The sequence below is a fragment of the Haematobia irritans genome, chromosome 3 (genome assembly GCF_050003625.1).
Source record: "Haematobia irritans isolate KBUSLIRL chromosome 3, ASM5000362v1, whole genome shotgun sequence".
Classification (NCBI taxonomy): Eukaryota; Metazoa; Arthropoda; class Insecta; order Diptera; family Muscidae; genus Haematobia; species Haematobia irritans.
In genome coordinates, this window is record NC_134399.1 from 183908324 (window position 1) to 183980412 (window position 72089).

The following is a 72089-nucleotide window of genomic DNA, read 5'->3' on the forward strand; positions in this document are numbered from 1 at the left end:
TGTTTTTTGCTCTTGCTCAGAGCCAATATTTTATATGCGTTAGAGTCTGTCGTTTGGTATGAGTGTGTGTGTGTGTGTTTGTGAGTGCTGGATGTGGAGAACATGGTATATCCTAAATCGAGGTTATTGATATGTAGCATTTTTCTCACTAGGGGATGAACTATGGCAAAAAAACAGCCATCTCCTTATCACTCCGCTATTGGCAAACTTCACAATATTGGGTTTGTGGTAGTTTTGTACTGGTACTCGTAAGGAAATTCATTTCATGCACTTATTTATGCGATCATTGGGTTGAGTTTGCTTTTATGTGACAATTTATGGCCACTCATTTGAAAATGTCGATTAGTTGCAAGAGTACATAATCAAATTAAGAGAATGATGAATTTAACTAGGATTATTTAATATGCCGGGGTGTTTACTATTAATTGTTTAATATATTTTACGAGAATCGCCTTTTATATTTCGGGATAAGAGAACAAAATGAAATATTAATCATCGAAAATCGCTTTATTGCTTGTCAAAATATTCTCCTTTAACATCTCTCCACATTTGTTTGCATTTGAAACAGGTATTTCTGAAACATGCATTCTGAAAGCATGAACCGTTTTTTCAAGTGTCAAAAAACGTTGTCGTCTCATATTATTTTTTAGGTACGGGTACAAAAAGTCAAGTGAGGACTATACGGCGGATGACCAATTAGGGTAGGTAGCAACCCGATGTATCAGGCTCACTTAGACTATTCAGTTTTGAGATGTGCACGTGAGACGAAATTGTCGTGACTCACGGAAATTTTCGTAACTCACGCGTGAATCGTGAGTCGGACTGATGGCAACGGCGTGAGTATGCGCGAGCGTGATTGAGAAACGTGAGTAAGATTTTTCCGTTGTGAGTTTGAGTAAAATATTACTCACGTGCACACCTTTAATTCAGTCCATTGTGATACCACAGTGGTGAACTTCTTTCTTATCACTGAGTGCTGCCCAATTCCATGTTAAGCTCAATGACAAGGGACCTTCGATTTATAGCCGAGTCCGAACGGCGTTGCACATTGCAGTGAAAGCACTTAGAGAAGCTTTGAAACACTCAGCAATGTCATCAGCATTACAGAGGTGGAATAATCCACGTCTTAAAAGCTTTTTGGTGTTTGGCCGAAGCAGGAATCGAACCCACGACCTTGTGTATGCAAAGCGGGTATGCTAACCATTGCACTACGGTGGCTCCCATTAAAAAATTCAGTTATTGAGCGGATGTGAGAGGTAGTATTGTCGTGGTGTCTTCCGATCCGTCTTCGGTGGATCGGAAGACACCAGGAAGACAACTGGCAAACAAATTATTGTGTCTTACTCATTGTTCTGCGTTGTTCTACACCCAGAGAAGGGATATGATCACCGCCAACATTTTTCAAGAGTAAAATGTCATTTTCGAACGTGAAGATAAATTGTAAATTTTACTAGCCGAGACACAAACCAGGCAGTTTTTGCCTGCGCACCTAATGTGTTAATACCAATTTGGGAAGATAAAATATTTAATAAAATTCAGCACTTTCCAATATATTTTCGCGATATAATTTGGTATTAAACGAAAGATCTTGAAGAAATGTTAGTTTTGCTGCTATATTTTAAAAGTTAGTTTGTCCAACTTGAAATAAAGTTTAACTATGCCCACTGTGCAAAACCTGCTCTACATTTGTTGGTATCAAAGGAAAACTCTTGACGAGTATTATTGCGCAAATATATTGGAAAGTTCTGAACTTTATTAAATATTTTATCTCCCCAAATTGTAATTAACCCATATATTGTCAAAATTTTTGACAAAATTTATTTTTATAGAAATTTTTCTCAAAATTTTATTTCTATAGAAAATTTTTTCAAATTTTGTTTTCCATATAAAATTTAGTCAATATTTTATTTCTGTAGAAAATTTTGTCAAAATTTTATTTCTACAGAAAATTTTGTCAATATTTTTCTTGAGGTCTGTATGTTTTTATTTGTTTTTCTTTATTTTTCGATATTTCGCTTTAATCTGTAAGGCATTTTCAAGATGACCTACCAAAAAAATATGTGACGAAATATCGACCAATAAAGAAAAACAAATAAAAATATGTCAAAATTTTATTTCTATAGAAAATTTTGTCAAAATTTTATTTTTATAGAAAATTTTTTCAAAATTTTATTTCTATAGGAAATTTTGTCAAAATTTTTACTTTATAGAAAATTTTGTAAAAAAATTTTAATTCTATAGAAAATTTTGTAGAAAAATTTTAATTCTATAGAAAATTTTGTCAACATTTTATTTCTATAGAAAATTTTGTCAAAATTGTATTTCTATAGAACATTTCGTCAATTTTTTCCATAGAAAATTTAGTCAATATTTTATTTCTATACAAAAATTTTGTCAAAATTTTATTTCTATAGAAAATTTTGTTAATATGTTTTTCTCGAGGTCTGTATGTTTTTATTTGTCGATATTTTTGCCTTAATCTGTAAGGCATTTTCAAGACGACCTACCAACAAAATGTGTGACGAAATATCGACAAATAAAGAAAAACAAATAAAAAAATTAACGTCGAATTTTTTTTTAATATTTTTTTTTTCTATAAAAAAAAATTCCCAAAATTTTAAATTTTGTCGAAATTTTATTTCTATAGAAAATTTTGGTCAAAAATTTATTTGTATAGAAAATTTTCTCAAAATTTTATGTGTATAGAATATTTTGTCAAAATTTTATTTCTATAGAAAATTTTGGTCAAAAATTTATTTGTATAGAAAATTTTGTCAAAATTTTTTCTCGAGGTCGGTATGTTTTTATTTGTCGATATTTTGCCTTAATCTGTAAGGCATTTTCAAGACGACCTACCAACAAAATATGTGACGAAATATAAACAAATAAAGAACAACAAATAAAAAGATACAGACCTCGAGCTTGACAAATTATTTCATTATATCCCAGCAAAAAAAGCGTCGCCAAAAAAGTAATGATCCGGAAGTGGTGCAAAATTAACGCAGAATTGATGAATTTAACATGGGCTTGTCATAGGACGGACGTCCTCCATTTCAACAGTTGTTGCACTGAATTTGCATTACTTCTTAAGGTGTGATTCGAATTCAATGTTTTGGATGTAAATTAACAAATTCTGTGATATTTTGTCAAATAAATAATTTTTACAATTTTTAATGGATTCTAATGCTTGTCGGAAACGTTTGACTTCAAATACTTTTAAAAATTCACAATTTTTTCAGATTAGATTTAACATTTTTTTCGACAAAATTTAAATGATTTGTACCATTTTATGAATTCTTGCTCTGTTTTTAACCTAATTGAAACAAAACAAGTAAGGAAAGTCTAAAGTCGGGCGGAGCCGACTATATTATACCCTGCACCACTTTGTAGATCTAAATTTTCGATACCATATCACATCCGTCAAATGTTTTGGGGGCTATATATAAAGGTTTGTCCCAAATACATACATTTAAATATCACTCGATCTGGACCGAATTAGATAGACTTCTACAAAATCTATAGACTCAAAATTTAAGTTGGCTAATGCACTAGGGTGGAACACAATTTTAGTAAAAAAATATGGGAAACGTTTAAATCTGAAGCAATTTTAAGGAAACTTTGCATAAGTTTATTTATGATTTATCGCTCGATATATATGTATTAGAAGTTTAGGAAAATTAGAGTCATTTTTACAACTTTTCGACTAGGCAGTGGCGATTTTACAAGGAAAATGTTGGTCGAAATCAGAAAAACATATATATGGGAGCTAAATCTAAATCTGAACCAATGTCAACCAAATTTGGCACGCATAGCTACAATGTTAATTCTACTCCCAGTGCAAAATTTCAACTAAATCGGAGTTAAAAATTGGCCTCTGTGGTCATATGAGTGTAAATCGGGCGAATGCTATATATGGGAGATATATCTAAATCTGAACCGATTTCAACCAAATTTGGCACGCATAGTTACAATGCTAATTCTACTCTCTGTGCAAAATTTCAAATAAATCGGAGTTAAAAATTGGCCTCTGTGGTCAATTGAGTGTAAATCTGGCGAAAGCTATATATGGGAGCTATATCTAAATCTGAACCGATTTCAACCAAATTTGGCACGCATAGCTATAATGCTAATTCTACTCCCTGTGCAAGTTTCAACTAAATCGGAGCAAAAACTTGGCCTCTGTGGGCAAATGAGTGTAAATCGGGCGAAAGCTATATATGGGAGCTATATCTAAATCTGAACCGATTTGGCTGATATTTTGCAAGTTTTTCAAGACTCATAAAATATTCGGATGTACGGAATTTGAGGAAGATCGGTTGATATAAACGCCAATTATGACCAAATCGGTGAAATATATATATGGCAGCTATATCTAAATCTGAACCGATTTTTTCCAAAATCAATAGGGATCGTCTTTGAGCCGAAACAGAACCCTATACCAAATTTGAGGACAATCGGACTAAAACTGCGAGCTGTACTTTGCACACAAAAATACATCAACAGACAGACAGACAGACAGACAGACGGACAGACAGACCGACAGACAGACGGACATCGCTAAATCGACTCAGAATTTAATTCTAAGACGATCGGTATACTAAACGATGGGTCTCAGACTTTTCCTTCTTGGCGTTACATACAAATGCACAAACTTATTATACCCTGTACCACAGTAGTGGTGAAGGGTATAAAAAGTTTAAATTACCCATTAAAAGTATGAAAAAACCAAGTCGTAAAAAATTGGAATAAAATAACTTCCTGGGTAGTTAAAATAAAGAACATCATTGGGAGTGCATCTTCTGGAAGTGCTTTTAATGTTGTGCCTTTGGATGAACTTCAAAATGTTTTTGCTGGGATATTCATAAAGGTAGAATAAAAACAAAATTAATAATTTTTGTTTTTGTAAAAAAAATTCCCAAAATTTTATTTCTATAAAACATTTTATCAATATTTTTTAAGCTGAAATCAAAAAACAACAACAATGCTTAAAGAGCAAAAACCAACAATATCAAAACAAAACGAATGAAAAAAAAGAGGAAGCACGCTCAAAATAAACCCAGCCAATTGCACTCAAACCGATGATTTAACAATGGCATATGTTTGTACGAATTTATTTCGGCATAAGCCGGCTATCATGTAAAACCTTTTTTCGGAAGGTTCAAGTGTGGTTCATTGTTGGGTTTAATGAACTGCCTGAACGTGCGTCCATCCAACCATCTTGGAGTCTATAGGGCTTTGCCCAAATAAATTTAACAAACATTATTTTCCTCTGTTGGTTAAGCTACACTTGTAGTTTAGTCAATGCATGGTTTTAAGCTGAAATCAAAAAACAATAACAATGCTTAAATTTTATTTCTAAAGAATATTTTGTCAAAACTTAATTTCTACAGAAAATTTTGTCAAAATTTTATTTCTATGAATAAAGTTCCCAAAAAAGTAAAAAAAATTGTCAAAATTTTATGTGTATAGAAAATTTTGTCAAAATTTTATTTCTTAGAAAATTTTGCCAAAATTTTCTTTCTATAGGGAATTTTGTCAAAATTTTATTTTGTTTGAGAGGTAGTTGGGGATCATTAAGAATTCTACTAAACGGTAAATATTGGACTAAAGCCATTGAAGTTCCAAAAAATTCAAGAGCTCACCGATATAGAAAGAAAGTTTGACTAGGAAGAGCTAAGGAGTTCGTTTACACTAAAGTGACCAGTTACCGATGAGAAGTAATGCCAAAGAGGTCAGTTGAAAATGTACACATTAGATGGGCTACCAGAATTCAAGCGGCACCGATAGTAATGGTGTGGGCCGCCTTAACGGCAGATGTCAGCCCTCCACTTCGGAGACAAATATTTCGGTAATGGACAAAATTTAGTCAAAATTTTATTTCTATAGTGGTAGTGGTACGATAGCGACATATCCAGTTTTTCCAAAAATTACTTACCAGTTATTTGGAAGTGCTTTGATACCGAACAATTTTTGTTGGGTTGGGCTCATTTTTAACCATCCTTGCAGTGGAGTGTTGTTTAATATCGAGGTCATACGCATAAATCCACAGTTCATCAACTGTCACAATGGCATAGACGTATTTCGAAGCACCGCTATCGTATTTTTGGATCAATTCTTTTTTCATCCAAAAATCCATAATTTTTTCTAGTTTTTATTTTGGACCACTTACATCTATATATCTATGATTAATTTAAAAGCGTTTAAATTTTTTAAATTAATTTTATATTGTTTTAGATTTAATATACAGTGATTTCATTATAGTTTGTGGGATATTTGTAAGTTATTGTACTATTGTTCGATTCCTTTGTTTATTTTAATTTCCTGATTCTTTTTGCAGACAAAAGACTCCTGGGAAAAAATTCTTAGCCCATTTGTCATATGCTTGTTGGTTGATATTGCCGTTTTATCTTCTCAGTGACCGACTAATGGTCAATGAGTGGAAAGACTTTGTCTGTAAATAAAATGAAATAATTCCTGCATTGAATAAAGAAAAATACATGAAAGGTGGAATGAAAAGAGAAATCAGATATAAAGGAAATACAGGGAAGAGTTAAGATGGTATTGCATTTGGAAAAGCCCGGAAATCGGATTTTTTTATTGTTAAATGCAATTTATCAAATTAAAGTTTTTGTTTGTGATACAAAGAAGTGAACGAAATGAAATGTGTGTTAATGTTAAATTTCATTTAATATTCTTTCGCTTCATTCAATATTCGGCCGGGCCAAACATAAAATATTCGGATGTACGGAATTTGAGGAAGATCGGTTGATATAAACGCCAATTATGACCAAATCGGTGAAATATATATATGGCAGCTATATCTAAATCTGAACCGATTTTTTCCAAAATCAATAGGGATCGTCTTTGAGCCGAAACAGAACCCTATACCAAATTTGAGGACAATCGGACTAAAACTGCGAGCTGTACTTTGCACACAAAAATACATCAACAGACAGACAGACAGACAGACAGACGGACAGACAGACCGACAGACAGACGGACATCGCTAAATCGACTCAGAATTTAATTCTAAGACGATCGGTATACTAAACGATGGGTCTCAGACTTTTCCTTCTTGGCGTTACATACAAATGCACAAACTTATTATACCCTGTACCACAGTAGTGGTGAAGGGTATAAAAAGTTTAAATTACCCATTAAAAGTATGAAAAAACCAAGTCGTAAAAAATTGGAATAAAATAACTTCCTGGGTAGTTAAAATAAAGAACATCATTGGGAGTGCATCTTCTGGAAGTGCTTTTAATGTTGTGCCTTTGGATGAACTTCAAAATGTTTTTGCTGGGATATTCATAAAGGTAGAATAAAAACAAAATTAATAATTTTTGTTTTTGTAAAAAAAATTCCCAAAATTTTATTTCTATAAAACATTTTATCAATATTTTTTAAGCTGAAATCAAAAAACAACAACAATGCTTAAAGAGCAAAAACCAACAATATCAAAACAAAACGAATGAAAAAAAAGAGGAAGCACGCTCAAAATAAACCCAGCCAATTGCACTCAAACCGATGATTTAACAATGGCATATGTTTGTACGAATTTATTTCGGCATAAGCCGGCTATCATGTAAAACCTTTTTTCGGAAGGTTCAAGTGTGGTTCATTGTTGGGTTTAATGAACTGCCTGAACGTGCGTCCATCCAACCATCTTGGAGTCTATAGGGCTTTGCCCAAATAAATTTAACAAACATTATTTTCCTCTGTTGGTTAAGCTACACTTGTAGTTTAGTCAATGCATGGTTTTAAGCTGAAATCAAAAAACAATAACAATGCTTAAATTTTATTTCTAAAGAATATTTTGTCAAAACTTAATTTCTACAGAAAATTTTGTCAAAATTTTATTTCTATGAATAAAGTTCCCAAAAAAGTAAAAAAAATTGTCAAAATTTTATGTGTATAGAAAATTTTGTCAAAATTTTATTTCTTAGAAAATTTTGCCAAAATTTTCTTTCTATAGGGAATTTTGTCAAAATTTTATTTTGTTTGAGAGGTAGTTGGGGATCATTAAGAATTCTACTAAACGGTAAATATTGGACTAAAGCCATTGAAGTTCCAAAAAATTCAAGAGCTCACCGATATAGAAAGAAAGTTTGACTAGGAAGAGCTAAGGAGTTCGTTTACACTAAAGTGACCAGTTACCGATGAGAAGTAATGCCAAAGAGGTCAGTTGAAAATGTACACATTAGATGGGCTACCAGAATTCAAGCGGCACCGATAGTAATGGTGTGGGCCGCCTTAACGGCAGATGTCAGCCCTCCACTTCGGAGACAAATATTTCGGTAATGGACAAAATTTAGTCAAAATTTTATTTCTATAGTGGTAGTGGTACGATAGCGACATATCCAGTTTTTCCAAAAATTACTTACCAGTTATTTGGAAGTGCTTTGATACCGAACAATTTTTGTTGGGTTGGGCTCATTTTTAACCATCCTTGCAGTGGAGTGTTGTTTAATATCGAGGTCATACGCATAAATCCACAGTTCATCAACTGTCACAATGGCATAGACGTATTTCGAAGCACCGCTATCGTATTTTTGGATCAATTCTTTTTTCATCCAAAAATCCATAATTTTTTCTAGTTTTTATTTTGGACCACTTACATCTATATATCTATGATTAATTTAAAAGCGTTTAAATTTTTTAAATTAATTTTATATTGTTTTAGATTTAATATACAGTGATTTCATTATAGTTTGTGGGATATTTGTAAGTTATTGTACTATTGTTCGATTCCTTTGTTTATTTTAATTTCCTGATTCTTTTTGCAGACAAAAGACTCCTGGGAAAAAATTCTTAGCCCATTTGTCATATGCTTGTTGGTTGATATTGCCGTTTTATCTTCTCAGTGACCGACTAATGGTCAATGAGTGGAAAGACTTTGTCTGTAAATAAAATGAAATAATTCCTGCATTGAATAAAGAAAAATACATGAAAGGTGGAATGAAAAGAGAAATCAGATATAAAGGAAATACAGGGAAGAGTTAAGATGGTATTGCATTTGGAAAAGCCCGGAAATCGGATTTTTTTATTGTTAAATGCAATTTATCAAATTAAAGTTTTTGTTTGTGATACAAAGAAGTGAACGAAATGAAATGTGTGTTAATGTTAAATTTCATTTAATATTCTTTCGCTTCATTCAATATTCGGCCGGGCCAAACATACGACTTGTTTTTCGAAATGATGCTAATAATATGCCTTTTCCAATGTCATATGGCAGCACTTGGGATAAATTTCCCACGACATCTATCGATAAATTACAAAGACGAATTTTTTGACATCCAAATATTTTGTTTTTTTTTTCATAAGGCAATTTAGTTGAAATAGATTCAATTCCATTAAAAAATATTTTCAAAAAATTAATTTTATTATTTTTTTTTTTTTGAGAATGCCAAAAACAATTTTTTTCTTATTTTTCAAAATCAATTTGCCGTCCATTAAACTGTCATTCAGTTGCCTACGTATGGCCCTGTAAAAAAGTAAAAAAAAACTAAATAATGTAATTTTGTCTATTGATGTTGACTGACCTACCTTTTGTAGCCAAATGAAATGTCAGTCTATTATGACAATCATAATCATAACTTAAAAGCCACTTTTTTGTCGCCCTTCCCCATCTAAAAAATAACCACTTAAATTATTGTTTTTTAAAAACCTTAATAAATGTCTTGTTGTTTTAACCATTGTTTCTATTGTTGTTGTTGTTGCTACTGCTACTATTGTCACCGTGAATGGGCTATAAGGACCTCCGCTAGAAAAAAAAAAAACAAAAACACCAAAAAAGAGTCAACCAAATGGCAAAACACAAGGAGCACTTTAGCACTTCATAAAAACACAATTTCTGATTCACTTCCATTGTAATTTGGCCAAGTCATGAGTGTGAAGAATGAAAGACGTAAGCATAAGACGGAATGAGCCCACCAACGATGGAAAAATAGAAAGAAACACAAACAGGATTCTTGAAAAGTTACTTAAGCCATTTTTAATATACTCCTTAGAACAACAATGCAGTGTAAGCATAACAACATCACGTTATGGAATATGAGGGGGTGGCACATATTAGGCATACAAACACACGTTTAAATTCACTAGCGTACATATGGTGTTGGCGGAGTAGCCAGATTGTGAAAATTATGGTTTATTCAAAGAATAATCATTGGATTATGGAAAGGTGGCAATCGTTTTGGTAAAACGTTTGAGATCACCGAGCAACAACTTGGCCAAAAAATGAAATGAAGCCGCCAAGTCTTGTCTCGATTACAGTCACCGTTGCGCTTTTTAGCCACTCGCCTCCGTCGATTATTTTTTCTCATATCGATACACACAAAATTTTTATACCCTCCATCATAGGATGGGGGTATATTAACTTTGTCATTCCGTTTGTAACACATCGAAATATTGCTCTAAGACCCCATAAAGTATATATATTCTGGGTCGTGGTGAAATTCTGAGTCGATCTAAGCATGTCCGTCCGTCCGTCCGTCTGTTTAAATCACGCTAACTTCCGAACGAAACAAGCTATCGACTTGAAACTTGGCACAAGTAGTTGTTATCGATGTAGGTCAGATGGTATTGAAAATGGGCCATATCGGTCCACTTTTACGTATAGCCCCCATATAAAGGGAACCTCAGATTTGGCTTGTGGAGCCTCAAGCAGAAGTATATTTCATCCGATCCGGCTGAAATTTGGTATATGGTGTTAGTATATGGTCTCTAACAATCATGCAAAAATGTCCACATCGGTCCATAATTATATAGCCCCCATATAAACCGATCCCATAATTTGGATTGCGGAGCCTCAAAGAGAAGCAAATTTCATCCGATCCGGCTGAAATTTGGTACATGATGTTGGTATATGGTCTCTAACAACCGTGCAAAAATTGGTCCACATCGGTTCATAATTATATATAGCCCCCATATAAACCCATCCCCAGATTTGGCTTGCGCAGTCTCCAAGAGAAGCAAATTTCATCCGATCCGGCTGAAATTTGGTACATGATGTTGGTATATGGTCTCTAACAACCGTGCCAGAATTGGTCCATATCGGTCCATAATTATATATTATATATATAAAATCTGGAGAACGTTTTATATGGGGGCTATAAAACGTTCTCCAGATTTGATCTCCGGAGCCTCTTGGAGGAGCAAAATTCATACGATCCGGTTCAAATTAGGAACGTGGTGTTAGTACATGGTCGCTAACAACCATACCAAAATTGGTCAAATCACACAAAAATTGGTCCATATCTGTTCATAATCATGGTTGCCACTAGAGCCAAAAATAATCTACCAAATTTTATTTCTATAGAAAATTTTGTCAAAATTTTATTTCTATAGAAAATTTTGTTAAAATTTTATTCGGTTCATAATAAAATTTTCATCATTGTCAAAATTTTATTTCTATAGAACATTTTGTCAAAATTTTATTTCTATAGAAAATTTTGTTCAAATTTTATTCGGTTCATAATCATGGTTGCCACTAGAGGCAAAAATAATCTACCAAGATTTTATTTCTATAGAAAATATTGTGAAAGGTTTATTTCTATAGAAAATTTTGTTAAAATTTTATTTCTGTAGAAATTTTTGTCAAAATTTTCTTTCTATAGAAAATTTTGTCAAAATTTTTATTTCTATAGAAAATTTTGTGAAAATTTTATTTCCATAGAAAATTTTTTTAAAATTTTATTTCTGTAGAAAATTTTGTCAAAATTTTATGTCTACTTTGTCAAACTGAATTATATACGTATTGGATCGATCTTTTTTGATTTAATATATACCACGTATGGACTTACATACAATTTAGAAGATGGGGTTTAGGAGGTTTTAAGATACCTTGCCTTCGGCAAGCGTTACCGCAACTTAAGTAATTCGATTGTGGATGGCAGTGTTTAGAAGAAGTTTCTACGCAATCCATGATGGAGGGTACATAAGCTTCGGCCTGGCCGAACTTACGGCCGTATATACTTGTGTTTTCTGGTTCAATCACGAAATTAATTGATCCAATTAATTTTTTAATTGAAATGTCTTCAATCACAGAAATGATAGTATCAATTAAAAAATTAATTGATACTATTAATTTTTGTGATTGATTTTTGTTTCAATTAAAAAATTTGTTGAATCAATTAAATTTTTAATTGAATATTTTTTAAAACTCAATTAAAACTTTAATTGGAAAAATGTTCGTGAAATTTTTTTCGGTGTAGAAATATAGCTGCCGATGCCTCTACATACATTCCTTAAAAGCTGAAAAACAAACTTTAAATAGCGGATACCATTTTTTAATGATAGACATATTTGTATTGTCTGAGTCGTTAAGGGTTTAATTCCCTAATCATGGGGCTCGCTCTTATCACCAAAATATTTTCAATTAAAAAGTTGATTGAAGTTGAAGAATTTTTCAATTAATTAATTAATTGATGCAATTAACTTTTTAATCAAGATGGAAACATAATGTTAATTAAGTCAATGATTGAACATTTTAAACTTTTTAATTAAAAAATTAATTGATACAATTAACTTTTTAATCAAACTCGGAAAACTAAGTCAATTAAAACAGTAATTGACTAAGTCAATTAAAGTAGTAAGTTCGGCTACGCCGAATCTTAAATACCCACGATCATGAATCAAATATAATAGTTTCCTTTGAAAACTCTTCGTCTCTCTAGACGCCCAAGAATCAAATCGGGAAATCGATCCATATGGGGGCTATACCAAAATATGGACCGGCACTATTTTCGACGCACTCTTTGACGGTCTTAAAACACCTCTAGATACAAACAGAATGACAAACTTATTATACCCCCATCACCATTCTATGGTGGTGGGTATAAAAAGTTATTGACATTTTTTTTTTTTAATTATACCCAACACCATAGAATGGTGACGGTGGTATAATAAGTTTGTCATTCCGTTTGTAACACATCGAAATATCGATTTCCGACTATATAAAGTATATATATTCTTGATCAGGGAGATATTCTAAGACGATATAAGCATGTCCGTCTGTCTGTCTGTTGTAATCACGCTACAACCTTCGATAATGGAGCTATCGTCCTGAAATTTGGCACAGATTCGTCTTTTGTTTGCAGGCAGGTCAAGTTCGAAGATGGGCTATATCAGTCCAAGTTTTGATATAGTTCCCATATAAACCGACCTACCGATTTGGGGTCTTGGGCTTATAAAAACTGTAGTTTTTATCCAATTTGCCTGAAATTGGAAATCTGTAGTTTGTATCCTTCCATGTTTTGGTATAGCCCCCATTACAGCGAACTCCCGATTTTACTCCTAGGGTTTCTAGAAATTGTAGCTTTTATCTGATTTGCCACAAATTGAAAATATACTGGCATTTTAGACCCATAACAAAGTGTATATGATTCAGTTTTATCGGTCCATTTGGTAAGGCCTCCATATAGACCGATTTCACTTGTTGAGGATATAGAAGGCGCACTGATCTACTTGGGAAAATATCTGTCATCAAACCCCCTGAAATTTTCAAAGGAAACTATTATATTTGATTCATGGTGGTGGGTATTTAACCTTACTGTATATACTTGTTTTTAACTAAAAATTCATTTTAAACAACCATTTTTTTAATCAAACTAAAAGCTCTAAGTCAATCCTGAAAGTAATTGCAAATAGTTAAGTTGTTAATGAAAAAACTAATTGAGCTTTGTAATTAACATCAATTAAATGTTTAATTGAATCAATTAAAAAATTAATTGAAATTTGCTAGTGAAATCAATTAATTTTTTAATCAAACAATTTTTTGATACCCAATTAAATCTGTGATTGATGCTATCATTATCATGATTGAAGACATTTCAATTAAAAAATTAATTGGATCAATTAATTTTGTGATTGAATCTGAAAAAAATTTATTTGTGTGAATGATGACCAATAGACTCGTGGCACTTTTTAACCCTCTCCTTTCCCCCGATGATATTAGCTAATGCCTAGAAAATCTTGTTTCTATTTACGGTATGGAAATTTGACGTTACTATGGAACAATCGTTCACATTAAATGTATATAGTACGAAAACACCACTTTGAGGCACGAAGGTCGAAGATATTTTGCATCGACATCCCTGCAGAAACTATGCGGATGTTTGTTATGGACCACCATCTGGCACAATTCTTTCAATTTTCTCTAGGCCACAGTCGCCTGGAGAACTTTATCCTGACTGATGACCACATAATGACTGTCTAGTCTGAGAGCCATAGAACGTAGCTTTATGATTCTGCCTTTGCGGTCTGCAGCCTGGGGAAGCTCTTTGTCTGCAGGAGGTATCATTCTTCGGAGTTCGCCCTTAAAATGAAGTTCCGATGTTATCTTTTCCCTTGGTATATGAGAGATACCACGTCGTCAGTACCTCTTGTTGGATTTCAGCATCTCTTGTTGGATTTCGTACAATCGAGAAGAATAAGCTTAATTTACTTTTTTAAGTTTAAATAATCTGGCAACATTATCCTACACCACAGTCCCACGCCCATCTCTCTCTGCCTAAGACACTGAGTCTGGGAGAAAAAAAAAAGAAAACCATTCATAAATCTTACAAAACACTATTCAACGTCATTTGCAGGTGGCGAAATTGTCACAAATGTTTAGTAACAACGAAGACGGAGACATCAAGAACTGTCTCTTTGACTGCCTGACTTCTGACGCTTGACTGGGGCTTAAGAGTAACTGACGGTCTAGTCCAATGACATTTAGTCGTCGTCCCACATGGGAAGTTTATCATCATTGTTTTTCCAGCTGCTTGCTTCACATTTCCCTTTAGCCAGTTTGGTGTCTTGACTCCGATTCGTTGTGATTCGCACACATGGTCCTCTGAGGTATCCTTCAGCCTTCAACCAAGCAAGTCAGCCATTTGAGGAGGCAGTCAAGTTGCTTGACAAAGATTATATTTCGCAAATAAACGTTCAAAACTGTCAACACCGAATGCTTAAAGACATTCATATCCCTGGGCATGGAAAATATCTGCCCGTCGTCTAAGCTACTATGGGGCTGCATGGAGCTCTATATGACAGCAAGTGGAGTGATGAAGTACGTATTTAACACCGTTGTAATGGGAAATGAAAAAGCCATAGTCTAAAGGACAGAGTAATGAAGCTAATGTCACAGTTGCTTTATCAAGAATCATTTCAGTTTTTTGCTTTACTATTCCAGCAATGGGATATTTATGAAAGCGGATATATTTAGAAAAGTGTTTTGTGAGCTTATGCCATGGGAAGGGGGAGCATTTTAACTATGCCATTGGATTGTAATGCATCGATATATTAGTCTGAGATACCACAAATTATAAATATTCTTAATGATAATGATTCGGTTATTTATCTGCTCAAATATCTTTTTCAACAGCGTTTCCATCTTTTAGGATGGATAATGCAAACTAAAATCTGACAAAAGTTCATTTCACTTACTCCATTATAGAATGGAAGGTAAACTATTGTGTAGAATGAGAATTTTAGGTAGCTGCTACCTGACGATTTGGATTACTAGACAATTTTCTATACTATCCAACAGGTAGTCACTCCAAACTACCGGAAAAGCAACTGCAGCATGTGATCGAAATGCTCTTGGTAAAGGAGTGCATATTGACTCCTTACCCAGCACCTTCTTATGAAATTATGTGGGAAAACTACCCAAAACATGGGACCTCTAAAAGACTACATTTCTTATGAACCACAATTCAGCAAAAAATAATTGTAAATTTGGAAGCAGTAAAATTATAGTGTCCATACTGTAGGCACTACTTTTCCTCACAACATTTTCGGTTCAGAATACAGCGCTTCATTCTACACACATAAGACGAACAACGTACTTAAAATATGTAAATAATGTTGTGCTGAAATTAGCGCAGCTGAGTTGCATAGGGTAAGCGGGTGCTTCATCTGTCACTTACAAGGTTGCACTCCTGTAACGAAGAGTTTTTTGTGTATTTTATCACGACTTCTTACGAACTATGTGGCAAGTTACGATTTCATGCTCTCCACGTCCATATTTTGTGCTCCTGAAAGCGTTGAATTTCATACACAGAAGAAGCGCATGTAAGCGCGACATTTCTTTATAAATTCATCGATGAATTCCTTGCAAGGGTAAGTGCTGCTTGACTTTTCTTCTGAAAATTCAGCAAGTTTTTTTTGCTGGGAACTATCCGGTGGAACATTAGAAGAGACCAACAATCATTCAATCACCAGAGCAGCGATACCAGTGATGACGAAACTCAGACAGACTTGAGGACTTTGCATTCAGAGGTGGTTCAAGCAGCTGTTCTGCTATATCTTCCAACCAGTGCAGTATTGTGTTGCGGTGAACAAAGAAAGTCCTCAACCCGTTGGCGAAGATGAGAGACATCTGCCCAGAAGTAGATCAATCCTGTCCTAGTTACTATGTGGAATCTTTAGGTATCTAAACATTTTGTTCCAAAGTGTGTGGCTCTCGCTGTCTTCACTATGGATCCTTCCAGAGGGGAAAGTTCGTTAATGTCTTCAATTTCTATTTTTTTTCAAAATTTCTTACCCTTATACAACCAAATTTCTGGGTCTACAGCAACCACTTGAATAAAATTAACTCGCGGCCTTCTTTCTGATCGAATTTATTTAGCAGGATTCTGATTTCCTGCTGAATAAATTCGATTTTATCTTCTTCTCTTTTACATTGTGTTAATATTCCAAACCATAGTTAGTACACTGAAAAAAAAAGCATGCCCGGTTCCAAAGATTTTGTCTTTACTTTAAAAAATTTGGTATTGATTCCGAGCCAAAGAAGCGGAGAATACAAGTAAGGATACTTTTAAGACACAATTCTCTTTTAAATTTTGGTTTTGTGTACTTGCTTCTAGGAAGCAAATTTTAATTTTTCGCTTTCTCATCTTTTTTTTCATATGCTATTAAAGTCCTTTAAAAACGAGTTAACGACAACTTTATTTTCCAAATTAAGACTCGACTTCCAGTAGAAATTATGCTATGTTTCAAGTAAAACACTTCTTTAAAATAAAGTTTTGAAAAACATGTCCTATATTTGAACGATTTTTTGCTTTGTAGTCAAGATACAAAAAGACAACTAATTTAAAGACAATTTCATTAAATTTATAGAATATTTCTGAATTATTAAAGTCAAGTTGACCTTAGCCCAAACATTTTTTCTTTCATGTTATGATACCCATTTTTAATTCAAATCACTTAATTATAAGGACAATATGACTTCATTGCAAAGTTTATCGACTTTTGGACAAGGTAAAAAACTTTATATTAGAGAAATGCGTCTTCTATGCTAAGCAAAATTTGCATTCGTATTTTAAAGACACGAAATCTTTGACCTCACGACAATATTTTTTTCAGTGTAGACTCAGTGAAAAGGTCATTTAAAGAAAAATTTAAGTATTTATTTAAATAATGTTGTTTCTTCCACAATATTAACCTAGACATTGAGACACCATGATATTTGCTCCTTTCAATTTCATACTCTTAGGCATGCTATGGTCTCCAAGTAATTATAGTTTTCAAATAAAAATGGCCATGTAATGTGTACGTAAATACCCAGTAATTGCATTTCACTAAACTTTTCTCTTTGGCCCAAAACATTAAAGACAATTATACGAAATTTACATTAAATTATACCAACCATGCCGTGATGTAACCTCATCTTAACCCTGGCGAAAAATTTCCACCCATTGCATATTCGAAGACTTGGTCTAGAATTGCTTTTGGCTCTTTCCCCTTTTGTTTTTCATAACTTCCATACAGACAATTGCATAAATTTCCATGCAAAAACTAATGGTGAAAATTTCATTATATTTTTAACTCTAACACGCTTACTCATAAAAGGATACACCCTGATCCTATGGAATATGACTGAATGTTGGCTACAATAGCTGCATGTTTTACTAGCAGTTGCGTGGGAATTTCGAAATGAAGCAATTTTTGTGGTTAGAAGGTCGTCTAACAAACAAATTAATTTTATAGCCCAGAATAAGGCGAAAAAAAAAACAGAGAACAAAAAACTTGATGAGTGTTCTCATAAACCAAACTGGTTATAATGGATACTAAGATGTCCAGGGTTTGTAGATCACATGATTTTCTTAACAACGGTGTGAGATAAAAAATAAACACCATGGTTTGCATAGAAACTTCTACGTAATCGAACTAAAGGGTGATACGGTCAAAATTTGGTCAAGGGAAAACGCGTGTAAATCGGTGAAATCGTTTATTTAAAAAATCAAATTAAATTTATTTTTCAAGTTCAATTAGTATAAAATTCAGGAAAAATATTCAGTTAGGTTTTCGCTTTTCCAAATCCGAATTGCCAGGCCTCACGCTTGACACCTGCCATCAGATTTTGTACAGCCACCTTGTCCACCTTCTTCGCCGCAAAAAGCCAGTTTGCCTTGAACTGCTGCTCGTCCTTAGCAGTTTTTTGGTCTTATTTAGGTTCCGCTTGACAATAGCCCAGTATTTCTCAATTGGGCGGAGCTCTGGCGTGTTGGGAGGGTTCTTGTCCTTGGGAACCACCTGCACGTTGTTGGCGGCGTACCACTCCATGGCCTTTTTACCGTAATGGCAAGATGCCAAATCCGTCCAAAACAGTACGGAACAACCGTGTTTCTTCAGGAAAGGCAGCAGACGTTTATTCAAACACTCTTTCATGTAAATTTCTTGGCTGACAGTCCCGGAAGCTATGAAAATGCTGCTTTTCAAGCCACAGGTACAGATGGCTTGCCAAACCAGATATTTCTTTGCGAACTTTGACATTTTTATGTGCTTGAAAATATCTGCTACCTTTCCCCTTCCTTTTGCCGTATAAAACTCCTGTCCCGGAAGCTGTTTGTAGTCGGCTTTGACGTAGGTTTCGTCGTCCATTACCACGCAGTCAAACTTCTTCAGCATCGTCGTCCGGGATCGCGCATTGGCCGTCGTATTTTGTTTATCATCGCGATTTGGAGTCACTACCTTCTTGTAAGTCGATAGTCCGGCTCGTTTTTTGGCTCGATGCACGGTTGTAGACGATACACCCAGCTTATTTGCGGCATCTCGGAGAGAAAGGTTAGGGTTTCGCTTGAACCTACCGGCGACTCTCTTTGTCGTCTCAGCGGCTTCCGGTTTTCGATTTCCCCCCGATCCAGACTTCCTGGCTTCCTGGTTGACAAACTTTCCCCAAACACTTTTATTACATTTGTAACGGTTGATTTGGCAACTTTTAGCGAATTTGCCAGCTTTGCGTGCGAGTAGCACGGATTTTCGCGATGCGCGAGCAAAATTTTGATACGCTGCCCTTCTTGCTTGGACGGCATTTTGACAACTGAAGAGTGAATTCCAAAATCAAAATAGGAGCAACATTCTACACACACACACCTTCCAAATGAGTGTTCAGGTTTTTTAAATGCAAAATTGAAAGAAATACGTCAAGTTTATATTGACCAAATTTTGACCCTGAACACCCCTCATTTTGAAGGTGTGTGTGTGTAGAATGTTGCTCCTATTTTGATTTTGGAATTCACTCTTCAGTTGTCAAAATGCCGTCCAAGCAAGAAGAGCAGCGTATCAAAATTTTGCTCGCGCATCGCGAAAATCCGAGCTACTCGCACGTAAAGCTGGCAAAATCGCTAAAAGTTGCCAAATCAACCGTTACAAATGTAATTAAAGTGTTTGGGGAACGTTTGTCAGCCAGGAAGCCAGGAAGTCTGGATCGGGGGGAAATCGAAAACCGGAAGCCGCTGAGACGACAAAGAGAGTTGCCGGTAGGTTCAAGCGAAACCCTAACCTCTCTCTCTGAGATGCCGCAAATAAGCTGGGTGTATCGTCTACAACCGTGCATCGAGCCAAAAAACGAGCCGGACTATCGACTTACAAGAAGGTAGTGACTCCAAATCGCGATGATAAACAAAATACGACGGCCAAAGCGCGATCCCGGAGGCTGTACACGACGATGCTGACGAAGTTTGACTGCGTGGTAATGGACGACGAAACCTACGTCAAAGCCGACTACAAGCAGCTTCCGGGACAGGAGTTTTATACGGCAAAAGTAAGGGGAAAGGTAGCAGATATTTTCAAGCACATAAAACTGTCAAAGTTCGCAAAGAAATATCTGGTTTGGCAAGCCATCTGTACCTGTGGCTTGAAAAGCAGCATTTTCATAGCTTCCGGGACTGTCAACCAAGAAATTTACGTGAAAGAGTGTTTGAATAAACGTCTGCTGCCTTTCCTGAAGAAACACGGTTGTTCCGTACTGTTTTGGCCGGATTTGGCATCTTGCCATTACGGTAAAAAGGCCATGGAGTGGTACGCCGCCAACAACGTGCAGGTGGTTCCCAAGGACAAGAACCCTCCCAACACGCCAGAGCTCCGCCCAATTGAGAAATACTGGGCTATTGTCAAGCGGAACCTAAAGAAGACCAACAAGTATATACAGCAGTAAGTTCGGCCGGGCCGAATCTTAAATACCCACCACCATGAACCAAATATTAGGGTTTCCTTTGAAATTTCAGGAGGGCTTGAGGACTTGAGGACACTTCCCGAAGATAAATTTAAAGATTTCACCTATGAGGACTATATCAGATTCTGGATTTATAAGAACCATTTTTGTGTGAGTTTTACGGGAATAATTAACATCTCTTGTAAGTCTGCAAGAAAATTATAACATAACGTCTTGATTTGAAATCTTAAATCTGCAGAAGTAAAATCTGGATATTTTATATTGAGTTTCAAGCAATTTTCATGAGCAGTGCGCCTTCTACACCCTCAAGAAGTCTGTCTATATGGAGGCATTACCAAACGGACCGATAAAAACTTAATCCGATACACGTTTTTGTGAGCCTAAAATACCAGAATATTTACAATTTCAGGCAAATCGGATAAAAACTACCTCTAGATTTCCAATTTCAGGCAAATAGGATAAAAACTTCGGATTATAGAAGCCCAAGAAGTAACATCGGGAAATCGGCCTATATGGGGGCTATATCAAAATATGGACCGATACTCACCATTTTCGGCACACCTCTTTATGGGCCTAAAATACCTCTAGATTTCCAATTTCAGACAAATTGGATAAAAAGTACGGTTTCTATAAGCCCAAGACCCCAAATCGGGATGTCGGTTTATATGGGGACTATATCAAAACCTGGACCGATATAGCCCATCTTCGAACTTGACCTGCCTGCAGACAAAAGACGAGTTTGTGCAAAATTTCAGCACGATTGCTTCATTATTGAAGACTGTAGCGTGATTTCAACAGACAGACAGACGGACAGACGGGCATCGTTATATCGTGTTAGAATTTGTCCCTGATCAAGAATATATATACTTTATATAGAAATCCATATTTCGATGTGTTACAATCGGAATGACAAACTTATTATACCCCCGTCACCATTCTATGGTGGTGGGTATAAAAAAACTGCTAAGGACGAGCAGCAGTTCAAGGCAAACTGGCTTTCTGCGGCGAAGAAGGTGGACAAGGTGGCTGTCCAAATTCTGATGGCAGGTGTCAAGCGTGAGGCCCGACAATTCGGATTTGGAAAAGCGAAAGCCTAACTGAATATTTTTCCTGAATTTTATACTAATTGAACTTGAAAAAGAAATTTAATTTGATTTTTTAAATAAACGATTTCACCGATTTACACGCGTTTTCCCTTGATCAAATTTTGACCGTATCACCCTTTAGTTAGGCATGGTTGTTAACGGCCATATACTTGCACAATGTACCAAATTTTAACTGACTCGGATGAATTTGCTCCTCCAAGAGGCTCCAAAACCAAATCTCGGGATCGGTTTATATTGGCATGGTTGTCAAATATCATATACTACCACCACGTACCAAATTTCAACCAGATCGGATGAATTTTGCTTCTCTCAAATCTGGGGATCGGTTTATATGGGAGCAATATGTAATTATGGACTGATATGAACCAATTCCTGCATGGTTGTTGGATACCATATACTAACATCGCGTACGAAATTTCAACCGAATCGGGTGAATTTTGCTCTTCCAAAGGGGTTCCGGAGGTCAAATCTGGGGATCGGTTTATATGGGGCCTATATAATTATAGACCAATTTCGACCAATTTTTGCATGGGTGTTTGAGGCCATATAGTAACACCACGTACCACATTTCAACTGAATCAGATAAATTTTGTTCTCCCAAGATGCTCGGGAGGTCAAATTGGGGGATCGGTTTATATGGGGGCTATATATAATTATGGACCAATGTAGACCAATTTTTGCATGATTGTTAGAGACCATATACTAACACCACGTACCAAATTTCAGCCGCATCGGATGAATTGTGCTCCTCCAAGAAGCTCCGCAAACCAAATCTGAGCGTCGGTTTATATGGGGGCTATACGTAAAAGTTGACCGATATGGCCCATTTGCACTACCAACCGACCTACATCAATAACAACAACTTGTGCCAAGTTTCAAGTCAATAGCTTGTTTCGTTCGGAAGTTAGCGTGATTTCAACACACGGATCGACGGACATGCTTAGATCGACTCAGAATTTCACCACGTTCCAGAATATATATATATATATATATATATATATATATATATATATATATATATATATATATATATATATATATATATATATATATATATATATATATATATATATATATATATATATATATATATATATATATATATATATATATATATATATATATATATATATATATATATATATATATATATATATATATATATATATACTTTATGGGGTTTTAGAGCAATATATCGATGTGTTACAAACGGAATGACAAAGTTAATATACCCCGCATCCTATGGTGGAGGGTATAAAAAAAAATAATGAAAATAAAATTTAAATTTCACACCCTCGAAGTTTGAACCTGTCTATATTGACTTTTTCACTTCCATGGAAGTTATTTTGAGAAGGTTTTACAAAGTACTAGAATTTTCAATTTTTATTGAGTTTAAATGGAATGAAATATATTTCCACAAAATTATACGCCAAAAATAATAAAATAAAGACGAGGTATAATATTAAAAAAATCTTTTGAAATAACTATTTGATAAAAATTTTGCCTCTGGTGAGATTTAAACTTGTGTTTGTGGTTTTCATTCATACTGATAAAGAACGCCTGGAAATGTAGTTATAATGTTATGCCTTGGTGTCAAATTACGATCATTTCAGAATCATTTGAGTTGATGTTTCGACGCTTCGTGTTCAATGTCGTTTGTGGCTGAGTGTCCCAGAAGAAAATGTCGTCAAAAAAGTAGTGAAAATGTTCTTTTTGTATCCGGAAGTGGTTCAAAATTGGCTCAGAAGCAATGGATTTAACATGAGCATGTTATAGGATGGATGTCCACCATTTCAACAGCCGTTGCACAGAATTTGCATCACTTCTTAAGGTGTGAATTAAAAAAAATGTTGTCATATTTTATGGAAAGAAACACACTCTAATATATTTTATTATGCAAAAACCCAACATCTAAACTCATTGAAACACATAAATATAAACTATTTTGCACTAGGAAGACGTGATCCCTGGTAGTCCTCTCTATGCGAAAATATCAAGTGAACCCAGAAAGTTTTTCCCCCTGTTGGTTATTGCAACAAATTATGAATAATTTTGAAATTTCACACACAAACAGTACGTAGAACAAATTTAATTGCAAACTTTAATTCCAAAATTAAAATCGAACACACAAAAAAATTGTCGAATATGCATTTTTCTTTTTTTTTTAATTTTTTCACACAAAATGAAAATGAAACATCATGGACAAGAAATACACTTTTTTCGATTTGTGAAACCATGAAAACCAAAGACGACCCATAAAACATACAAAACCATATTCGTATTATGTGTTTGTTTAACATAAAATGATAGAAAAAAAGTGGTTAAGTTGCTGTTATGGTTTTCTCGTTTTTGTGAAGTGCTTTGATATTCCTCCACATAGCAAATATTTGCTTCCTGTGGTGCTTTTCTAAGGCATTTCCGGTTGTGTTTTAGACTGCCGTTGTCGTTTTCTTATTTTAGATTTTTTTCATATTGGTTTTTTTTTCTATGGTCTGACTGCAAGTGTTTGGTGATTTGTGTGGTGTTTTTTTTTTCTTCTGGTCAGCAGTAGGTCTTCCGGTGGTCTTTGTGTTATGATGATACCTTCTTTGGTTTCATTTAGTATTTTTTTGTGGGTATTGTGAATTGTTAAAGGGTATTTACACATGGAATGGTGGTATGAAGTAAAGGTTTTCATATATGGTAATTAGTCGAAACGTGTGATTTTAATGTGTCAGCTTTATTAATTATTTCTTCACAAGAGAGCCTGGAATCGGAATCAAGCGACGTAGGTCCAAACTGGCAGGTATAATAAGTTTGTGATTCCGTTCTTAACACATTGAAATATCGATTTCCGATTTAGTATATAATATTGATCAGTAAGAAATTCTAAAATGATATGACTCTGTTCCCCAATTGTGCTGAAATTCGGCACAGACTCTTTTTTATACCCACCACCATAGAATGGTGACGGGGGTAAAATAAGTTTGCCATTCCGTTTGTAACACGTCGAAATATCGATTTCCGACTACATAAAGTATATATATTCTTGATCGGGGAGAAATTCTAAGACGATATAACAATGTCCGTCTGTCTGTCTGTTGTAATCACGATATAGTCTTCAATAATGAAGCAATCATGCTGAAATTTTGCACAAACTCATCTTTTGTCTGCAGGCAGGTAAAGTTCGACGATGGGCTATATCGGTCCAAGTTTTGATATAGTCCCCATACAAACCGACCTCCCGATTTGGGGTCTTGGGCTTATAGAAATCGTACACTGAAAAAAAATATTGTCGTGGGGTCAAAGATTTCATATCTTTAAAATACGAATGCAAATTTTGCTTAGCATAGAAGACGCATTTCTCTAGTATAAAGTTTTTTTCCTTGACCAAAGGTCGATAAACTTTTCAATGTAGTCGTATTGTCCTTGTAATTAAGTGATTTGATTTAAAAATGGATATCATAACATGAAAGAAAAAATGTTTGGACTAAGGTCAACTTGACTGTAATAATTTAGAAAAAATCTTTAAATTTAATGAAATTGTCTTTAAATTTGTTGTCTTTTTGCATCTTGACTACAAAGCAAAAAATCGTTCAAATATAGGACATGTTTTTCAACATTTTATTTTAAAGACGTTTTTTACTTGAAACACAGCATAATTTCTACTAGAAGTCTAGTCTTAATTTAGAAAATAAAGTCGTCGTTAACTTGTTTTTAAAGGAATGTAATAGCATATGAAGAAAAAAAGCTGAAAAAGCGAAAAAATTAAAATTTGCTTCCTAGAAGCAAATACACAAAACCCGATTTTAAAAGAGAATTGTGTCTTAAAAGTATCCTTACTTGTATTCTCCGCTTCTTTGGTTCGTAATCAATACCAAATTTTTTAAAGTAAAGACAAAATCTTTGGAACCGGGTATGCTTTTTTTTCAGTGTAGTTTCTATCTAATTTGCCTGAAATTTGAAATCTAGAGGTATTTTATGACCATAACTAGGTGTGCCAAAAATGGTGAGTATCGGTCCATGTTTTGGTATAGCCCCCATATAGACCGATCTCCCGATATTACTTCTTGGACTTCTATAATCCGCAGTTTTTATTCAATTTACCAGAAATTTGAATTCTAGAGGTATTTAGAACCATAAAGAGGTCTGCCAAAAATGGTGAGCATTGGTCAATGTTTTGGTATGGTCCCCATATAAACCGACCTCCCGATTTGGGTCTTGGGCTTATAGAAACCGTAGTTTTTATCCAATTTGTCTAAAATTGGAAATCTAGAGGTATTTTAGGACTATAAAAAGTGTGCCGAAAATGGTGAGTATCGGTCCATGTTTTGGTATAGCCCCCATATAGACCGATTTCCCGATTTTATATCTGGGCTTCTAGAATCCGAAGTTTTTATCGAATTTGCCTGAAATTGGAAATCTGGAGGTATTTTAGAACCATAAAGAGGTGTGCCGAAAATGGTGAGTATGGGTCCATGTTTTTGTATATCCCCGATATAGACCAATCTCCCGATTTTACTTTTTGGACTTATAGAAACTGTAGTTTTTATCCAATTTGCCTGAAATTGGAAATCTAGAAGTGTTTTATGACAATAAAGAGGTGTGTCGAAAAGGGCGTGTATTGGTTCATGTTTTGGTATATCCCCAATAATGACCGATCTCCGGATTTTATTTCTTGGGATTATAAAAACTGTAGTTTTTATCCAATTTGTATGAAATTCGAAATCTAGAATTATTTTTGGATCATAAAGAGATACGCCGAAAATGGTGAGTGTCGGTCAGTGTTTTAGTATAGCCCCCATAAGAACGATTTCCCGATTTAACTCCTTGGGTTTCTAGAAACCGTAGTTTTATGCGATTTGCCTGAAATGTCATTCTTGAGGGTATAAAAGGCGCACCGATCATAAAAATTGCTTGAAACTCAATGTAAAATTTCCAGATTTTACTTCTCGGGTGAAAATCTACCGATTTGAGATTTCAAATGAAGACGTTATTTTATAATTTTTTGCGCAATTACAAGAGATGTTAATGCTTCCTCTAAAACAAAAATGGTTCTTACAAATCCAGAATCTGATATAGTCTTCATAGTTAAAATCTTTAATTTTATTTCAGGGATTTGTCCTCAAACCCCCCTGAAATTTCAAAGGAAACTTTAATATTTGATTCATGGCGGTGAGTATTTAAGATTCGGCTTGGCCGAACTTACGGCCGTATATACTTGTTGTCTACAAGCTGTTCAAATTCGAAGTTGAAATATATCGGTCCAGGTTTTGATATAGCATACAAACTGACTACCCGATTTGGGGCATTGAAAATTTTTTTGTTCGAGTTGTCTGAAATGCTAAATCTAAACGTACTTAGGGTCCTTAAATAGCTGTGTAGAACATGAAGAGAAACGGCTCATGGTTCGGTATAGGCTCCATATAGATCGATTTCCCGATTTAACCTCTTACCCCCATTTTCATGAAGCTCCGTTAGTGCTACGTTAGCTAACGAACTTTTAAACCGAACTAGAGACATATCTGTCATCGCGTCTATATATTCCATATGCCAGTTAGGAGCTTAACTGCTGGAAATTTTTCAGTTAAAGTTAACTGAAGAGAAGATATTTGCAATTTACTTTCTGTTAACTGGCAGTTAAAGCCTAACGGAGCTACCTGAAAATGGCCGTTAGGCGTATAATACCCCAATTTGTATGTTTTAATGCTTTAAATTTAGAGGTATTTTGAGTTCATAAATAAGTGTGGTGTGTATCGGTCCATATTTGGGTATAGCTCCCATATAGACCGATATCCCGGTTTGGCTTTTTGGCCGTATACACTTACCAATATATATCTGATTTGCCTGAAATTTGACTTCTTGAGCGTCTAGACATCTCAGATATTCAAAATTTGGAGGTATTTAAGGTCCATCGGTCAATATTTCGGTACCATTGACTTCTGAGAGTCTACACCCTCACAAAAAATCGCTTCTGTAACATATACTCCCAAACATATTTTGCTTCAAGCATATACATTTTTGGCTATTGCCCAAACATTTATATGTTTGATCTCTTCCAATATATAATATGTTTGAAAGCATATTGGTCTAAACAATATATGTTTGGGTAGTCTAAGTTCCAAACATTTTGTATTTTTGCATCCAAATTCAATAATGTTGTCTTCCAAAAAACAATATGTTATTATGCGAACATATAATATGTTTGGAAGCATTTTGCATCCAAAAATATTATATGCTTAAAAAAAATTCTCCTAAACAATATTGTGCTCAAAATTTTTTTATTTATTTATATATTTACAATCATAATGAATTATGAAAATAAACAGGTAATATAGGTGCTAACAACATAGGTTTTCGACCTGAATGCTCAAAATTTTGTTTCTGCCTAATTGTATATTCCCCCACATCTTTCTCACTTCCACGAGATTTTTTAGTTCTTTGCACCTTTTTCTGTAATACAAACATTGTAGAAGAAATTATTCAATTTTATGATTTTTTTTATTTTAAATTTACCTTTTGCTGGACGGGGATTCGAACAGCGGACCACACAGTTTGTAAGGATCAAAGAAGTAGCTGATCAATTGCCCAAGGAAAAATAAAATGTTAATTTTGTAATAACAAGCAACAACCACCAACTTAGTTCAATATCGCTCCCTGTTAAATAGCGCTCCAAGCTACTAAACACATATATGTTTATAGGCTATTTCTAAATTAATATATGTTTGCATCCAAGCATATTATATTTACAAACATTTTATGTCCCAAACATAATATGTTCTAACATATTAACATATATGTCCCAAACATGTTATGCTAGTTTATGAACATTATATGCTTGCACTCAAAAATATTGTGTTTAAAAATTTGTGTTCCACACATGTAATGTTTATAGCCAAACATATGAAAAACAGTCTTTTTCATCCGTGTAGTCATGCCAATATATATCCGATTTGCCTGAAATTAAATATTCTGAGATATTTTGGATCCATAAGCAAGTGTGTCGAAGATAGTGTGAATAGGTCTACGTTTTGTTATAGCAAGAAATACCTTTGTCGCAAAAATATTCTTTTCTCGGTAGACACATATATATGTTTGCCGAACTCAGATACATAATATTTGAGAAAATAACTTTTTTGCGACATACATGTTGCATGTTTCCCGTTCAAAAATAATATTGTGCTCTTGAAACATGTTTGATGTGATCATATTCATTCTTTGGGTGTAAATATATTTTGGGAATATATTGTGAATCGCTTCATATTTTAGTATAATCCCTATATAGCCCGATCTGGGTTTATTTTGATTTTCTTTCATTCGTTTTGTTTTTTTATTGTTGGTTTTGTTCTTTAATCATTGTTGTTGTTTTTTTTTTTTTTGATAATGAACTGCCTGAATTTATTCTTATAATTGGTTGATAGTTTTGCTGCAAGTAGAGGATGCTGAGGAGGAATGTGGTAATTCCGAAACGTGCGTCCATCCAACCATCTTGCAGTCTATAGGGCTCTGCCCAAATAAATTTGACAAACATTCTTTTCCTCTGTTGGTTAAACTACACTTGTAGTTTATTCAATGCATGGTTTTAAGCTGAAATAAAAAAGCAACAACAATGATTAAAGAACAAAACCAACAATAGCAAAACAAAACGAATAAAAAAATTTTATTTCTATTAGAGGTGTGCGCGTGACACGAAATTATCGTGACACGCGTGATTCACGCGTGAATCACGTGAGTCGTGAATAAAATCTGAAGCAACTCTCGTGAATGTGCGTGAATGGGACTAAAACAAATATGTCGTGCGTGAGTAATAAAATCGGTTCGTGAATGTGCGTGAATAAAATTTCTGCAAAATCACGCTCACGAAAAAAAAATCAAGATTTAATTCTTACTCGTATGTTAACTGAAATTGATTTAGTTGTCGAACTATATTTTATTTATGAATTTTATTACCCTTGCTCATTCCCGATGGGAAAATGTCATGAGTCTCGTGAATTTGTCATGAGTCACGTGAATTGTCGTGAATCGTGCGTGAGCGAGAGTCTGTAAAAGTACTTCGTGCGTGAGCGTGCGTGATTACTGATTTTCATTTCGTGAATGTGCGTGACTGGGAGTGGCTACGACAATTATAGTGCGTGAGCGTGCGTGAATAAATATTTGACTTCCTGAATGTGCGTGAGTGTGAGTGAAATTTCACTCACGCGCACACCTCTAATTTCTATAGAAATTTTTTTTTCAAATTTTTATTTCTGTAGAAAATTTTGTCAAAATTTTATTTCTATAGAAAATTTTGTCAAAATTTTATTTCTAAAAAAATGTTGTCAACATTTTATTTTTATAGAAAATTTTGTCAAAATTTTATTTCTATAGAAAATTTTGTCAAAATTTTATTCCTATTGAAAATTTTGTCAACATTTTATTTCTATTGAAAATTTTATTTAAATTTCATTTCTGTAGAAAATTATGTCAAAATTTTATATCTATAGAAAATTTTGTCAAAATTTTATTTCTATAGAAAATTTTGTCAAAATTTTATTTCTATAAAAGTTTTCTCAAAATTTCTTTTCTATAAAAATTAAGTCAACATTTTATTTCTATTGAAAATTTTGTCAAAATTTTATTTCTATTGAAAATTTGTCAAAATTTTTTTCTATAGAAAATTTTTTCGAAATTTTACTTCTATAGAAAATTTTGTCAAAATTTTGTTTCCGTACAATATTTAGTCAAAATTTTATTTCTTTTCTCAAAATTTTGTCAAAATTTCATTTCTATGGAAAATTGTGTCAAAATTTTATTTCTATAGAATATTTTGTCAAAATTTTATTTCTATAGAAATTTTTTTCAAAATTTTACTTAAAAAAAAAAAAATTTGTTAAAATTTTGTTTGTGTACAATATGTAGTCAAAATTTTATTTCTTTAGAAAATTTTGTCAAAATTTCATTTCTATGGAAAATTGTGTTCAAATTTTATTTCCAAATTTTGTCAAAATTTTATTCTTATAGAAAATTTTGCCAAAATTTTTTTTCTGTAGAAAGTGTTGTCAAAATTTTATTTCTATAGAAAATTTTGTCAAAATTTTATTTATATAGAAAATTTTGTTAAAATTATAGTTTTATAGAAAATTTTGTCAAAATTTTATTTCATTTCATGTTAGCCTGATACCGAAACAGGCAATTGACGTCCAAATGCATTATATCTAATTATACAATTATTTTTCGAGCTTTATGGACAGATATAGATTAAGGAACATGATTAATAGAGCCATTGTGTATCTGGCGTTTTCTTTTCAATGGCTCTATTAATCATGTTGCTTAATCTATATCTGTCCATAAAGCTCGAAAAATAATTGTATAATTAGAAAATTTTATTTCTATAGAAAATTTTGTTAAAATTTTATTTCTATAGAAAATTTTGTCGAAATTTTATTTCTCTAGAAAATTTTGTCAAGATTTCATTTATATACTAATTTAGTCGAAATTTGGTTTCTATAGAAAATTTTGTCAAAATTTTATTTCTATAGAACATGTTGTCAAAATTTTATTTCTATAGAAAATTTTGATAAAATTTTATTTCTATAGAAAATTTTGATAAAATTTTATTTCTATAGAAAAGTTTGTCAAAATTTCGGTCAGACCGAAGCTTCGTCTTCACAAAATCAATGTATGAACTTCAAAAAATTTTATATAAAAAAACCTCAAGTTTATTTCTCAAATATCAAATTCTTATCATCCCAAAATTTTTCCACTCCGTTAGCTACTCAAGGAAACTAACATTTATTTCTAGTTTTTCTTGGTCTCCATTTAACCATAACAAGTCAAGAAGTTATGTCCAATCGTTTTTGCACTTCGACAAAATATGTTCACTACTTTTTGCTGCTACACATTTTCCTAAAGTTGTCCATTGAGTAAATCTCTATTTAAAGTCATTTGATTTTTTGTGCCATGCTATAACATAAAATCAAAAAAAAAAAAAAAACAACTACAAATATGCATTTAAGCATCTTTGTCGTGGTTCACCCCAAAACGAGATCTCGAAACCTTTTTTTTTTGTCTAAGCCAAAAGACCTTTAACTAAAACCTTTGGCATAAAGAAAAGTTCAAAACACTTTCATCGGTTGTCGTAGTACTTCACAATGTGGCTTTAGCTTTTAGAAATATAATTTTCATGGTGAATAGTGGGTCCTGAGGGTGGGGAGGGAAATTTCATTTATTCTTTTAACCGGACAAGGATCATATACAGAGCCTTGGCCATGTTGTGTGGCTTACCAAAGCTAACAAAGAGCTTGGCCTCCCATAAAGGTGTTTGACCAGGATATACTTAAGTATTTTATTATATTTATGGATTATTTTTCGGTAAAATAACTTTGCATAAAGTTTTTCTTTTCTGTTGTTTTCTGCTTCCTGTAGAGCATGTCTTCTTTTTGGCCTGCCTTTAGTGCTTATATAGTCATCGTTATATAATGCCACCAAGAAGACAATTCACGGATGAGTAGCAATGCTTGGGAAATTTTTGTGAAAAGTTTCATCTTAAGCAGATTGTGGTTTATGCCATGAAATGCAATATACGTTGGAATATTTATAAAAGGCTTTGCAGCAGATATCCTTTCGTAAGTATTTTTGATGGCTTGTCTTAAGTTTGTGCAAGCCGGGAGATTTATTCATCCATAGCTATAACTTATATATGAATGTAGTGAAAATTTATCGACAATAGAGAAAATTACATTTTCTGTATGGGCTCTTTGAAAATGCAAATTTTTCAAAAGCTATCCATAATCTTCAATGGTTTGCCCATATAGGACATTCATCGTAATTTTACTTAACAGAACCACTATTAAGAAATTTTAAATGTTCACGGTGAAAAACGCAATTTAAATGTAAATTTATTGAAAAGTTATGTTGATGCTTTCAAAAACTAAGGAGAATATGTATAGAGTGTAATTGGTGGTGATCACAATCGAAGACTACCCAGCAAAAAAAAAAAAAAAGCGTCGACAAAAATAGAACACAGGTCCACCATTTCATAAAACAGTGGTCTAGCATTTACACAGTCTGAATTGCACTGAATTTGCATCAATTCTTAAGATGTGATCTGAATTCAGTGTTTCGGATGTGAATTAAAAAAAATTGTGATATTTTGCCAAATAAATAATTCTTATATTTTTATACCCTGCGCCACACTGTGGAACAGGGTATTATAAGTTAGTGCATATGTTTGCAATAATGTCTTTGGCAATAATGCTCAGGATGGGTTCCTGAGTCGATCTAGCCATGTCCGTCTGTCTGTGAACACATTTTTGTGATCAATGTCTAGGTCGCAGTTTAAGTCCAATCGCCTCCAAATTTTGCACAAGTTCCTGTTTTGGGTCAGAATGGATCCCTATTGATTTTGGAAGAAATTGGTTCCGATTTAGATATAGCTCCCATATATATCTTTCGCCCGATATGAACTTATATGGCCCCAGAAGCCAGAGTTTTACCCTGATTTACTTGAAATTTTGCACAAACATAACACTTGATCGTATAGTCAAGTGTGCAAAATTTGATTGAAATCGGTTCAGATTTAGATATAGCTCCCATATATATCTTTCGCCCGATATGGACTAATATGGCCCCAGAAGCCAGAGTTTTACCCTAATTTGCTTGAAATTTTACACCAGGAGAACAATAAGTACTATAGTCATATTTTGGTATAGCTTCCATATAGAAACTATGCCCGAATTTACTTCTTGGGCTTCTAGAAACTAAAATATTTATCCGATATTCCTGAAATTAGAAATCTAAAGGTATTATAGGACCGCAGGAATGTGTGCCGAATGCTGTGCGTATCGGTCCATATTTTGGTCTTCTAAAACTCACAATTTTTATTTTTATTTGCCTGTATTTGGAAATGTAGAGCTATTTTAAGCCCACAAGACGATAAAATTAATTTCTTCTTTCTCTCACTCTCAGAAAAGTTTTTTTTTTTTTTTGAATCCAGGTGTGATCTATGAGGTGCTGCAACAGAGCGTTATAATTATAGAAGCTTTGATACATTTAAGCTGAGCATCCCGTGATAATCGGTCACAATATATGAAAAGATACGTCAAGATGATTTTGCAGCAGTACTCTCATGTTAGTTAGGTTAGGTGGCAGCCCGATGTATCAGGCTCACTTGGACTATTCAGTCCATTGTGATACCACATTGGTGAACTTCTCTCTTATCACTGAGTGCTGCCCGATTCCATGTTAAGCTCAATGACAAGGGACCTCCTTTTTATAGCCGAGTCCGAACGGCGTTCCACATTGCAGTGAAACCACTTAGAGAAGTTTTGAGACCCTCAGAAATGTCACCAGCATTACTGAGGTGGGATAAACCACCGCTGAAAATTTTTTTGGTGTTCGGTCGAAGTGTATGAAAGGCGGGTGGCAGTATTCTCATGTTGCAAACCCAAAAAGTGCGTGGAAATGACTATAGACAAACCTTATTTTCAATAGTATCGCAGCCCCTATCACGAATCGAAGCTGGTCTTCACTTTTCGGATCATATATGGTTTTGTTGGTCCAGCCAAATATAAAGCAACCACACTTGAAATCCATCACGAATAGCTTTATTGAAGTCCAGACAAACATTTCGGCCAACGAACATGGACATTCCAACAAGACTCAAAACCATCGCATTTCACTTCATCTTTATGGCACAGTGCCCACCAAAATCTACGAATCTGAATTCGTTGGATTTTTATACCCTCCACCATAGGATGGGGGGTATATTAATTTTGTCAGTCCGTTTAAAACACATCGAAATAGTGATCTAAGACCCCATAAAGTGTATATAATCTGGGTCGTGGTGAAATTCTGAGTCGATCTGAGCATGTCCGTCCGTCCGTCTGTTCAAATCACGCTAACTTCCGAACGAAACAAGCTATCGACTTGAAACTTGGCACAAGTAATTGTTATTGATGTAGGTCGGATGGTATTGCAAATGGGCCATATCAGTCCACTTTTACGTATAGCCCCAATATAAGCGGACCCCCAAAAATTGGCTTGCGAGGCCTCTAAGAGAAGCAAATTTCATCCGATCCGGCTGAAATTTGGTACATGGTGTTAGTATATGGTCTCTACCAACCATGTAAAATTGGTCAACATCGGTCCATAATTATATATAGCCCCCATATAAACCAATCCCCCGATTTGGCTTGCGGACCCGCTAAGAGAAGCAAATTTCATCCGATCCGGCTGAAATTTGGTACAAAATGTTAGTATATGGTCTCTAATGACCATGCAAAAAAAGGTCCATATCGGTCCATAATTATATATATAGCCCCCATATAAACCGATCACCAGATTTGACCTCCGGAGCCTCTTGGAAGACCGAAATTCATCTGATTCAGTGGAAATTTGGTACGTGATGTTAATATATGGCCTCAAACACCCATGCAAAAATTGGTCGATATCGGTCCATAAATATATATAGGCCCCATATAAACCCATCCCCAGATTTGACCTCCGGAGCATCTTGGAAGAGCAAAATTCTGATGGTAGTATATGGTACCCAACAACCATGCAGGAATTGGTTCCTATCAGTCCATGACTCTATATAGATCCCATATAAACCGATCGCCAGATTTGACCTCCTTTTGGAGAAGCAAAATTCATCCGATCCGGTTGAAATTTGGTACGTGGTGGTAGTATATGATATTTAACAGCCATGCCAAAAGTGGTCCATATCAGTCCATAATCATTTATAGCTCCCATATAAACCGATCCCGAGATTTGGTTTTGGAGCCTCTTGGAAGAGCAAATTTCATCCGAGTGAGTTGAAATTTGTGGATGACAGTCTTTTGTAGAAGTTTCTATGCAGTCCATGGTGGAGGGTACATAAGATTCGGCCTGGCCAAACTTACGGCCGTATATACTTGTTGTTTCTGGAACATTTTAGAGAGTACACGCAGAAGAGAAATGTGATCATCGCCAAGAACCAAATTTCAACCGGATCGGATGACATTTGCTCCTTCAAGTGGGTCCGCAAACAAAATCTTGGGATCGGTTTATATGGGGGCTATATATAGTTTGCACCGATATGGATCAATTTTTGCATGAATGTTAGGGACCATATATTGTTTCTCTAAGAGGCTCCGAAAGCCAAATCTGTGGATCGATTTATATGGGGGCTAAAAAATTTTTTGAAGCCAAATATACTAACACCATGAACCAAATTTGAACGAGATCGAAAAAAAATTGTTTTTCTTAGAGCCAAAAGCTAAATCTGGGGTCTTTTTGTGTGGGGACTATGCATAAAAGTGGATCGATATGGTCCATTTGCAATTCCGTCCGATCTACGTCGATACCAACTATTAGTGCCAAGTTTCAAGTGGGTAGTTTGTTTCGTTCGGAAGTTAGCATGGTTTTAACAGACGGACGGATATCGCTAGATCGACTCAAAATTTCAGCACAGCCCTGAATATACATATTTTATTCTGTTTTAGACCAATATTTCGAACGGAATGACAAATTTAGTATCCTGTAGTGAAGGGTATAAAAAACAATCTTTAAAATAAAAGAATTGCAATCGGATCCTATTTTTAAAAGTTTATTACAAAATTATACAAAATATCATCCAATTTTATAATAATTTCATTAATATTGAAGAAATGTTTCATATTATCATATCCAGAGTGACTTTAGATAAGTGCTATTTTCGTTTAGTAAAAGGTATCCATGTCTAACTCTAACTCTGAGACAATGCGACTCCATTCATAACTTTATCAACTTTTAGTTTAACTTATACGAATTTTAATGACATTAAGGTTTTGTTGTGGTCATCAACTAACCACTTCTCATTCTCAATTGATTGATTTTGAGATTTCAAATTAAAATTATCAACCGAACGAAAATAACCACTAAAATAAATCCACAATGCAATCTTTGGGTAATCTTTCTTTATTTCATTCATTATCCCTTTTCGGGCGAATTGAACACAACTTCTACACAACCCCTACTCTATACAATACTATGGAAAATTATTTAGCCTTTGGTGAGGGAGCAAAAGAAAAAAAAATTAATGCCATTAGCAAACATTTCATCAAATCAAAATGGAAATCTTCTTCGCTTTATCCAAACCAATTCCACAGCTTAAATGTGGTTGTTGTGGTGGCTCTTGTTTTTGCTGGTGTCAGTGCTGTCGTCAACGTTGTTTTGCTGCCGGTATTCCCCGACCATATTGGGGAATTGAATTAACAGCTTAAGATGACAAAGTGATTGCCACAAGGGTGATATACTCTTAAGCTGCCATTGTTTACCCCATGGCTTAGATATAAGGGTGGACTGCAAAAAAAAAAAAAAAAATTGTAAAAGCTAAAAAATTCAAATAAGGGATTTCGTTCATCTACGAGTACGTGTCTATTTTGTGAATCATTTGAATACACGGAGAAAAGTAATTTTTTCATGAGAATTTTTATTGTTAAAAATATTTCCAAATTATTTTCTCATTTCTCCATAGTATGCCCTATTGTGTATAAATATCTTCATCATCAAATATCTATGAGTATGTGAGTGAATACTTGTGTTGGTTTGGTTTGTTCATTTGTATCTGCTTTGGCATAAATCCGGTATTCATACAACAGCTCATACACACCCACACATATACACAAAGTGCCCAAAGACTCATACTCAGTGAAAGAGAGAGAGAGAGAGAGATAAAGAGCCAAATACCCTGAGACACTTAGTTAGCGGTGGATCATCGGTGGTATTTATTTGTGGTGAGATGGGTTTATGTGTGCTTAAATGAAGGCCAATAAAATAAAGTTACGATGATAAGAATACACAATACCCGTTTTATGATAACAAATTACGAGAGAATCACATAACCGGAGAACAATGCAAGGATATACGAATATGTGATAAGATGAACAATTTTTTTTTTGCTATGGAAAAAAATATGCTGTTTCGGCGAGTAAAGGATAAATGGAAATTGGAAAATGATTATCTTAATGGAAACGAAATATAACACGGAGAAATTATACTAATGGCAAAATTATACTAATGGCAAAACTCGATCTAGCGATTTTCGCCCGTTCGACCGTATGTTGAAATACCGCGTATCAAATTTCAAATTAAATTTTTAATTTTTAAATTTGGTCCGATGGTCGGACCAAATGGAATTTGGTTGATTTTGATCCATTTTCGTCAAATCGGTAATTTTTCAAAAATTTCTAGGGACATTTTTTCTAACGAAATAAAATTGCGACAAAATTTTCTAACAAAATAAAATTTTGACAAAATTTTCTAACGAAATAAAATGTTGGTAAAATTTTCTATAGAAATAACATTTTGACAAAATTTTCTATATAAATAACATTTTGACAACATTTTCTATATAAATAAAGTTTTGACAAGATTTTCTACAGAAATAAAATTTTGACAAAATTTGCTAACGAAATAAAATGTTGACAAAAATTTCTAACGAAATAAAATTTTGACAAAATTTTCTAACGAAATAAAATTTTGGCCAAATTTTCTATAGAAATAAAATTTTGGCAAAATTTTCTATAGAAATAAAATTTTGACAAAATTTTCTATAGAGACAAAATTGTTACAACATTTTTATAGAAATATAATTTTGACAAAATTTTCTATCAATGTAAAATTTTGGAAAAAATTTAACTTTTAAATGATATTAATTTAATTTGGAAAAATGGTCCACTGGTACGAATTTTGGTCCAATTTTGGAAATGAAATTTTGATAACATTTTCAAATAAAATTTTGGTAAAATTTTCTATAGAAATAAAATTTTGACAAAATTTTCTATATAAATAACATTTTGACAACATTTTCTATATAAATAAATTTTTGACAAGATTTTCTACAGAAATAAAATTTTGACAAAAATTTCTAACGAAATACAATTTTGACAAAATTTTCTAATGATATAAAATTTTGCAAAATTTTCTATAGAAATAAAATTTTGGAAAAATTTTCTATAGAAATAAAATTTTGACAAAATTTTCTATAGAAATAAAATTTAGACAAAATTTTCTATAGAGACAAGATTATTACAACATTTTTATAGAAATATAATTTTGACAAAATTTTCTATCAATGTAAAATTTTGGAAAAAATTTAACTTTTAAATGATATTAATTTAATTTGGAAAAATGGTCCACTGGTACGAATTTTGGTCCAATTTTGGAAAAATGTTGGTCCAAAATAAAAATTCATTGTGGTAACGCTGCTTTAAAAACCAAACCTGGGATCTTTTATATGGGAGCGTAAAAGTGGACCGATATGACCCATTTGCAATACCATCCGACCTACGTCGATAGCAACTACTAGTGCCAAGTTTCAAGTCGATAGTTTTTTTCGTTCAGAAGTTTCAACAGACGGACGGACATCGCTAGATCGACTCAGCACGACCCTGAATATATACTTCATGGGATCTTAGACCAATATTTCGATGTATTACCAACGGAATGACGAAGTTAGTACCCTATGGTGGGTCTTTAAATAAATGAATTGAAAGTCGGATCCTAACTTTCAAATACATTACAATATCTACTACTATAGCTTATTATTGCTATATGCTATATATATATACCTATATACCTCCATCCAATATCGTTTTCAATTCGCCGTCTTCAAACTTTTTTTTGGTGGTCTTTCACGCTCTTCATTTCTTACATGAAAATCATTATTTCTGAACCATTGAAATCATCTTTTGAATGTTACTTCTGATTGATCATGATCACCATATGCCTCAACAAGCATTCGATGCGAATCGATGTGTTTTTCTTCAAATGAAAACGAAAAATGTATGGTTTCCGCAAATCATCACTTTCTTGTACAATATTCGACATTTTTAATATGATGTTGTTTGTTCAATGACTTAATGTATCCTAAATATTTTTTCGCAGATTTCATAGCAAACAAACAAACAAAAAATAAGTTCACAACAAATGCTCCCCATCTAGACATTTGTATCTTGGCGCTCACATCATACCGGTATAGACTAATAGTCGAATTTGATTTTTTGTACGTGATATCGGTATACACCCGAACCTAGAGACACAAAAATTCATCTACATCAATTTATACAGGGTGGCTGATATTTGCGGCAACAAATTTCATGTTACTATCATTTCTAAAGTGAAATGTCACGATATAAAAATGATGGCAACATGGAGCTATATCCAAATCTGTATTAAATTTGGCGCATGAATCTTGAATGTTATTTATACTCTCCGTACACTTCCGATATCACCAACTACAATGAACCGTATATATCATTTAATGCTCCCGGAAAAGTAAAATCAAGAAATCTAAAAAAAAAACAGTTTTTCAGTATTCAGTTAAAAATGGAGAGTTTGGTGGTAGATAGCTGCGGCTTTACCCTTTTGATTGTTAGCGCAAAAGTGAAGTTACAAAACAAAGCATCAGTCCGACATTGTTATTTTGTACCTATATTTAATTCAATCATGAGAAAGTCCCTTCCATTTATCAAAAAGTTCTTTGTCAAAAAATTATTGAGTGAAAACTATCATATCTAAACCGATTTTTTCCAAAATAAATAGGAATTTAACAGACAGCCTTAGTTGCTAGTGCTTTTTATACCCACCATCATAGAATGGTGACGGGGTATAATAAGTTTGTCATTCCGTTTGTAACACATCGAAATATCGATTTCCGACTATATAAACTATATATATTCTTGATCAGGTAGAAATTCTAAAACGATATAACCATGTCCGTCTGTCTGTTGTAATCACGCTACAGCTTTCAATAATGGAGATATCGTCTTGAAATTTGGCACAGATTCATATTTTGTTTGCAGGTCAATTTCGAAGATAGGCTATATTGGTCCAGGTTTTGATATAGCCCCCATATAAACCGACCCTCCCGATTTGAGGTATTACGTATTTTCAATCCGATTTCCCTGAAATTTGAAATCTAGTAGTATTTTAGGACCACAAATAGGTGTGACGAAAGTGGGGCGTATCGGTCCATGGTTTGGTATAGCCCCCATATAGACCGATCTCCCGATTTTACTTCTTGGGCTTTTGGAAACCTAGTGGTATTTTATGACCACAAATAGGTTTGCCGAAAATAGGGTATATCGATCCATGTTTTTGTATAGCCAGGACTGTGGAGTCGAAGCCGGGGTCTGAAGAATTTGCTGGAGTCGGAGTGGGAGATTACTTGAGAAATCTCCATATACACCCGATGTCCTTCACTCAAAAAAAAGTTTACTTGGATCCAAAGATTTTGACCTACCTTTAAGGAATTTGGTATTGATTCCGAGCCAAAGATGCGACTTCTTTAAAATAAAGAAATTTTTTAGGGACCTCCTTGGCTTTAAATCTAGGATCGATAAAATTAAAATTGGATACAGATCTCATTAATCGAATTTTTATTCTCTGTTTGCGTTATATTAATAAAGGTATTCATGTACAAACAAATTCCAGTTTAAAAATCCAAATTATGCCAAGTACTTCAAAGTAAAAACTGTTTTATTAATGCTAAAAAAAAAAAATTTAACCCAATGATGAATTCTATATATTATCAACCCGCTACAACGAAGAGATTTAAAAGGAAACTATTATATTTGATTCATGGTGGTGGGTATTTAAGATTCGGCCCGGCCGAACTTACTGCTGTATATACTTGTTATTTTATACATTCACTCTCATTTTCAAGAAGCTCTTTTAGTGCTATGTTAGCTAACGTATTTTTAAATCGTGCTATCGAGATATCTATCATCTGACCAGTATATATTCCATAGGCCAGTAAGGGACTTAACTGCTGAACATTTGTCAGTTAAAGTTAAACTGAGAGAATATATTTGAATTTTTCTGTCTGTTAACCGGCAGTTAAAGCTTAAGTGAGCACTGAAAAAAAGCATACTCGGTTCCAAAGATTTTGTCTTTACTTTAAAAAATTTGGTATTGATTCCGAGCCAAAGAAGCGGAGAATACAAGTAAGGATACTTTTAAGACACAATTCTCTTTTAAATTTAGGTTTTGTGTACTTGCTTCTAGGAAGCAAAATTTAATTTTTCGCTTTCTCAGCTTTTTTTTTCATATGCTATCAAAGTCCTTTAAGAACGAGTTAACGGCAACTTTATTTTCCAAATTAGGACTCGACTTCCAGTAGAAATTATGCTATGTTTGAAGTAAAAAACTTCTTTAAAGTAAAGTGTTGAAAAACATGTCCTATATTTGAACGATTTTTTGCTTTGTAGTCAAGATGCCAAAAGACAACAAATTTAAAGACAATTTCATTAAATTTAAAGAATTTTTCTGAATAATTAAAGTCAAGTTGACCTTATTTTTTCTTTCATGTTAAGATACCCATTTTTAAGTCAAATCACTTAATTATAAGGACAATACGACTTCATTGAAAAGTTTATCGACTTTTGGACAAGGAAAATAACTTTATTTTAGAGAAACGCGTCTTCTATGCTAAGCAAAATTTGTATTCGTATTTTAAAGACATGAAATCTTTGACCTCACGACAATATTTTTTTCAGTGAGCTACATGAAAATGGTCTTTAGAGTGATTTGCAATTATAACAAATATTTTCATCAATTAAAAAAGTAATAAAAACTAGGGATCTATGCCAACTTACGATAACCTGACCCACAGAAAGAAACGGGATATAATAATTAGCTTTAAATTTAAATCTGGAGATTACTGATGGTTAACATATTTTCCTCAGGGATGATAAATGATGTTGTCGAAAAAGTACTACAAATCTATTAAAAATTTACTTTTCGAAGCCAACAGGTGCTAAAATTACATAGTATAAAATTTAAAGACTATTGTAAAAGCCATGTAGACAATTTGTTTTTTGGATTTTCTAAAAAATCTTGTTATACAAAATTTTATTTCTATAGAAAATTTTGTCAATATTTTGCTTCTATAGAACATTTTGTCAAAATTTAATTTCTATAAAAAAAATTTTGAAAAAATTTTATTTCTTTAGAAAATTTAGTCAAAATATTATTTCTGTTTCTTGGTGTTTTATTCGATCTTTTTCTTTTTAATAAAAGTCAATAGTTTTTCTTAAGCTTGAAAAACTATTGACTTTTATTAAAATAGTATTTCTATAGAAAATGTAAACATTTTATTTTTATAGAAAGTTTTATCAAAATGTTATTTCTATAGTAATTTTTGTCAAAATTTGATTTCTATAGAAAATTTTGTCAAAATATTATTTCAATAGAAAATGTCAAAATTTTATTTCTATAGAAATTTGTATCCCTATTTTAGTTCTATAGAAAATTTTGTAAAAATTTTATTCCTATAGAAAATTTTGTAAAAATTGTATTCCTATAGAAAATTATAGCAAAATTTTATTTTTACCCACAGAAAGAAACGGGATATAATAATTAGCTTTAAATTTAAATCTGGAGATTACTGATGGTTAACATATTTTCCTCAGGGATGATAAATGATGTTCTCGAAAAAGTACTAAAAATCTATTAAAAATTTACTTTTCGAAGCCAACAGGTGCTAAAATTACATAGTAAAAAATTTAAATACTATTGTAAAAGCCATGTTTTTTAGATTTTCTAAAAAAATTTGTTTTCAAAAATTTTATTCCTATAGAAAATTTGGCAATATTTTACTTCTATAGAACTTTTTATTAAATTTTCATTTCTATAAAAAAATTTTGAAAAAATTTTATTTCTTTAGAAAATTTTGTCAAAATATTATTTCTATAGAAAATGTAAACATTTTATTTTTATAGAATATTTTATCAAAATTTTATTTCTATAGAATTTTTGTCAAAATTTGATTTCTATAGAAAATGTTGTCAAAATACTATTTCAATAGAAAATGTCAAAATTTTATTTCTATAGAAATTTGTATCCCTATTTTATTTCTATAGCAATTTTTGTCAAAATTTTATTTCTATTGAAAACTTTGTCAAAATTTCATTTTAATAGAAAATTTTGTAAAGATATTATTTTGTAAAAATTTTATTCCTATAGAAAATTATGGCAAAATTTTATTTTTATAGAAAATTTGGTTAAAATATTATTTCTATAGAAAATGTCAACATTTTATTTCTATAGAAAATTTTTACAAAATTTTATTTCTATACAAAGGTTTTACAAAATTTAATTTCTATAGAAAATTATGATAAAATTTTATTTTTATAGAAAATTTTTCCAAAATTTTATTTCTATAGAAAATTTTTACAAAATTTAATTTCTATAGAAAATTTTGTAAAAATTTAATTTCTATAGAAAATTTTGTAAAAATTTTGACGAAATTTTATTTCTATAGCAAATTTTGTAAACATTTTATTCCTATAGAAAATTTTGACAAAATTTTATTTCTATAGAATATTTTGTCAAAATTATATTTCAATAGAAAATGTCAAAATTTTATTTCTATTGAAATTTTTGAAAAAAATTTATTTTTATAGAAAATTTTATTTCTATAGAAAATTTTGTAAAAGTTTTTATTCCTATAGACAATTTTGAAAATAATTTATTTCAATAGAAAATTTTGTAAAAATTTTATTCCTATAGAAAATTTTGACAAAATTTTATTTCTATAGAAAGTTTTGTCAAAATATTATTTCAATAGAAAATGTCAAAATTTTATTTCTATTGAAAATTCTTTTTTTTTGTTTTGTTGGCTTCTCTTCAATCGTTATTGTTGTTTTTTTTGATCTCAGCATAAAGCCATGCATTGACTAAACTACAAGTGTAGCTTAACCAACAGAGGGAAAGTATGCTTGTCAAATTTATTTGGGCAAAGCCCTATAGACTGCAAGATGGTTGGATGTACAGCTGTTTCGGAATTACCACATTCCTCATCAGCATCCTCTACTTGCAGCAAAACTATCAACCAATTATCAGAATAAATTCGGGTAATTCACTCAACCCAAAGTGAACTACACTTGAACCTCCCTAAAAAGGGTTTGATAGTCGGCTACTGCCTAAACAAATTTGCCAGCATATCTCTTTTCCTTTGCCAAACTCCAATCATCGATTTGAATGTATTTGGCTGGGTTTATTTTTGAGCGTACTTCCTTTATCTTCATTCGTTTTGTTTGTTATTGTTGGCTTCTCTTCAATCGTTATTGTTGTTTTTTTTTATCTCAGCTTAAAGCCATGTATTGACTAAACTACAAGTGTAGCTTAACCAACAGAGGAAAAGTATGCTTTTGTAAAAATTTTATTCCTATAGAAAATTTTGTACAAAATTTATTCCTATAGAAACATTTTATTTCTATAGAACATTTTGTCAAAATTTTATTTCTTTAGAAAATTTTGTCACAATATTATATCTATAGAAAATGTAAACATTTTATTTCTATAGTAATTTTTGTCAAAATTTGATTTCTATAGAAAATTTTGTCAAAATATTATTTCAATAGAAAATGTCAACATTTTATTTCTATATAAATTTTTATCAAAATTTTATTCCTATAGTAAATTTTGTCAAAATTTTATTTCTATTGAAAACTTTGTCAAAATTTTATTTTTATAGAAAATTTTGTAAAGATTTTATTTCTATAGAACATTTCGTAAAAATTGTATTCCTATAGAAAATTTTGTAAAAATTTTATTCTTATAGACAATTTTGACAATATTTAATTTATATAGAAAATATTGTAAAAATGTATACCTATAGAAAATTTTGACAAAATTTTATTTCTATAGAAAATTTTGTCAAAATATTATATCTATAGAAAATGTCAACATTTTATTGTTATAGACAATTTTTACAAAATGTTGTTTCTATATAAAATTTTGTAAAAATGTTATTCCTTTAGAAAATATTGACAAAATTTTATTTCTATAGAAAATTTTGTCAAAGTATTATTTTAATAGAAAATGTCAAAATTTTATTTCTAATGAAAATTTTCTAAAAATTTTATTTTGATAGAACATTTTGTAAACATTTTATTTCTATAGAAAATTTTGTAAAAATGTTATTCTTATAGAAAAACATTTTTATAGCATTTTTTTCTATAGAAAATTTTGTAAACATTTTATTCCTGTAGAAAATTTTGTAAAAATTTTATTCCTATAGAAAATTTGACAAAATTTGGTCAAAATATTATTTCTATAGGAAATCTCAACATTTTATTTCTATAGAAAATTTTTACAAAATTTTATTTCTATAGAAAATTTTTTAAAATTGTTATTCCTATAGAAAATTTTGACAAAATTTTATTTTGTAAAAAATAAATTTTATTTTGTAAAAAATAAATTTTTGTAAAAATTTTATTTCTATAGAAAATTTTATTCTTATAAAAACATTTTATTTCTATAGAACGTTTTGTGAAAATTTTATTTCTATAAAAAAATTCTGACAAAATTTTATTTCCTTGGAAAATTTTGTCAAAATATTATTTCTATAGAAAATGTCAACATTTTATTTCTATAGAAAATTTTATCAAAATTTTATTTCTATAGTAATTTTTGTCAAAATTTGATTTCTATAGAAAATTTGTTTTTCTTTTGTCATCTCGATTTCTTAGTCTGAGTCTCTTCAATATCCATTGATAAACTAAACTTTTCCATGCTCTAATCAAGTGTCACCTTTAAATTGGTATCGTTAAGAGTAAGCCCTTAAATGGTTGAATTAATCAATGTGAACTATTTTCGAGAACATTTGCTAATCATTATAATTGCAAAAATCTTCAAACGAATACAAGTAAACAGAATTAGGATAATTGATTCCTCTTTTTCCCATGCTAAATTAAGTGCAACATGAAGAAACACTTGAAAAATGCAACATAAAACCATTTGAAAAACATTCTCACAGCATGTAACCAATCAAACCAATTTCTACCTTCACCATCTCCCTAACCAATGCGGAAACAAAAGAGCGTTGTGGTGTCGGTCGGTTGGCAGGAGAGGAAACCCCAAATACTTCAAAACAAATCTAAAACTCATTGGAAGCAACTTGAAAGAATCATGAAAAATAAAACTCTGATATTTGCAACGGTGCAAAAGTTCCTCTACGAAAGTAATCCTTGAAGCCAGGACATGCTTCCATCTATGGTTCGATTCTACTGCACACAGTGATTCAGTGCGATGATGAGGAAAAAAACGCTTTAATCAATACTTCTGTACACACACACAGTCTCACAACCAAAGAGTGGAACACAAACAATAGCTATGTGAGAGAAAAAGGGTTAAAGTTTCATTAAAAGAAGCCACTTGAGTACTCCATTCCCTTTCCCATCTTCAGTTTTCATTGGGTGGAAATGGAGATGCTCTATCATTGATGCACCAACGAGAAGTGTTGCTAACAGCACAGCCGTGTGGCAACTTCAGCTGCAACTTTACAGCTTAGGGCAGCATAATTAAAAGTTGTGGTAGCATGATTCGAGCAAATACTCGAGAAAGCGCCAAAAACACTTGTGGAGCGAATAATAATTAATTTCAATTGAATTACTTGGCAACGATTACAGGGTCCCGCTTTTTTGGTATTTTCTTTCGGTTCTTGTTTTTAATATTTTGTTTTAACTATTTAACGTTGCAAAATATATAAGTGCTCATAGTTTTGGCAAAAGATTTATCGAACCATTTGTGGTTGTGTGAAGGAAAGCGCCTGTGTTAAGCTTGAAACTGTATTGCGGTAATTGAAGAAAATATTAAAGATATGAATGGAGCGGGGAGGTATACTTTTGAAAAAATTAGTTCTTTTCTGCCCAACATTAAATTAAAAAAACACAATATTTCAGTTCTTCTGTTTTTAATTATTTTATTTCCTTTTTTTAGTTCACCGCCACGCGTCTTGTCACTTGAGTTTACAGAAAAGAAGTAAGGAAAGCACACTCATGGCAAGCATACTACACATATATAAAGATATTCATCAAGATGCATGCCATTAGCGTTATCTCGTTCTAACTAATATATTGACTTGATCCTTGGTTCTTTTGCCTGTCACAGACTTGCATATATATGAAGAAATGTAAAAGAACTATTGCATCATCCAATTTGAAGTTACAATGGTGAATGTAATTTTTAACGACTTTTCGTATGACAGCAGAAAAATGTCAGTGTTGCTAACTATGAATTTTCTGTGACTTCAACACACCTCCTCAAAAGAAACAAGGATCATGCCAATTACAAAAAAAAAAACAAACTTAAATAATAGTCCAATATTAATTATAACAAGACAACGTGAGCATTCTGGGAGTAGTGCAACTGATGGTCCAACATTTGTTGCAAGAATTGGGGAAAACCCAGAAAAACCCAATTAGACCAACATTAACTAAATCAAAGATAAATTAAATTGTACATTATTCATAGTACTAAAAAAAAAACAGTTTTTGCATTCAAAAATGATCAATATTAAAGATTATCAAAGATTAGTTAAAATAATCATTTAATTAAACAGCGTCCATTTTAATCGGCGAGACCCAATTGGCTTCTTAGCTTCAGGAATCTGACTGCGGGTAACGGCTTTGTTAAAATATCAGCGAGTTGTTCGTCTGTGGAAATATACTCAATGGAAATTACTTTATTTTCAATTTGCTCTCTTGAAAAATGATATTTTATATCTATATGCTTGGATCTATTGTGACATGAGAGATTACTAGCTATGCTTATACAACCCTGATTATCCTCAAGTATCTTAATTGGTTCATTTAGTTCAAACCTTATTCCCTTCGTTAATGATTTTAGCCACAAAGCTTCTCTAACACCTTCAAATAATGCCATATATTCCGCTTCAGTAGAAGACGCGGCAACTGAATTTTGCTTCTTTGTATTCCAACAAATAAGACATGATTCAAACATTTTAAATAAATAACCCGTCGTACTTTTCCTGTCACTCTCACTTCCAGCCCAGTCAGAATCAACGTATCCAGTAAAAATATTATCAAAATTTAAATTTTTAACAAAAGTCAACTTCAAATCAACAGTACCCTTTAGGTACCGCAAAACTCTTTTAAGACATTTCCATAATTCATGATTATTTTTATTCGTATATCGTATATATATCGTACAAAGCATAATATACATTAAACATCCGATCAAATTACGGCATGGTGCATCGCAGTTTCTTCTGAGTTTAACGCCACGTAATTAAGCTTATTTGGGAGTGGTGTACTAAATGTATTACATTCATCCATGTTAAATTTTTTTAAAACATTCTTAATATAAGCTGACTGGCTAAGATTTAGATGATTATCATGTCTTTCGATTTTAATTCCAATAAAATATCAAATCTCAGACAAATCAGTCATTCTGAATTTACTCATAAGGTAAGATTTGAATTTTGTCATTGTTTCAAGGTTTTCAGTCGCTATTACCAAATCATCTACGTACAACAATACGTATATGTTTTTCAAAATATTTCCTTTTTCAAGAATATAGATGCAACGATCTACATCAGAATTAACAAATCCAATCTCTTTTAATACTTGCTCAAACACCTCAAACCAACATCTAGCTGCCTGTTTGAGTCCATAAATGGATTTGTTCAATTTGCAAACTTTACCATTTTCATGTGGTAATCCTTGAGGAACCATCATATAGATTTCCTCTTTCAATGTTCCATTCAAGAATGCTGTCTTTACATCTATATGGTGAACTTTTAAATCATATTGGTTTGAAATTGACAAAATTAGTCGAAAACTAGAAATTCTAGCCACTGGTGCAAATGTTTCATCATAATCGATTAAATATTTCTGTGTGAAACCACGCGCCACAAGCCTTGCCTTATATTTAACTGGATTGCCATATTCATCATTCTTTATTGTAAAAACCCATTTACAATCAACTATGTTCTTATTTGCAGGTCTTTCTACAACTGACCAAGTTTTATTAAGCAAATGAGAATCTAATTCGTCTTTGATTGCTTCCTCCCAACTCAATCTATTCCTCATATTTTTGACATCATCAAATGAACCGGGAATATCATTCAAGAAATTATGCGCATTCATTACGCAACTATTTAAAAATCTATAAGATCTTTGCGGTCTATCCTTTAACCGTTCACTTCGTCTGACCTCAACCCCATCTTCATTTAACTCTGAATATGGCAATTGATCACGAGCTATGTTAACTTGATCAACACTGTCAAGACTCGTGACTATTTCAGCAGACTGCCCATCAAATATTGAAACGCTCGATATTTCTTCCGTACTCTCATTCAGGAAAGACTTCTCAATTTCCGTACTCTCATTCGGGAAATACTCTTCAATCTCCGTACTCTCATTCGGGAAATTAGACTGTACTGCCTCCGTACTTTCATTCGGGAGATTAGAACTCAGACTTTCATTGTTCTCATTCCGAAAATTAATTTGATCCTTTTCCGTACTATCCTTCGGGAAATGATCCACTAGTTCCATACTCTCATTCTGGAATTCTGAGTCTTGCATTTGTATCTTATCTGCAGTTACAGTCCGAGAATTTATCATATTGGCTTCATCGACAATGACATCTCTAGCTACAATAAATTTTCGGGATTCCACATCCCACAATTTAAACCCATTTGGTTCGTATCCAACTAAAATACTCTTAACTGATTTTCCATCAAATTTTCTTTTCCTTATTTTATTGTGCACATATACTGTCGAACCAAATACTTTTAAATATTTTAATTTAGGTTTTCTACTATGCCACATTTCAAAAGGAGTCTTTTTATTTCCTTCTAAGGCTCTACTTGGAGTTCTATTTACCAAATAAGTTGCTGTCAATATAGCCTCACCCCAAAATCTCTTGTCTAGTTTAGCCCCATTAACCATAGCGCGAGCTTTTTCAGTTAATGTCCTAGTCATTCGTTCAGCCACACCATTCAATTGTGGAGTGTGTGGAACTGTCAAATGATAAGTGATGCCCTTTTCAATGCAATATTCACGCATTTCATTTGATAAATATTCCCTACCGTTATCGATATAAAAATTCACAACCCTTAGGTTAAAATGAGCCTCGCTTTTGGCTATAAAATCTTTGAACATTGTAAACACATCAGACTTGTAGGTTATCAAATAGGTAACACAATAATGTGTATACTGATCAACAAAAATTACATAATAGTTTTTATTATCAATTGAGGAAGGGGTTATTGGACCACAAACATCTGAATGAATTACAAATAAAGGTCTTTGAATGTAATTTTTATCCTTAAATTTTGCAAATGGGAGTCTAGCCTGCTTGCCGTCTATACAAGCTTCACATAAATCATTATTTATTTGAATATTCTTCAAAAGGTCAATATCCTCAAACATATTATTTCGCTTTATTTCCGAAAATTTACCCTTGCTAATATGACCTAATCTCTCATGCCACAACTGAAATTCCTTATTTTCTTTTCTATTTATGGCATATGCCTTATGGCATAACATAAATTTAACAATTGGTATATTTTGCAAATACATACCTTCAATAACTATCTGTCCATTCTTTGAGATTTTTACGCCTCCTGATTTGAATTCAATGACCATGCCTTTCTCTTGTATTTTCCTAACGGAAAGCAAGTTATGCGGGATTTCCTTCGAGTACAAAACATCCTCTAGAGTAATCAAATCATCAAATTTGTTTTTGAGTTTCACTATGCCTTTAGCTGTAGCATAAATAAATTCTCCACGTTTTGCCACAGAAATCTCGACTGGCGATTCCAAATCGATATAGTCAACAAATAGATCTTTATCATTTATCATATGGTCTGACGCTCCAGAGTCGAGAATAAATGATATATCACCTCCTGTATTATGTAGAGGTCCTTGCCTTATCATAAAGGCAAAACTTCTCTCCGGTTGTACCGCTGCTACTTGGGCTTGTTTCTCATTGTTTTTTTCACTTAATAATTTTTTTAAAATAAAACAGTCTTTTTTTAAATGACCCTTTTTAGCACAATGGTGGCATTTTAGATTGGATCTGTAGCTGTTTTTAACAGTTTTGAATTTGTTTTTGTTTTTGTAGTTATTGATTTTAAATTTATTTTCATTTTGCACATTGTTGCACACAGCCTGCAATAATTTTGTGCTTGTGTCCCGTCCGGCGTTTCTCAGTTTTATTTCGTGATCTAGTAAGCGATTTTTCACAAAAGCCACGGTTAAACCATTTTCGGACAAAGTTTCTATGGCGGTTATAACACCGTCGTAAGATGGAGGGAGCGTTAATAACAAGTGCGAAACTTTGTCCATTTCATCAACTTTCGCACCCGACGCCGTCAATTCAGTCATCAGATCATCAAATGTGTTAAAATGATTAGTAAGTGGACAACCACTTTTCAATTTCAATGACAATAGCTGCTTCCGAACACACAGCTGTGAGGCCAAACTTTTACGTTCGTAGATGGCATCCAAATTAGCAAAAATTTGTTTTGCCGTGCTTTCATCATTGGCAAAACCTAGGTATGAATCACTCAAGTACTCTATTATAGTGCTTTTTGCACACCTTTCACTTTTCACCCACTCCTCATCTATTTTCTCAGGAATTGTTTCATCAATTACTTTTAGGGCACCATTCTCCGCTAGGAGGGCACGCACGCGAAATTTCCATATAGAATATTTTTCGCCATCAAACGGCTTTATATTTCTTTTAGCTTTTTCCATTTTACACTTCACAGATAGCACTGGCGACTGGGCCCATAACCTTTTGAAAAATTTAGTTCTTTTCTGCCCAACATTAAATAAAAAAAACACAATATTTCAGTTCTTCTGTTTTTAATTATTTTATTTCCTTTTTTTAGTTCACCGCCACGCGTCTTGTCACTTAAGTTTACAGAAAAGAAGTAAGGAAAGCACACCCATGGCAAGCATACTACACATATATAAAGATATTCATCAAGATGCATGCCATTAGCGTTATCTCGTTCTAACTAATATATTGACTTGATCCTTGGTTCTTTTGCCTGTCACAGACTTGCATATATATGAAGAAATGTAAAAGAACTATTGCATCATCCAATTTGAAGTTACAATGGTGAATGTAATTTTTAACGACTTTTCGTATGACAGCAGAAAAATGTCAGTGTTGCTAACTATGAATTTTCTGTGACTTCAACATATACTATCGCCATTACTGTGCGCACCAACTACACACGGCCTACTAAGGATTCCAGCTAAGGAAGGATTTGAACCCATCTGCTACGCAGACGATAATATAAAGTACTTAGGAGTAACCTTAGATAAGAAACTGAATTGGAAGAGCTACATCAAAGAGAGAATTGGAAGAGCAGAATAGCTGTGGGCTCTAAATGAGGCCGAAATCCAAAGCTGACTCACTGGATATATATATGAGAGTGTAATAAGGCAAATTTTAACATACGCGTCTATAGTCTTGTGGACAACAATGGAAATGTAGTGCAAGATAGAAATTTTACAACTGGTTGTCTTTGCATCAATGGGGCTATGAAGACCATGTCAACCAGAGCCTTGAAGACGATACTGGACTTAAGACCGATAGAGATGTACCCGCATTGGCTGCGATGAGAGGCGACATCAAAATGGGTCCCAGGAAAATGAGCCCCAAACCCCAAACAGAACAGGGCCATAAATGTGGGGTGGCGTTTCATAATGAATATGAACCCCATGGAAATGAACCCCAACAAAATGTACACGGACGAAAAAGACTGTTTTTCATATGTTTGGGTGTAAACATTATATGTTTGGAACTCAAATTTTTTAACACAATATTTTTAAGTGCAAACATATAATGTTCATACACTAGCTTAACGTGTTTGGGTCATATATGTTAATATGTTAGAACATATTATGTTTGGTACATAAAATGTTTGTAAATATAATATGCTTAGATGCAAACATATAATAATTTGGAAATAGCCTATATGTTTAAAGGCTATTTCCAAATTATTAATGTGTAGAAGGAGAGACCAAGAGAGAGTATGCTGCAAGTAAAATAATGGAAGTAACCAATTGGCGCCTTAAAAATATATCCACACAATGAAAATTTTATTAACATTTTTTACTACCAGTGTATGCCCTAAGGTTAAACATAATATGTTTGAACAGTACAAACAATATTTTGTTTCGACCAATTCTGAAAATATATATGCTTGAAGCAAAATGTGTTTGGGGTATATGTTACAGAAGCGATTTTTTTTTTGAGGGTGTAGCTGAAGCAAGAAAATCGACACCAAAATAAAAGTTGAGTTCATTTTCAGTTTTGAATTAAAGGACCGTGTGAAAATGAACCCTGATTGAAAAAATATGCGAAGCTATTGATGATTTTGGGTAAATGGACATAATCACGCTCAATGACGAACCATCAAAGCCTAGTAGGGGAGACGGTGGCTGAGGTGGCCATAGCTGCCAAGTCTGATATTCTGTCGTCAGTATGATGGTCCTGTGAGAATGGGATCGAAGGATCGAAGATGACTGAAAGGACGGGACTGGGCGTATATTTTGAGGATCCAGCTCTAGATCTTATTCCGATTACTGGACCGCAGAACAATCCTGCTGGTGGAATTGCGTGCGGAATGTGTTAAATGGTTCGGAGATAACACGGGACCAACAAAACGTGAACGTTTTCTTGGATTGCCAGAGGACAATGAAGGCCATAGCAGACACTACCGATAGATCGCCAACAGTATTGGAGTACAAACCATGATCCACGAATATATATATAAAAAGATAAAGAGAAAGCAAAGCCAGTAGGAGCAACGCGGTCCAAATTGGAATAATGAACATGGGAGACACATAAAGCGATGTGAACCAATGCGCAACGGTCGGATGGTCGACGAAAATACTATGGGGTGATCCAGATAAGAACAAGTATATACGGCCGTAAGTTCGGCCAGGCCGAATCTTATGTACCCTGCACCATGGATTGCGTAGAAACTTCCACGAAAGACTGTCGACCGATATCGTCCAATTTTTGCATGGGTATTTGGGGCCATATAATAACACCATGTACCAAATTTCAACTGAATCAGATGAATTTTGGCCTTCCAAGAGGCTCCGGATGTCAAATCTGGTGATCGGTTTATATGGGGGCTATATACAATTATGGACCGATGTGGACCAATTTTTGCATGGTCATTAGAGACCATATACTAACATCATGTACCAAATTTCAGCCGGACCGGCTGAAATTTGCTTCTCTTAGAGGCTCCGCAATCCAAATCGGGGGATCGGTTTATATGGGGGCTATATATAATTATGGATCGATGTGGACCAATTTTTGCATGGTTGTTAAAATCATATGATGACACAATGTACCAAATTTCAGCCAGATCGGATGATATTTGCTTCTCTTAGAGGCTCCGCAAGCCAAATCTGGGGATCGGTTTATATGGGGGCTATATATAATTATGGACCGATGTGGACCAATTTTTGTATGTTTGTTAGAGATCATATACTAACACCATGTACTAAAATTTAAGCCGGATCGGATGAAATTTGCTTCTCTTAGAGCAATCACAAGCCAAATTTGGTGGTCCGTTTATATGGGGGCTATATATAATTATGGACCGATGTGGACCAATTTTTGTATGTTTGTTAGAGATCATATACTAACACAATGTACTAAATTTCAGCCGGATCGGACGGACATGCTCAGATCGACTCAGAATTTCACCACGACCCAGAATATTTATACTTTATGGGGTCTTAGAGCAATATTTCGATGTGTTACAAACGGAATGACAAAGTTAATATACCCCCATCCTATGGTGGAGGGTATAAAAAGACTGGAGAACTTCTTAAGGGAAGTAGGACGACAGTCAGGAGCAGAGAATGAAGCCGCGGAGTCGCGCCGACCATTTTTTGCCAGTCGACGCCGCCGCTAAATATGTCGACTCAAACTTAACCGCCAATTAATCAAAAATATCGATTTAAATCAGAAAAATGTCATTATAATTGCCGTATTTTTACCAAAATTTTTAATCTTCTAACCACAATCAATCAATTTCAAACTGCTATAACAGTTTTGCAAAAGTTTAGCTCAGAAAATTTAAACGAAATGTAAATTTGATTTTAAGATTGGTTGTACAACTAATCTCATTACCATTCAAATAACTTCAAATTGATTTTATAATGGATAATTGTCCGCAGCCGAATGGACAAATTTATATCGGCTTAGACGTCATTCTGTCGACGTCGGAGGCAAAAAGTTAGTGTCAGCCGCCCCCGACAAAAATGGGTCGGCTTGATTCTCTGGTCAGGAGGACCGTGGCAATAATGTCTGATATCTAATATGAAGAGCATATCTGTGACGAATAGGAGCAACAGAGAATGCTGCATGTAGGGCATTTGTCACTGTCCAGCCTTTACTAGGCAAAGAGTAAACCATATGGGTGAAGAGGTGATTCGGGACTTGGCCATGTTGGGAAAAATTGATTGAAAAGGAATTAGAGAATTTGTTAGAGGCACAGAGTTCCTGGAATAGGGTACGATGGAAAGGAGAATCCACTTTTCAACCTAACCTATGAATTGAATATTTGATATTAATGAAAGGTTATTAAAGTAAGAAAAATAATTATGATTTTGAACGATATTTGCAGTTAGTCAAACTTATGTTATCAATCCATTGCCTTCCCAAAAAAACTTTGGCTTTGACCATAAAACCTAAAAATGAGGCTATTAGTATTAGACGTCCTATAATGTATATACCGATCGCCTCGGAATCTTATGAAATTTTGTATCCCCTGATTTGACAAAAGAGTCATATTATCATATTTGAAACTTTGCACAGTGGGACTAAGTGGGAAATGATGGTAAAAAAACGGGCGTTTGCAATCGGGCAGTTAAAACTTTTCGACAAACGAAATTTCCTTTATTTTCTTTACGAGAAAATAAACCTGAAGTTATGGATGGAAAAAGGGTATATTATTGTTGTGATAAACGTTGACGTCTATTGCAGAATGTACAAACTAACCATGAATATTTTTGAACTAACCATTATTAAGATTAGGTCGAAAATATTTTTATACCCAACACCAAGATTGTCATTCCATGTGTAACACATCTAATATTCTTGATTAGGAAAAAGACTAAGCCGATATAGCGATGACCGTCTGTCTGTCGGTCTGTTATGTTCATCAAAATCAAAATCGTCTTTTATAAAATATCGACTTTTGATTCCCATTACAATCCCTAGTGTCACTCTTGAATGTTTCAATTGTTACAATTTTCTTTATCCCTTTTACACATCATATCCTGGACATAACGCTGTGATTGTAAACGTATGTACATTCATACACAGGACATCTGAATGTATGTATTAAGTGTGTGGATTGTCCAGCTATAAGCTCATAACAACATAAGCTCCTAAGCATCATTCTAAACAATTTAACTCATGATAAGCTTAATAAATAGCTTTTTGTTAAAGTTGTCGTTGTTGCTACTGGCCCTTAGTGGTGTCATAGCAAGGATACCTTTATGTCTGAGTATATGTTTGGACATTTGTCGAGTGGGTGTGCGTGTGTCATCAGGCCTTATATATCATTATACGGTTGTGTGATAGAGCAAATTGTTTTTTCAGTGGCGGTGGTACAGTGTTTCAATGCGATGAATATGATATCGGTGCATCTTGGTTTCATCGTCGATTGAATTAATGTACACATAAAACAATTTTTTTTTGTTATTTCAATCATGAAATTAGTTTATTCAATGATTTCTATAGCCTTCGCCACACTGTGGAACAGGGTATTATAAGTTAGTGCATAACAGGTTGGCCGATAAGTCCCTGGTCATTCGTTTTTATTATTCAACATAGTTCCCCTCAAGAGCGATACAACGATTATAACGACCTTCCAATTTTTTGATACCATTTTGGTAGTACTCCTTCGGTTTCGCCTCAAAATAGGCCTCAGTTTCGGCGATCACCTCTTCATTGCAGCCAAATTTTTTCCTTGCAAGCATCCTTTTGAGGCCTGAGAACAAGAAAAAGCCGCTGGGTACCAGAATACGGTGGGTGGGGAAGCAATTCGAAGCCCAATTCAAGAATTTTTGCCATCGTTCTCAATGACTTGTGGCACGGTGCGTTGTCTTGGTGGAACAACACTTTTTTCTTCTTCATATGGGGCCGTTTTGCCGCGATTTCGACCTTCAAACGCTCCAATAACGCCATATAATAGTCACAGTTGATGGTTTTTCCCATCTCAATATAATCGATAAATATTATTCCATGCGCATCCAAAAAAACAGAGGCCATTACTTTACCAGCGGACTTTTGACTCTTTCCATGCTTCGGAGACGGTTCACCGGTCGCTGTCCACTCAGCCGACCGTCGATTGGACTCAGGAGTGTAGTGATGGAGCCATGTTTCATCCATTGTCACATATCGACGGAGTTAACAGCTGCAAACACCGCTCAGAATCATCAACACGTTGTTGTTTTTGGTCAAATATTGATGAATGATATGACCAACACGTTCCTTTGATATCATTAAGGCTCTGCTATCTCGATCAACTTCATTTTATCATTTTGTGGATTTTTTTGATGTTTTCGCCGGTAACCACCTCTTTCGGGCGTCCACTACGTTCACCGTCCTCCGTGCTCATTTCACCATGCTTGAATTTTGTATACCAATCAATTATTGTTGATTTCCCTGGGACAGAGTCCGGAAACTCATTATCAAGCCAAGTTTTTGCTTCCACCATAGTTTTTCCCTTCAGAAAACAGTATTTTATCAAAACACGAAATTCCTTTTTTCCATTTTTTTACAATAACAAAAGTTGTTTCACAAAAGACGCTCTATCTCACAAACTAATTGACTTGCAGACGTCAAATTTTTTGTTTTTATTTTTTTGTATTTATTGAGTTTGGTTCCTGCACAACAAGACTCAAGGTCCTATAATTTACAGTACAGGCATTTGATTGTATGCGAACAGGTTTATATCATAACAAAATTTAATAAAATTAATTTAGCTAAAACGAAATGTAAAATTATCGTTTAGATAAGATAAATGAGTGACACATGAGGTAAAAAGAAATGATTGTTTGCTACGAAAATAAAAAGCATAAATAAATAAATAAAATATCAAAATTGAAAGTTAACTTAAACAGGGTCAATTAATAAACGTTTCTAGAGATTATATGAATCTTATTGCCAATTAAAATACAATTAAAATACAAAATATATTTATGATAAGTACAATGAAAAGAAGTGAATGGATAGTGTAGTTTACTTATTATTGTGGAACATGTCAATATTAAAGAAAATATATAAAAAGTTTGCTTTTGAATTGTGCTCTGCTTGTAATTGTCTTTATATTTAGTGGTAACATGTTCCAGAGACGAATCGCATGGATGAAGAATTGCCACTCCGATACAACATATCTGTGGCGTAGTTGGATTAAATTACCAGTTCTACCTGATGCACTAAATGATCAGGTTATTATGGACAAAGAACCTGATCATCTATTAAATAGATGATCAGGTTCTTTGTCCATAATAATCCTATGTAGAAATAATAAGACACGAATTTTCAGGTAGTTCTCAAAATGGACCCCTGTTGAGGCCGAAACCGTATCTTATAATTGCATTAAAGGAGACATTCAATTTCCGTTTGCTCCTAGCATCACAACTAGAAAAGATTTCGCACCCATACGTCAATACCGGAATTAAGTGGGTCTTCGCCAAGAGCAGTTTGATTCTCAGTGATAGATATCTCTGTGTCTTCCAAAGAGTTCTAAGAGTGGCAAATGTCCTGCCACAGATCATGGTTATATGGTTTGACCACGTTAAAGAATCATTAAACATGATGCCAACTTTCTGACAATCTCAATAGGTTCATCATTTATATGAACGAAGGGAGTTAGTGACAGGCGATTAACACGCTTTTGGATTACCAGACACTTGGATTTCGTCGCATTGAGGTACAAGCCGTTTCTCTGCGCCCATAAGTTTACCCCTCGCAAATCCTCATTAAATCTCTCTACACATCTTTCAAACTCCTCTGGGCTACTGCTTAGGTAGATTTGAAGATCATCCGCATACATCCGAGATTTGGAATGAGTTAAGACATCCGGTAAGTCATTCGCATAGACAGAAAATAGTAATGGTCCTAAGATAGAACCTTGTGGAACACCTTGTAAAACTGGCAGTGCCACAGATCTATTCCGACCAACTTGAACATATTGCGATCTGCCACTGAGATATGATGCTATTAGGCTTGAAGAGAACACCGAGAAGTGCATAAATACTGACAGTTTCTGTTGCAAGACGTGATGATTAACCGTGTCGAAAGCTTTCGAGTGATCCAGCAGGGCAAGTAGTGCGATATCACCATTGTCTATACTCTCTCTTATGTCCTCAGCCACATCCGTCAACGCTGAAGTACAGCTATGATGAGCTCTGAAACCAGATAGTCGATCTGATAGAAGATCATTGCGGCTAACGTGTGATGTGATTTGTCTATGCAGTAGGTGTTCGAACACTTTCAATAAAAATGGCAGAATAGCAATTGGTCTATACTCGGAGTTCTTCTTCGGTATGGGTATTATCCTGGCGATTTTCCAGCGATCAGGAAAGATACTCCTAGTAATAAATTGATTAAATACGTATGTCAAGTAAGGTATCAGTTCAGGCAGAAGAATCCTAATAAATCTCGGATCAATGTTGTCTGCGCCGACTGCATTGGACTTCACAGACAGGAAGCTTCTGATGACATCAAAACGACTTACACATTCAAAATTGAAAGATGATTCGATCGGAGTATTCGGTGTATCATAATATGATTGATCCGCAAAAGAAATTGGGAAGGTGGAAAACGTTTCGTTCAGGGAATGAAGATGATTGATCCGCAGAAGAAATTGGGAAGGTGGAAAACGTTTCGTTCAGGGAATCAAGATCGATAGATGGATCAACAGTTCTACCACACTTGCCAATACCAACATCCTTTAGAGTCTTCCATGTCTTTCCCGAACCTAGAGCATTCCCAAACACGACACGAATCATTTGAAGGTTGGTACTATATAAAAATAATATGCATTTAATACTAGCGACGCCGAGACTTATCAGCAACCTGTCAAGTACTAAAATTTTACATTTATTGAAAAAATTATTTGTTACAAAGCACAAGTAAATCATCTACTATTTCTTCCACTGTCTTTACAAACACACATCATTTTTTTTGCTCCATTGTTTGCCGTTTCTTGTGTAAAGTGTCCAACGTCAATTCCTCTTAAAATTAATAGCTCTAATAAAATGTCTGTGACAGGCAACACTTCATAAAAATCTTCGTAAATTGTTTGTGAATGGTTATAAACAACTGGACAAAGCAACATCAACGATTATATGTTCTACACATACGGATGTATAGGTACAAATACAAATACATCTTCCACATGATTTTGATGTGAAAGCGGATGTGTGTCTGTGTGTGTGAATTTTGTGTTTATTAGAGCAATGTGTCACAACATAAAGAGGTAACATATTGTTAAATCATTTAAAAGAAGAAGCCGAAGAAAAAAAAACGAGGATGTGTCATAAAAATTACAAAAATGACAGAATTTAAGAGCATTTTAATTCGAACACATTACCCAGAATACTAAATAAGGATACAAAGCACTAAACTTTTAGGACATTTTAATAGAATGAGAAAATGTATGGGTTTCCTCCAGAGATGATTGGACAGGTGAAAATGATATGTATGACATAAGTGAATGACGTTAATATCCATATAAATCTTTAACAAAATAAAAGCAAAAAATTACGAAATAAATTTAAAAGAGTTTTTATTTTACTTTGAAAGACATGTATATCTATCCCGAAAAGAAGAAATTTATGATGCCCATAAATATTTTTTGCGTTTCAAATGTCAATGAACTTTATGGTCGAGTTAGAGATAACAAGTAAATACGGCCGAATATTCGGTCAGACCGTTTTTTAGGTACCCTCCATCATGCAGTCCGACTAACGACAATCATTCACAATCAAATTATTTGGGTTGTGGTCACGGTTGCCACAGATGGTAGAATTCTACCAAATCTGGTAGATTTTCCACTGTTTGGTAGAGTGGTAGAATTTTTGATGTTTTGATAGTTTTTGCAAACTAAGAGGTACTACACATTTTTCCTTTAGGAATAAAACTTTTGAAAAAAAAATTTCTATAGAAATAAAATTTTCACAAAATTTCCTATACCAATAAAATGTTGAAAAAATCTATATATATAAAATTCAATCTATGTTTGTTTATTTGTTTGTTTGTTTGTATGTTCCGAGTTGGCTCCGAAACGGCTGAACCGATTTACTTGAAACTTTCAGAGATCGTAGGGGGCGTTCATGTGGTGAAAATAGGGTACCTTATTTTTGACACCTGGTCGCGGAGGGGGAACTCCCCTTTGTCGGACTTTTTGAAAATTGGACCAAAGTTGACCGATTTGCTTGATATTTTCATTGAAAGTTGGGGTTGGCATCTAGACAAAGATCCGCTACTTTATATTTCGATATTTGGTGGCGGAGGGGGACCTCCCCTTTGTTCGACTTTTTTTAAGTAACACTACAGTGAAAAAACTAAAATTCTCTAATTTATCTGAGATTTACAGAGAACATGCGGTGAGGTTATGGAATTAATATGGGGTACCTGATGATTTTATATGTGGACGGGAAGGGGACCTCCCCCTTGCCTTACTTTTTGAAACTTGGAACAAAATTATGCGGTTTGCTTGAAATTTTCATTGAATGTTGGCGTTGGCATCTAGAGAAAAATCCGCTACATTATTTTTCAATATTTGGTCGGGGAGGGGGACCACCCCTTTGCCCGACTTTTTTTTTTAAAGTACAGTGAAAACAAAACTAAACTCCCCCAACTGAAATTTTGCAGAAAAAATGTGTGAGGTTATGCAATTTATATCAGGTTCTTGCTTTTTTTAATAAAAATACAAGTAAGAAAATTCTAAAGTCGGGCGGGGCCGACTATATCCTACCCTAAACCACCATTACAGAATTAGTAATCATAAGCATTTGTGGGGTAACATATAGGTCTGGGAGATAAACCGCAGTTGCATATTTAAGAAAATTAAGGGGTACATGTCTATGAGTGCTTTGTGTCAATCTGACTATAGCTCATAGTCAATGTTGCCAGGGAAAATGTTCGGTTTACCCTACAAGGACAAAAAAATTCCCTACTTTCCCATACATTCCCAAACAATTTTCCATACTATATTTTTCGTTAAATTTAAAAAAAATTTACACAACAAAAATGGTTCTAAGTACTTTATTATCTTAAAACATGAATATGCAACGTATATAACTTAGAATATAAATCTGTATTACCAAATTTTGAGAAAAAATTCCACAGAAATAAAATTTTGAGAAAATTTTTTATAGAAATAATATTTTGAAAAAAATTTCTATAGAAATACAATTTTGACAAAATGTTCTATAGAAATAAAATGTTGACAAAATTTTCTACAAGAACAAAGTTTACCACACATTGTTAAAGATCAAGCCTTGCCGGCTTCTGATTTCTTACTCTAGAGCCACCAAAATGTAAAAATTATTACAAATTGTGTTGAGTGAAAATGTCCCTACATTGTGGTCCTAGGTCCCTACAAGACGCTAAATATTAGAAAAACCATACATATAGGGAATTGCCCCTACTGGCTGTGTTGATATTGCGCCTACGGAGTTAGTAAGCCACTAATATTGAGCCCATTATTAAACAAGTACACGCAAAAAAATAATTCTTTCCTCCCAAACGAAATTTTAGACAAACAAAGTTCGTTTCTCATTTGCTTTTCGCTGTAAGGAAGTGTATTTGGAAGAAAAGTATATACTTTTTGTGATAAACGTTTATTCTTTTCCAGGATGTAAAAACATTTTCATAAAGACAAACTCAAAAAAAAAAATTGTTTTCTTGCTAATTGCATTGTCCCTCACATCTTTCTCACATCCACGAGGATTTTTAGTTCTTAACACCTTTTCCTGTAATACCAACAATGTAGAAGAAATTATACGATTTTATAAATTTTTAAAATTTTTTTTACCTTTCGCCTGGACGGAGAATCGAACCGCGGACCATGCACATTGTAAGCCAACACACTAACCACTGAGCTATGTACCTGTTATGGTCATCAATAGATAAATATCCATATAAGTTATATTTATATAGCATAGCTTGCGGCGCCCACGAACCGAATAAACAAAGTTTATTTACCGGAAAAAAACATTTAGTTTGGCACCGTGGAGCAGTGGTAGCTACGTCCGACTCTCATGCCAAGGGTCGTGGGTTCGATCCCTGCTTTGGCCAAAGTTTTTTTTTTTGCTTTTGTTTTTTTTTTACATATATTCCAGATATATTCGGAAGATTCCGAAAAAATGTTCAACATTACATTGTACTATATTAAATTTTGAACTGTAAAATGTGTCTTATTAAAGACCTAAAGTCAGAAAAGAACAGTGTTTGATATAAACGAAATGGACTGTGTTGTTATTTCAAAAATAACTTTTTTTATTGAAAAAATAAAAATTTTGTAACAAACGAATTTTTTTGGTGATAAAAGTTTAAAATTTTCGAAGCAATTCAAAAAACTCTAACAAAAGAAAAACGTTTTCGGTACACGTTTTCCAAACGTTTTTTTTCTTTGCGTGTATATGCGGCCGTAAGTTCGGCCAGGCCGAAGCTTATGTACCCTCCATCATGGATTGCTTAGAAACTTCTTCTAAACACTGCCATCCACAATAGAATGACCTAAGTTGCGGTAACGCTTGCCGATGGCAAGGTATCTTAAAACCTCCTAACACCATCTTCTAAATTGTATGTAAGTCCATACGTGGTATATATTAAATCAAAAAAGATCGATCCAATACGTATATAATTCAGTTTGAAAAAGTAGACATAAAATTTTGACAAAATTTTCTACAGAAATAAAATTTTAACAAAATTTTCTATAGAAATAAAATTTTCTCAAAATTTTCTATAGAAATAAAAATTTTGACAAAATTTTCTATAGAAAGAAAATTTTGACAAAAATTTCTACAGACATAAAATTTTAAAAAAATTTTCTATAGAAATAAAATCTTGGTAGATTATTTTTGGCTAGAGTGGCAACCATGATTATGAACCGAATAAAATTTGAACAAAATTTTCTATAGAAATAAAATTTTGACAAAATTTTCTATAGAAATAAAATTCTGACAATGATGAAAATTTTATTATGAACCGAATAAAATTTTAACAAAATTTTCTCTAGAAATAAAATTTTGACAAAATTTTCTATAGAAATAAAATTTTGGTAGATTAGTTTTGGCTCTAGTAGCAACCATGATTATGAACCGATATGGACCAATTTTTGTGTGATTGGACCAATTTTGGTATGGTTGTTAGCGACCATATACTAACACCACGTTCCTAATTTGAACCGGATCGGATGAATTTTGCTCTTCCAAGAGGCTCCGGAGGTCAAATCTGGAGAACGTTTTATATGGGGGCTATATATAATTATGGACCGGTATGGACCAATTCTGCCACGGTTGTTAAAGATCATATACTAACACCATGTTCCAAATTACAACCGGATTGGATGAAATTTGCTTCTCTTGGAGACTTCGCAAGCCAAATCTGGGGATCGGTTTATGTGGGGGCTATATATAATTATGAACCGATGTGGACCAATTTTTGCATGGTTGTTAGAGACCATATACCAATATAATGTACCAAATTTCAGGCGGATCGGATGAAATTTGCTTCTCTTTGAGGCTCCGCAACCCAAATCTGGGGATCGGTTTATATGGGCGCTATATATAATTATGGACCGATGTGTACCAATTTTTGCACGGTTATTAGAGACCATATACCAATACCATGTACCAAATTTCAGCCGGATCGGATGCAATTTGCTTCTCTTTGAGGCTTCGCAAGCCAAATCTGGAGATCGGTTTATATGGGGTCTATATATAATTATGGACCGATGTGGACCAATTTTTGCATGGTTGTTAGAGACCATATACCAACATCATGTACCAAATTTCAGCCGGATCGGATGAAATTTTCTTCTCTTTGAGGCTCGGCAAGCCAAATCTGGGGATCGGTTTATATGGGACTATATATAATTATGGACCGATGTGAACCAATTTTTGCACGGTTGTTAGAGACCATATACCAACACCATGTACCAAATTTCAGCCGGATCGGATGAAATATGCTTCTTTTAGAGGCTCCACAAGCCAAATCCGAGGGTACCTTTATATGGGGGCTATACGTAAAAGTGGACCGATATGGCCCATTTTCAATACCATCCGACCTACATCGATAACAACTACTTGTGCCAAGTTTCAAGTCGATAGCTTGTTTCGTTCGGAAGTTAGCGTGATTTCAACAGACGGACGGACGGACGGACATGCTTAGATCGACTCAGAATTTCACCACGACCCAGAATATATATACTTTATGGGGTCTTAGAGCAATATTTCGATGTGTTACAAACGGAATGACAAAGTTAATATACCCCCATCCTATGATGGAGGGTATAAAAAGAGAAAATCGTTAAATTAGTGTGGGTAATAAATACAAATTTGTAAAAATCGAGCAATATTCTTATGGTACATCAAAATTTGAAATTTGAGTAACATTGGTTAATAAATGAGAGTACTATGGCCAAATTTGGGAAAATCGAGCGTTGCATATATATGGAAGCTATATCTAAATCTCAACTAATTTGCATAATATTTTGCTGGTTTGGTTAATACCATACGAAATGAGGCCTGTATGGTCAAACATAACGTTATTAGGGGCGAATTTTTCAAAATCGGGCGATACATATATGTGAGCTATATCTAACTGTGAACCGATTTCGATGCAATTTTGCACATATAGTAGTACTATAGAGGACTGGATCTAGCCAACTTTTAGTAAGATCGGTTAATAAATAAGGGTTCTATGGCCAAATTTGGGAAAATCGGGCTATACATACATATGGGAGCTATATCTAAATCTGAACCGGGTTTTATGACCAAATTTAGAAAAATCGGGCGGTACATATATATGGGAGCTAAAGCTAAATCTGAACCGATTTCGATGATTTTTTGCACATATAGTTAGTGCTATAGAAGATTATATTTAGCCAACTTTCAGTAAGATCGGTTGATAAATAAAGGTTTTGTGGCCAAATTTGTGAAAATCGGGCGATACATATATATGAGAGCTATATCTAAATCTAAACCGATATGGATGAAATTTTGTAGACTTGAAGGGCGATGGAAAAGATTACGTTTTGCCAAATTTGGTGAAGATCCGTTTGAAAAAACGCGCAACGTGACCCCATTTGTCGAAATCGGTCGATACATATATATAGGGGCTATATCTAAATTTGATCCGATTTCTTCCAAATTCAATAGCATTTGTCCTTGTGCCCAAAAAACTCCCTGTACCAAATTTCATCAAAATCGGTTAATAATTGCGACCGGAATCCTGTGAACAACAAATACATGGACAGACGGACGGACGGACGGATGGACACCAAGCGCTAGATCGACTCAGGAGGTGATTCTGAGTCGATCGGTATATATTTTATGGGGTCTAAAATCAATATTTCTGGTAGGCACATTTTTGGCCGATCAAACTTATTATACCCTGACTACTATGTGGTTTAGGGTATAAAAAGGGCATAGGGAGACATCCGCTTCTCTTAAGTACATACAGAGAGTTACTTGAAATTTACAGAGGACGGAAGAGAGACCGCCCCTTTAGTCTTATAATTTGCTTGACGTTTTCTGGGACTGCAAAAAAAAAAAAAAAAAACAAAAATTCTTAAGTTTTCTTGAAATTTACAAAGGCAGTGGGGGAAGGTTAGGAACGAACAGGCAACCTTCCTTGCCCCACACTTGAAGGAAAGTTTCAAAAATTTTCAGGCAAGGTTAGGGGTGCTATTCACTACGCGTTTTTGTCGATATTGTATCGGGGAAAGTGACGTCCCTTTAAAACAATAGAGCAAAATTTAAACATCTCCGATCTACTTGAAATTTAGAGGGAACGTGGGAGGAGGTGATTAAATTTATACATGGTTTTTAAATTAGTATATGATTTTTCGATGTCTGGTTGGGGAAGGGGAAATTGAAATAAACTTTGTCGATTTCTTCGATAGAATTTATAGGGACCATTGAGTAGTTGTGAAATTAATATAGGGTACGTGATAGTCCGATATCAGGTCGGAGTGGAGCGAAGGTGGGGAGAGGGTTCCCTTTTGTCCGTTTTTTTTTACATTGAAAGTAGAGCTGTTCGTAAATAGAAACTCGGTACATAATTTTATGATTTTTGCACAGGCTTCTGCAGAATTTTTTTAGTAAAGAGCTTAAATTTACATGAAATTGGCAGCCAACGTAGAGGGTGCATCATTTTCCAATATTTTAGCAAATGTTAATGTGGTAATATTGTTTACTACTTTTGATTTTTCCGATTTATTGGATGGGAAACAGTAATTCTTTGTATGTTATTATAATATAGTGCTTACTTTTTTTTAAGATATGTTGAGGAGAAGGTTAGGTTAGGTTAGGTTATGTGGCAGCCTGATATATCAGGCTCACTTAGACTATTCAGTCCATTGTGATACCACAGTGGTGAACTTCTCTCTTATCACTGAGTGCTGCCCGATTCCATGTTAAGCTCAATGACAAGGGACCTCCTTTTTATAGCCGAGTCCGAACGGCGTTTCACATTCCAATGAAACCACTTAGAGAAGCTTTGAAACCCTCAGAAATGTCACCAGCATTACTGAGGTGGGATAATCCACCGCTGAAAAACTTTTTGGTGTTCGGTCATAGCAGGAATCGAACCCACGACCTTGTGTATGCAAGGCGGGCATGCTAACCATTGCACCACGGTGGTGGAGAAGGTTACCTTTCCTTGACAAACCACACTTAAAATTCACAAGAAATATATAAGATTGTCCAACTACTTGAATACAGAACATTATTTAAAAAATTTGGAGGAAAGAGTACACCCTCTCCCCGACAATTTTTAAGACAAACCGTTTTACATATGCATATCCGCCGTATTTGTACCTATAAACGAAAAAGCAAGTAGTCCGATTTTTTGAAAGAATTCAAATTTTTTCGAATTTGTTTTCAGCACGAAGGATATGGTCGACTAAGTTAACGCAAAATGTTCCTACAAATACGCTTCGGAAGCGGGCCGGGTTACGCTAGTATTCTATAGAAATAAAATTTTGACAAAATTTCATTTCTATAGAATTACTATTTGGACGAAATTTTTTACAGAAATAAAATTTCGACGAAATTTTCTTTAGAAACAAAAATGTCCACAACATTTTCGAAAGAAATAAAATTTTGACAAAATGTTCTTTAGAAATAAAAATTTAAACAAAAAATAGAATAGAAATAAAATTTTGACAAAATATATTATGGACATAAAATTTTGACAAAATTTTGAAAAGAAATTAAACTTTTGAAAATATTTTCGAAAGAAATAAGAAGGAAATAAAATATTGACAAATGTGTTCATAGAACTAAAATTTTGACAAAACTTTCTAAAGAAATACAATTTTAACAAAATTTTGACAAACATTTATAAAACAAGTATATACAGAAGAAAGTTCGGCCGGGCCGAATCTTAAATTCCCACCACCATGAATCAAATATAATAGTTTACTTTGAAAACTCCTCGTCGTAGCGGGTTTCTTGATAATATATATAATTTTAGGGGGTTTGATGACAAATTTTCTCCCAAGCAAATCAGTTCAACCAGATTCTACCTATGAAGACTAGATCAGATTTTGGATTTATGAGAACCAATTTTGTTTGATTTGAAATCTTAAGACTGTAGATTTTTTCCGCAATTATTTAAATGAATACGATGAGTAAAATCTGGAAATTTTACTTTCAGTTTCAAGCAATTTTTGTGATCAGTGCGCCTGCTAAACCCTGAAAGAAGTGTTTTATTTTCAGAGGAACGAAATTTTAGACAAGCAAAGTTTTCTTTTGACACAAATTTAAAAGGCAATCATTGAGTCGCTTATCAAAAATTCGGATTAATTTGCTCTAAACGAAAATACTTTATACTAAAGGGGAGTTTCGTTTGCCTAAAATTTCATTCCGGAGAAAAATATTTTTTCTTTGGGTTTACCCTCAAGAAGTTAAATCGGTCTATATCGATGCCTTACCAAACGGACCGGTAAAAATAAATGTGATACCAATTTTTGGGGGTCTATAATTCCAGTATATTTACATTTTTGTGCAAATCGGATAAAAAACTACGGTTTCTAGAAGCCCAAGGAGATTGGTCTATGTGGAGGCTATACTAAAACATGGGTCGACACATACCATATTCGGTTGACCTATTTGTGGTCAGCCGGATTCCTGAAGTCCTAGAAATAAATTCGGGAATTAGGTCTATATGGGGGCTATAACAAAACATGGACCAATACTCACCACCTCTTAATGTTCCTCAAAAGCCACTAGAATTCCACTTTCAGACGAATTGTGTGAAAACTACGAATTCTAGAAGCCCAAGAAGTAAAATCGGGAGATTAGTCTATACAGGGCCTATACCAAAAAATGGACCGATACGGACCATTTTCGACCCTGCTCTTTATGGTCCTAAAATACCTCTAGATTTCTAATTTCCGGCAAATTGTATTTGTAATGCGACCTACATTAATAGAAACTACCTGTACAAAGCTTCAAGTCGATTAAGTTATTCAACAGTCGGACATACATATAGATCGACTCAAAATTTCACCAGGACCCAGAATATATATTCTTAATTGGGTCTGAGGCCTATAGATCAACTCAGAATTTTACCAGGACCCAGAATATATATTCTTAATTGGGTTTGAGACCTATATTTCGATTTGTTACAAACGGAATGACAAAGTTAGTGTACCTTGCATTCAATGATGGAGAGTCTAAAAATTTCCACTTTATTTTCTATATTGAATATTCACAATTGATTGGAACAAATTAAATATTTTATTGAAGCGAAAAATAGATATTTTACTCACAACAATTTCCTTGCTTTTAAATGAACGGGGAAATCCAATGAGGTATCAAACAAAATTTCAAAAGTTATAATATGTCATAGAATGCTCAACGCTAAGGGTGGTTTAGCCACATTTTTGAGCGTTGACGCTTTTTTGCCACTTTTTGTTGTTTCACTAAATATCATACTTTTTAATTTTTGTGCCACTTTCCTATAATTTTGTGCCACTATATACCCTCCACCATAGGATGGGGGTATATTAACTTTGTCATTCCGTTTGTAACACATCGAAATATTGCTCTAAGACCCCATAAAGTGTATATATTCTGGGTCGTGGTGAAATTCTGAGTCGATCTGAGCATGTCCGTCCGTCCGCCCGCTAACTTCCGAACGAAACAAGCTATCGACTTGAAACTTGGCAAAAGTAGTTGTTATTGATGTAGGACGGATGGTATTGCAAATGGGCCATATCGGTCCACTTTTACGTATAGCCCCCATATAAACGGACCCCCAAATTTGGCTTGCGAGGACTCTACGAGAAGTAAATTTCATCCGATCTAGCTGAAATTTGGTACATGGTGTCACCATATGATCTCTAACAACTATGCAAAAATTATTCCACATCGGTCAATAATTATATATAGCCCCCATATAAACCGATCCCCCGATTTGGGGGGGGATCGCTTCTAAGAGAAGCAAATTTCATCCGATCGGGCTGAAATTTGGTACATGGTGTAAGTATATCGTCTCTAATGGTCATGCAAAAATTGCTCGAAATCGGTCCATAATTATATAGCCCCCATATAAACCGATCCCCAGATTTGACCTCCGGAGCTCCTTGGAAGAGCAAAATTCATCCGATTCGGTTGAAATTTGGAACGTGATGTTAGTATATGGTATCCAACAACCATGCAAAAATTGGTCGAAATCGGTCCATAATTATATATAGCCCCCATATAAACCGATCCCCAGATTTGACCTTCGGAGCCCCTTGGAAGAGCAAAATTCATCCGATTCGGTTGAAATTTGGAACGTGATGTTAGTATATGGTATCCAACAACCATGCAGGAATTGGTTCATATCAGTCCATAATTATATATAGCCCCCATATAAACCGATGCCCAGATTTGACCTCCGGTGCCTTTTGGAGAAGCAAAATTCATCCGATCTGGTTGAAATTTGGTACGTGGTGGTAGTATATGATATTTAACAACCATGCCAAAAGTGGTTCATATCAGTCCATAATCATATATAGTCCCCATATAAACCGATCCCGAGATTTGGTTTTGGAGCCTCTTGGAGGAGCAAATGTCATCCGAGTCAGTTGAAATTTGGTACATTGTGCTAGTATATGGCCGTTAACAACCATGCCTAACTAGGTCCACATCGGTCTATAGTTATATATAGTCCTCAGATAAATCGATCCCCAATCACACAAAAATTGGTCAATATCAATAATTATATATAGCCCCCGTATAAGCGACCCCCATATTTCAATTCTGGCTCCCTACGTACCGTGCAAAAGTCCATATCGATCCGTAATTATTTGTAGACTTACCTATACATACCTTTTTGGTCTAATATATACCACGTATGGACTAACTCACAATTTAGAAAGCGATTTAAGATACCACAACCCAAGTAATTCGATTGTGGATGACAGTCTTTCATAGAAGTTTCTACACGCAAAAAAAAAAATTCTTTCCTCCCAAACGAAATTTTAGACAAACAAAGTTCGTTTCTCATTTGCTTTTCGTTGA